This window comes from Pelobates fuscus, chromosome 3 (assembly GCF_036172605.1).
Source record: "Pelobates fuscus isolate aPelFus1 chromosome 3, aPelFus1.pri, whole genome shotgun sequence".
Lineage (NCBI taxonomy): Eukaryota > Metazoa > Chordata > Amphibia > Anura > Pelobatidae > Pelobates > Pelobates fuscus.
In genome coordinates this window covers 97,259,188-97,331,276 of record NC_086319.1, presented here as the reverse complement: position 1 = coordinate 97,331,276, position 72,089 = coordinate 97,259,188, and the positions used below count along the sequence as shown (strand labels likewise).

General features: G+C 39.3%; 1 protein-coding gene across 1 annotated transcript; it reads right to left on the bottom strand.

Moving 5' to 3' along the window:
* Positions 1–53,748: 53,748 nt before the first annotated feature.
* Positions 53,749–60,045, bottom strand: MSX2 (msh homeobox 2). Its single transcript, XM_063445236.1, has 2 exons — positions 59,584–60,045; positions 53,749–54,932 (listed from the first exon to the last, which is right to left on the bottom strand). Exons 1-2 carry the CDS (start codon positions 59,933–59,935, stop codon positions 54,508–54,510), a joined length of 777 nt encoding a protein of 258 aa, XP_063301306.1. The 5' UTR covers positions 59,936–60,045; the 3' UTR covers positions 53,749–54,507.
* Between the last annotated feature and the right edge of the window lie 12,044 nt (positions 60,046–72,089).

Below are 72,089 nucleotides of genomic sequence, written 5' to 3'. Positions count from 1 at the left end.
TCACTCTCGCGAGATCCGGTCGTTGCCATGGCAACGCTCCGGATCTCGCGAGAGGAACCCGGCAGAGCTGCAAGTTAGAGCTCCGCCGGGTCCTCTCTCCGGGAGGGCTGGCTCCCTCCCTCTCTCCCCGCCGGCGGCCGCATATCTATTCAAGTGGGCCGGTGAGGGAGATCTTTGATCTCCCCACTGGCCCGTCATGGAATACAGCGGGGCCGGCGCTCGGATAGTGCCGGCCCTGCATAGACCGGCAGGGGAAGTCCTGGGACCTTCCCCTGCCGGCCTCGGCCCCACGGCCATCGCGGCCCACCGGGCATTTGCCCGGTGTGCCCGATGGCCAGTCCGGGCCTGTGTGTGAGTGTAATATAAGTGATGCATGCACTGTATATGTTTGACGTGTAGGTTACATGAGTACTACTTCATAGCAGGCTAGTGACAAGTCAAAGAAAAATCAAAGGAAAAGCACACAATGCTACCCAATCTTCTTCTCAAACAAAGAAAGAAAATATGATGACAGCTTCTTATTATTTGGATTCACAAGTGCCAGAAATAAAACTATTCCTCAAGCACAATGCTTACTTTGCAAGAAAATATTGCCAAACAGTTTGTTAGCACCTATAAATTACGTTGTCATTTTAACAAAACCACGCAGAGTACAAAGATAAAGACATTGCATTTTTTTAAGCGAAAGCTTCAGGAGTATCAGAAGACTAAACAGTTTATGAGCAAAATATTTAAAAATAATAATGAAAAAGCCACTCATTAAAAGGTTTGAGCTACGGCATAAATTTTTTTGGGGGGGTTCCACGATGTTGGTCTACTATGTCAAAGGGTTCCCATGGGAAAAATCAATTGGGAACCCCGGATTTATACACTCGAACTGCCTCATTAAGCTAAACTTGTTTTTCTGATTAGAGTATCTCTTTAAATCAAGTGTTGAGTTCCTTTCAGTATTTTTGAGGCACAATTGCCTGCTGGTTGTAGGTAGCTTTTTTGCCTAACAGCCACATTTTGCAGACAACTATGGTAATAAGCCATATAGGATTTATTCATTAGTATGTTAAACTGAGACCCACATTTGTAACAAATATGCTTAAATAACTGAAGTTGATAAGATACTTGAACTCTATAATATTTTTCAGTTCATCCCAATTCACTGTTTAGTGAATAAAACCTATAAAAAAAATTATATGAATAATTTCGAAAACTGAAAATATGGAATGATACTAGGATGATGTCCTTTAAAATAAAACAAAAATCTTCTATAGTCATCAAAATTTAGTATGGTGGATGATCATGAATAAGTGACATACACTATAATTTCACAAAACCCTCATTTTACAAGGGTACTTGTGTTCGAATTTATGTGGTTGGCTGCACACAGCCTGTGTGTATTTGGTTAAGCCAGACTTATCATCTGTGGAGAGCGTTCTTCCCACAGCAGACTGAGTTTGTAATTCAACAAAAATCTGACACATCCACGTTGTTCTAGACTGCTATGGCATTTACACGCAGAGCTTTTTAGATTTAGATGTAGTTCTCTCATAAGGAAACAGATGGATTGCTTGTTTGTCTGTCTGTCACACTCACAGACCTTTCACACAGTAGTCTAAAAAAACAATTATGTTACAAGACAATTCTTGAAGCCCCATTCATCAAAGTGATAAATAAAGAATTTTAGATTTCCAAGGACATGGCAACCACATGGTTTAGTGTCTGACTCATTAATCCAATAGTAGGAAATCAACAAGGAAAAATAAGAGAGGTTTCCCCAAATACTTTCCCTGTATGTCATTTACATTTGTATGCCTTCTTTTAAGAAATATCTGTTTTTGGTTGCTTAACCTTTATAGTGTGGAGACATGCGCAGCATAGCTTCAGTGATGTAGTAAAAAACATGGGACGGGAACGTGAGCATTGCCTGGCATGAGCTTTATAAATTAAAACAGCCTATATAAGTATTTTACATTCTTTTCATAATTTAGATTTCACAAAGAAATATAATACCCCAAACTAGTAACCCTTTACTTTAAAAATATATTTGTTGTAGTATTTAATTTAGTATGAACATTTAAGTGATTATTTTAGTAATTGTATATATTTAATTATGCTTTTAATTGTGCTTGTTTTTATTAAAGTAGTTTTTGAATATACATTCCATAAAAGAACACTCCAAGCACCATAACTACTACAATGCATCAACGGTTTGACTTCCTACCTGGAGTCTACTGGAAAACGGTCCATGCATGTTCTCTTCCTGTATCGGCAGGCTAATGCTCCTGAGCTGAGCCGTGCATTAAAGGAGCAGTTTGTTGGCTGAAAGCATCAGACAATTAGCTAAGCCCTGCACCGCCATAACTAGTTCAGGCAAATACCTTCAAGCTGCAATGAGGCAGGGAGCAGCACATGGATGACCCCAGGAAAGAATTCAAAGCATTGGCAAGAGTGCTGTAGTAGTTATGGTGCTTGGAGTTCTTTAAATGTAATTTTTAAAAGTGCAATGGTTCCTGAATTTCATGATACATTTTTACGTTGAAGAATGAAGGTATTTAAAACAAAATATAAATTGCACAGTAGCTTTAGTTGGAGGATGGGAAACTAAGATGTAATATAGGCTGATCTTACTATAGTGAGTGGGTACTCAGTAAGTACTTAACCCCTTAAGGACGCATGACGCTGGGGAAGCACTTAACGACGCATGATGGACTGGGTCCATCACCGCGATTGCATCGATCACGGGGTTAACGCTCCTCTAGTCTGCTTCGGTATTCAGAGGATGTCAGAGCAAGCAAATGTGCTGCAGGGACTTCTGATCCACCTCCCTGCGTTCAGTGGGAAGTGCGGGGAGACGGATCAGTGATGATCCTCTTCACCCTGTTAAAAAATAAAAATTTAAGTTAAATCCCACACCCCCTTTCCCCTGCTGTAATAAAATTAACCCCTTCCCTGCCAATTGATCACTGACCACCAGGGCCGGACTGGCCCACCGGGATACCGGGAAATTTCCCGGTGGGCCGTGGCACGTGGGGCTGGCAGGCTGTTCAAATGTGCTCAAATGTGCTCTACAAAAAGAGTGTAGGCCGCCCAAGGCACCGGGCGGCCGACACAGCCCGCAGATCCCCAATGCAAAAGGGGGCCTTGGCTGTAATGTACCCGGCAGAGGCACTATGAGCAGAGCCTCTGTCGGTTGATAGAATGCAGCCGCACGGACTTGCATTCATGCTGCCTGGTATACAGCTCAGGACAGCTCTGTGCAGCTCATTCTGGGGGAAGTGACGTCATGAGTCAAAGGGCAAGCCGCGCGGAGCAGTACAGGCAGGACACTGGTACAGGTACAGGGGAAGTAGTCCTCATTATCGCTGGCTGGGAGTGGGAGAAATTAGTCTCTAAAGGAGTGAGTTTAGAGGAGATGGGGTACTTTACATCAGGAGAGTGATTGGTGTACTATTTATAGGGAGGGGGATATGGGTACTGTCTATGGGGGGTTGGGGTACTATTTATAGGGAGGGGATATGGGTACTGTCTATGGGGGGATTGGGGTACTATTTATAGGGAGGGGGATATGGGTACTGTCTATGGGGGCTTGGGGTACTATTTATAGGGAGGGGGATATGGGTACTGTCTATGGGGGGGATTGGGGTACTATTTATAGGGAGGGGTATATGGGTACTGTCTATGGGGGGGATTGGGGTACTATTTATAGGGAGGGGTATATGGGTACTGTCTATGGGGGGGATTGGTGTACTATTTATAGGGAGGGGGATATGGGTACTGTCTATGGGGGGGATTGGGGTACTATTTATAGGGAGGGGGCTATGGGTACTGTCTATGGGGGATTGGGGTACTATTTATAAGGAGGGGGATATGGGTACTGTCTATGGGGGGGATTGGGGTACTATTTATATGGAGGGGGATATGGGTACTTTCTATGGGGGGATTGGGGTACTATTTATGGGGAGGGGATATGGGTACTCTCTATGGGGGGTTGGGTTACTATCTATGAGGAGGGGGAGGAGGAACATAGGCTATTAACTATGGGGGAGGGCAATGGACTACTAATTACAGAGGGCAGAGAATATGCAGTTCATTCTACTCCCCTATTCCACCTATGGAAGTAGAATGGACTGCAAGCTATGGGGCAGTAATGGGCTACTAGCCATTGGAGTTGGGAATGGGTTATAGATAGTGAGGGCTACAAATTCACCACTTTTTCAGATCGTGCCCACCATACACAAAAAAAAACTGCATTCACAAACACACATTAACCCACTACACATGTACGCCCCTTTACGCACTTTACACTCCACACACATCCATGCATTCACACACATATGTCCCTACATTCAAACACCTGCCCCAAATATATGCACCTGTTTCCACACAAACTACATACATACACACATAAAACTATCAATATAAATATGCCCCTGCACAGGGCCGGCCTTAGGGGTGTGCGAGCTGTGCGGCCGCACAGGGCGCCATGGAGCAGGGGGCGCCGTGCGGCCGTGCGGCGGGGGCGGAGCTAAAAGCGCCGGAAAACTGCTGCAGGGGAAGCAGGAAGGAGTCCCTGCTTCCCCACCAAACAGTCACCAGGAGCTGCACTGCCTCCACAATGAACTCCACAGGTAACTGTGTGCTTGTCATGTGAGTGTGACTCTCTGCCTGTGTGTATTACTGTCTGTGTGTGTATGACTGTCTGCCTCTGTGTGTGTGTTTATGACTGTCTGCCTGTGTGTGTCTGTGTGTGTGTGTATGACTGTCTGCCTCTGTGTGTGTGTGTGTGTGTGTTACTGTCTGTGTGTGTGTGTGTATGACTGTCTGCCTCTGTGTGTCTGTGTGTATGACTGTCTGCCTCTGTGTGTGTGTCTGTGTGTATGACTGTCTGCCCCTGTGTGTATGACTATCTGCCTGTGTGTGTCTGTGTGTGTGTGTGTGTGTGTATGACTGTCTGCGTGTGTGTGTGTGTGTGTGTGTGTATATGACTGTCTGCCACTGTGTGTCTGTGTGTATTACTGTCTGCCTCTGTGTGTTTGTCTGTGTGTATTACTGTCTGCCTCTGTGTGTGTGACTATCTGCCTGTGTGTTTGTGTGTGTGTATGACTGTCTGCGTGTGTGTGTGTATGACTGTCTGCGTGTGTGTGTGTGTGTGTATATGACTGTCTGCCACTGTGTGTCTGTGTGTATTACTGTCTGCCTCTGTGTGTTTGTCTGTGTGTATTACTGTCTGCCTCTGTGTGTGTGACTGTGTATGACTGCCTCTGTGTGTATGACTGTCTGCCTCTGTGTGTATGACTGTCTGCCTCTGTGTGTATGACTGTCTGCCTCTGTGTGTCTGTGTGTATGACTGTCTGCCTGTGTGTGTCTGTGTGTATGACTGTCTGCGTGTGTGTGTGTATGACTGTCTGCCTCTGTGTGTATGACTGTGTGTGTGTGTCTGTGTGTATTACTGTCTGCCTCTGTGTGTGTCTGTGTGTATTACTGTCTGTGTGTGTCTGTGTGTATGACTGACTGTCTGCCTGTGTGTGTCTGTGTGTATGACTGTCTGCCTTTGTGTGTCTGTGTGTATGACTGTCTGCCTTTGTGTGTCTGTGTGTATGTGTGTATGACTGTCTGCTTGTGTGTGTGTGGATGTCTTCCTGTGTGTGTATGGCCGTCTGACTCTGTGTGTGTGTGTGTGTGTCACATACAACCAATACACGCATATCACACACTGTTAATATACCCATTACAAATATCACACATAGCATACATATCACACACAGTCATCACACGTACTATTACATACACAGACAACACAAACATAACAGCATACATGGATGACGGGGGGGGGGGGCGCTGTTAAGATTTTTCGCACAGGGCGTCTAAATGCCTAAGGCCGGCCCTGCCCCTGCATACACACAAACTGAAATTGTGTACATATTTGAGTAAATAAAAAATTTTAAAAAAAAAAAGCAAATACTGTGTACAAGCATTTAAGGTGGCTGGTAACTCAAGGAGCACATTTTTAAACCCCTACTTAACTTAACCTCCCAACATTCCCCTGCACTCTACGATCCTGCTCCACTTACTTATTTATAAACATAGAATATATGTTCTATATATCCGTATGATTTCTCCCCATAGGAAAAGCATTGAATAATTAGGTCTCCCCCGCCGGCTGACGTGGACACACACACTTACTACATGGCACAATGACTTATGGGGCTGGCATACATTTTTTCCAGGGCTGCTTTGTTTCCCCAGTCTGGCCCTGCTGACTTCAGTGATCAATTTGCAGGGACGACATTTTACTGTGATCTGATTTTTTTTTAACCCCTGAGGGTTAAGTTTTATTTTTTTTTTTAACCCTCAGGGGTTAAATTTAATTTATTAATTAATTGAAATATTTTAAACTTATATATTTAGCTAACTGGGGTGGGTGGAAGTTAGTGGGGAATTGGAGAATTTGGTGTTAGGCTAGCTAGGGGTTAACGTTAAAAAAAAAGTTTTAAGGGGGCGGGGCCGGATCGCATACATGGCGAGCTCCTGCAGATCAGCGAAATTAATGCCTACAAAAAGCTAAAAACTTACCCATCTGCAGTCTGAAAACAACGGTCCTTCGGGAAAAGAGGAGCTAGTGCTGAGGCCACCCTGAAAACACACGTACCAACTCCTGAGAGGGCACATCGGCACAGCTGCACCTGAGGCCTACCCGGGCGGTGAGTAGGGGAGACACCCGACCCCTGCGGCAACGAGCAGCCGGATCCCGCTACCCGGTCCCTCACCACGCAAAGCCGCGAACCCTGCCGACCTGCAAGACACCCCTGCACTCCTGCAACCTTCTGAGGAAGATCGGGCAGAAGCGAGAGACCACACACAATCACACCTCCCACCAAACACCACACTGGACTTAATCCTATCATGCCAAAAGCTATACAAATTGGGGGTTGCGTAAACCTGGACTGTACAGGGACTCTCTGGGGGTCTGGGCTGCACATAGTGGGGAAGCCTCCTGTAAATCCTGTCACCCAAGCAACTTGTCACACTCTCGATCTACAACACTCTATGATAATCATATATGCATATCTAACCTGATAGCACGTTATTCACAGCATAGCAAAGCTTGAATATTGATTGCATGTCTAATCCTCTTTATCCACAACTATCATCTCCTGAACTAACTACTCATGTTTGCTCCTACCCCTAATATCATAAAATTGTGCATTTCTAACTCGTCACCCCAAGTGTAACATGTGATATTCGCTTTGAGGACTGCCGTTGGGGTACCTCGAAACTGTATGTTATACTCTTTTATGCACTGCAAAGATAAAAAATATATATTTTTTTAAAAAAGCTTTAAAAAGTAAAAATAAGGGGGGGCGGAGCCAAGCAGCCAAGCAGCCCAGACGTGTCCAGCGCGAGCTCCCACGTCTGGGCACTAAAAACGGGGTATCACACCCAGCCATAGACACCCACAAGCCGCAGACCACAATACCGGCAACCGGGAGAGGCTGCTGCGTCGACCGGTGCCTCTCTCGAGCCTCTGCGCAACTTCTTGGACACACCGAGGTTTGCGGCCTACCTGAGATACAGCCACGGAGAGACGGCCGCTCTCCAGGCACATCTGCAAAGACTGGGACCCCGGCGAAACACCTTCCCCCCCCCCCCCAGGACCGGCGGGGGTCATCCCGGTCCACCTATGGTTGCCTGACTCACTCTGCCGACAACGGGCTGCTGATACTGCACAAGACAGGGAAGTGACTCCATCCCTCAAAATGGCGGACGCACTCTCCCCACGCGGCGAGCGAGACGGGTGCGCAACGATAGACCTTATGCTACAGCACCTGGACGAGTTCTTTGCCAAGCTATGGCAGAAGCTGGAGGTACGTGCAGCGGAGGGGAGTCAGAGAGGCAATCGGAGACACACACGAATTGGGGTGCAAGAGGCCCCGCCGGGCGCGATCACTCACCGAGCACTTGAGCCGTGCAAACCCAGCCCACCCAGGCAGCGAGCCGGCGGAGTCTTTCACCCAAGGCATCTCTTGCTGGAACTGCAGCACAGACTCTCCACCACCACCGTTACCAACGAGCATGGGGAGGGGGAAGCCTGGCAACGACAAGTGAGGGTGCCTGCTGCCAGAACCGCACGGAGGGGAAAACCCACTCGTCCCCCGACGCACACGCCGCCGGCCCACACCGAGAGCGGCGGAAGCTACACACCGAAGGCTCCAAGCAAGGAAACCCAGGAAGACAAGACAGGGCATGAGACCCGAACGACCGACCCACAAAGTCCACCGTCCTATCCCACCAGAGGCAAGCTTGCAACCTGCCAGATCACAGACCTCTGCAAAACCAGACCCTTCTAGCTTGCAAATATGGTGCCGGGACAGCTCCTTCTCTAAGCTCCACAATGCTGCCACCAACTCCAGTGCTCCAGCTCACCTGCCACCTGACGGAATCGGCTGAACTAGTTCATGGGACTGACAACGGGCTGGACTTTCCCCTTGATGACCTGAGTAGCTAATTTTGCCTTTAAATGCCTTTAAATGCCACACTTAGATACCCCAGCATGCACAGACCAAGTTATTTTACTTTTGTTCATTAGCCATGCTCTTACTTTCTGCTAGATTCAGCACTCTTCATGAGAGAAACCCACATGCCTGGCATTAGAAGGGCATACCCCACCTGCTATACACACACTAAATAGGCATGAGCTATATCTAATCGGTGACCCACGGCCAGCCTGTATCTAGCAAACACAATATTTAAACATGCCTCATCGCGATAATGCAGTCTACATAGAGGTATAGCATGATCAGCCACCAACAACCAGGCCGCGTGCACACCACCCACTCACACTCAACACACTACACCTAATGTGCATTAAGCTACTCACCTAACACACTACCATATGATACTCTACACTTGCCTTTTAAATATATATGGCTTATTATTTACTTTTATATCTGCTCTAACTGTGCTAACTGTTCATCTTACTATGTTGTTAGGATATTAATAAGATAATACATTGCTTGAATACTTATGCATTGTACCGTAATTTAGACTATAACATTTAGAATTTATTCCATAGACCAGCTTGTTTATCATAGGAATGTGCATTTCAAACTATCTAACTCACTCACTCACGCTAATCGGAAACCTATATTGTTGCAATCTTGATCTCTTAAACTTAAAAATGTGCCTGACTATCGATTACCACAACCTGTATTGCCAATGTTCCTTAACATACCTTGAGGTTGCCGTTGTGGCCCACCAAGGATTGCTGTTACTATTGTGCACATCAAAAATAAAGAATAAAAAAAAAAAAAAAGTAAAAATAAGGATTTAAAAATGTTTTAATAACGTTTAAAAAAAAGAAAAAAAAATCTCAACCCCCCTTTCCCAGTCCTAATAAAAATTAACCCCTTACCTGCCTACAGTGCTGTGATCTGATTATTTTTAACCCCTTGGGGTTAACTTCTATTTTTATTTTTTTACCCTCAGGGGTTCAATTAATTTGATTAAATAATTTAATTATATTAAAATGATATATTTTGCTAGCTGGGGTGGGTGGGAGTTATGGGAAATTGGGGAATTTACTGTTAGTGCTGCTTAAACATAGAAACATAGAATGTGATGGCAGATAAGAACCATTCGGCCCAGCTAGTCTGCCCAATTTGCTAAATATTTTTATTAGTCCCTGGCCTTATCTTATAGTTAGGATAGCCTTATGCCTATCCCACGCATGCTTAAACTCCTTTACTGTGTTAACCTCTACCACTTCAGCTGGAAGGCTATTCCATGCATCCACTATCCTCTCAGTAAAGTAATACTTCCTGATATTATTTTTAAGCCTTTGCCCCTCTAATTTAAGACTATGTCCTCTTGTTGTGGTATTTTCTTTTAAATATAGTCTCCTTTACTGTGTTGATTCCCTTTACTGCTAGTTAGGGGTTAACATTAAAAAAAGTTTATAAAAAATTTAAAAGTGTAAAATAAAGTTTCAAGAAAGTAAAAAAAATTAATAAGTAATCAAAAAAGTTTAAAAACAAGTTTTAAAAAGTAAAAAAGCTTAAAAAGTAAAAAAAAATACATTAAAAACATTAAAAATGCTCATTACCACTACACCTGGAGCATACTAGCGAAAAAATGATACCACACTAAGGTTCAAAATATGCCTTGCATACAACACATACTTAGATAGCATAGCTGAGCAACATATGAAGTATTATACAGTTTTAGCACACATAAGGTTTGCAAAATATACTGTGCAAACACTTGTGTGTCAAAAAGGCAGAAAAAAATGCCTATTACCACTACACTTGGTCAGGGCCGGATTAACATAGGGGCTGATGGAGCTGCAGCTCCAGGCCCAGGCCCATGGAATAGGCCCATTGAAAAAAAAAAAAAAAATTTTTTTTTTTTTTACACACTACTCTTAGGTTTGCCACCTGATTGGTATTTTATTGGCACAGCCAGTATTTGAGGCTGCCTAGCCATGCTGGTATTGCAGTAATACCGGCAATACAAATGCAGATATTTTTCTCAGAATAAATGGAGATTACTCTGCAATACCAGCACCAGCCAGTAGGGGTCACTGTGTGTGGAGAGAGGCAGGGATAGGAAGTTACAGCATATCCCTGCCTCTCTCTACTACTCACTGATCCGTGGGGGAGCAGATACACAGCACAGAGACCAGACAGCAGCTCTACAGCTCAGGTAAGTGAGGGATGGGGGGAAAGGCAGCAGGGACACATGGGGACACTGAGACACAAGGGGACACTGAGACACAAGGGGACACTAGGGGACACTGAGACACTAGGGAACACTGAGACACTAGGGGACATATGGAGACACTAGGGGACATATGGAGACACTAGGGGACACTGAGACACTAGGGGACACTGAGACACTAGGACACATGGGGACACAGACACTGGTAGACCTGGGGACACTGAGACACTTGGGGACATTGGAAAACATGGGGACACTGAGACACTGGGACACATGGGGATGCAAGGGACACAAGGGGATACATGGGGACACTGAGACACTAGGGGACACTGACACACTAGGGGACATATGGAGACACTAGGGGACACTGACACTAGGGGACACTGAGACACTAGGACACATGGGGACACAGACACTGGGAGACCTGGGGACACTGAGACACTTGGGGACACTGGAAAACATGGGGACACTGAGACACTGGGACACATGGGGATGCTGAGACACATGGGGATGCTGTGAGACATAGGGACATTGGGAGACACTGAAACATTGGGACACGGAGACACTATGTCCCCATGTCTCCCAGTGTCCCCATGGTCCCCCAGCCAGTGTCCCTAGTGTGCCCAAGTCTCCCAGTGTCTGTGTCCCATGTCTCTCAGTGTGCCTAGTGTCCCCATGTGTCCCAGTGTCCCTATATGTCCCAGTGTCCCCATGTCTATGTCCACAACTGTCCCCATGTCTCCCAGTGTCCTCAAGTGTTGGTCTCCCAGCTAGTGTCCCCTAGTCTCCCAGTGTCTCTGTGTTCCCATATCTCTGTGTCCCTAGTGTCTTAGTGTCCCCAAATGTTTCAGTGTCCCCATGCCTCCCAGTGTCTGTGTTCCTAGTGTCTCAGTGTGCCTAGTGTCCCCATGTCTCTCAGTGTCCCTATATGTCCCAGTGTCCCCATGTCTATGTCCACAACTTTCCCCATGTCTCCCAGTGTCCTCACGTGTTGGTCTCCCAGCCAGTGTCCCCTAGTCTCCCAGTGTCTCTGTGTTCCCATATCTCTGTGTCCCTAGTGTCTTAGTGTCCTCAAATGTTTCAGTGCCCCCATGTCTCCCAGTGTCTGTGTCCCTAGTGTCTCAGTGTCCCCATTTCTCCCAGTTTCCCTAAATGTCTCAGTGTCCCCATGTCTCTCAGTGTCCCCATGTCTCTCAGTGTCCCCATGTCTCACTGTGTCCCCAGTATCCTAGTAACATGGGGACACACTGAGACATTGGGACACTGTGAGAAATGGGGAAACTGAGACACTGGGAGACTAGGGGACTGGGCGACATGGGGACACTGTGATACATAGGGACACTGAGACACTGGGTGACTTGCGAGACTGAGACACTGGGAGACAGGGAGACACTGGGAGCAATCCATCTATACCACAGAATAAAACTGTGAGTAGTTTGTTGTTGATTTTACAGAATTGTCTCTGATGTCACTCCTTGTGATTTACATCATGTGATGTCATGCATAACTAATTAATTAAACCAATGATTAAGGCTGGTATTTTTTTTCCAAGAAAGGTGGCAACCTTAACTACTCTTCACATACTCTTGCTTAAAGGAGCACTATAGGGTCAGGAACACAATCATGTATTTCTAACCCTATTATGTTAAAACCACCACCCTGGCCCCTCCTTGCCTCCCATCTAAGGAGCGGCCAAATGAGTTATTTTCTCTGAAAATACAGTGTTTACTGCAAAAAGCCTGAATGGAATGATTCTACTTACCAGAACAAATACAATAAGCTGTAGTTGTTCTGGTGACTATAGTGTCCCTTTAAGTTTGGAAGCTTAAGAGGGATGTATGGGAACAAACTTGTGTGGACTGGCTGACAATAAAATTAGTTAAGGTAATGCAGACTTTGGTCTCTCTAACACTGTGGCATGTTCCCTTTCTTCTATACTCACTACATACACATTTTCTCTGTCTCAGACTATATACCAGGAACTTCTGCCTGCTAGTAAGAAGGTAAGGAGACAAGTGGACCAGCGAGTGCTAGGGTAAAGTCCTTGGAAAGCCTGGAGTGAGTGCATTATTAGACGCATTTATGTCAAGTTCAGGGTGCTGCCTGCATAGTATGCCCTTAGTTGGACAGCCTGCATGATTGGCAGGCAGCCTGACATGCAGTCATGCCAGGCTGACCTTCCAATTCTTTGGACAAACATGCCCCCTTTTTGGGCATGTTCACCTCCTTTTGGCAGGTCTGGTCACGTGATTCACACCAGTGGCCCACCCTTTTACCCTGCCCATTGACTTCCTGCTTCACTGGACACTGCTGTTAGGGGTTATGGATTTACTTGAAAGATGAAAGCATAAATCAGAGAGAGATTAGCATAGAGTATGTGTTTTCTTATATCTGCATTCTATGAGTTTCCCTCCAGCACCATCTCCATCAGATACATGACACTTGGGAGGTATGACTGTTTTAGTGTTTTTGGTCGATAAGATTCCGTAATTAGGCCCATCATAATTGTCAGCACCAGGCCCACTGTGCTCTTAATCCGGCCCTGCACTTGGTACAAGCTAGCGGAAAAATTATCCCACAATAAGGTTCAAAATATGTCTTTTGAAACACCCTGGGATATATTCTTTAAGAATCGGTATGCCTTTATGGGATTGTTGGAATATATAGACTGCTAAAATACTCCAAAATTGGACCTGGACACAGCGTAAAAATTCAGTTTGAAAAAAACTGGAATGGCTGTGTCTCAAATGTGCCCCTTTAATATCCACGTATACCTGGCAAAGGTTTATATGGGAGTACTGCTGTACTCAGACAACATAGCTGAGCAACATATTATGTATTATACAGTCGTAGCACCATAAGGTTTGCAAAATATACTGTGCAAACTCGCTTTGTGTGTCAAAAAGGTAGCTTCACAGAATAGTGCCAAAGGCATACATTGGGGGTATCGTTATACTCAGCAGATGTAGCTGAAGACAATATGGGGTTCAGTGCAGGAATAGCACACACCAGCTTTATGAAATACACATTAAAAAAAACCTGGTTATATGTGGATACGCCAAAATAGAGAAAAAACAAAATTTTACTCCAAAATTTAACGGAGATTGGCGATGAAATGGCTTAGTAAAAAGTGTCAAAATAACCTTAGGTAAATAGCCTGTGATGTCTACTTTAAATAAATATATACTTTTGTGTGGCAATGTTGTTTTCTGTGATGGCTACTAAACCTACAAGACAAACATACCAACTTCTAAACTAGTTTCACATTGAAGTTTTATTTTAGTCCTTTTATTTTGTGACCTGTAACTTTCAAAATAAGCTGAAATCCTATACATATTATGTACTCTATAAATCAAGACACATAAATTAATTTATTTTGAATTACTTTTTCTCATCTGGACATATTATGCACACGCTATTATTAGGAATCAGGAAAGAGGTTCAGCGCTGATAAGGAACAGGGAATATGACAAAAAGGCAGCACACCTTGAAAAGGGGGGAATCCCCTCTGAACCCCTTGAAATACAATGGAGAGAAAAGAAGGAATAAGGGTGCGCCTAAAACAAGTGGAAATAACAAATAATAATATAAGAATAGGATTATAAAAATAAGAGTAGTAGCAGTGACAAATCGTCCGAAAAAATATTCAGAGCTTAAATCCAGCTCTGGTATGGATAGCGTGAAGTGGAATAATCCCCACTCAAGGATATGTGGTGCTCCTCTTTGGTCCTTTAGTAAAATGATGGAGTAGTCCAACTCGGGATAAGAAAATAAAAAATATATAGTGCTCACTGTATAGTGATAGAATAATTAAAATGAAATAAAATATACTCACGGTATATAGAGCAGACGTACTGCTCGGTGGATGGCGTATGGGTGGTATAATCCCCACCTTGAGGATTCTTTAGTATTCCAATATGGTGGAAAACCATTTTTTTTTTTAAATCAAAGTGTTATTAAAGGAATATTTGGCTATTATACACTGGTTTGCCACATTCCTCTTTTCACTTCAGTATTATATTATTTGCTATTTTATTCTATGCAAGTTTATTTTATCCAGACCTAACTACCGTTGGTTTTCCACCATATTGGAATACTAAAGAATCCTCAAGGTGGGGATTATACCACCCATACGCCATCCACCGAGCAGTACGTCTGCTCTATATACCGTGAGTATATTTTATTTCATTTTAAATCAAAGTGTTATTAAAGGAATATTTGGCTATTATACACTGGTTTGCCACATTCCTCTTTTCACTTCAGTATTAAAATTATTTGCTATTTTATTCTATGCAAGTTTATTTTATCCAGACCTAACTACCGTTGGTTTTCCACCATATTGGAATACTAAAGAATCCTCAAGGTGGGGATTATACCACCCATACGCCATCCACCGAGCAGTACGTCTGCTCTATATACCGTGAGTATATTTTATTTCATTTTAATTATTCTATCACTATACAGTGAGCACTATATATTTTTTTTTTCTTATCCCGAGTTGGACTACTCCATAATTTTACTAGAGGACCAAAGAGGAGCACCACATATCCTTGAGTGGGGATTATTCCACTTCACGCTATCCATACCAGAGCTGGATTTAAGCTCTGAATATTGTGAGAAGTTCTACTATTATTTACACAATATCCACATTTTGTTTTCATACTACACCATTGGAGTTTTCTCTCTCTTCTGTTCTTCCCGCATATTCATCTTCAAACTACAGATATACATTCGGGACGCTACATACCCTTTTGACGGACCACTAGGACCACCATTTGCACATTTGGACATTTTATATTTGGACTATTAGGTACCGTTGTTATTCCAATTTTTATATTATATTTGGACATTTTTTTGGACAATTTGTCACTGCTGCTACTCTTATTTTTATATTCCTATTCTTATATTATTATTTGTTATTTCCACTTGTTTTAGGCGCACCCTTATTCCTTCTTTTCTCTCCACACGCTATTATTGCCAAAACTGTGAACAAAAAATTGGTTGTTTTTGTTTTTTTCCCATTTTTTTCCCCATTTTTTTTTATAATTAATGAGAATTTACCTATGTATACGTCACATCAAATTAAAGCCTTTTTTGCCCTCTAAAAAACAGTATATAATATGTGTTGGTGCAATAAATGACAGAGATGCAAATTGCGTTTGACCACAAACAGCAAAAAATGCAAAAATTGCTTATGTTATTAAGGGTAAGCCCAGTTTTTGAAGCTGCGTCCATAAGGGGTTAATAGATCCTAGCGATTGAAATACCATAACTGCAGATGAAAATATCCAACAGATTTAATAAATAGTGCCGAAAAATTGCTAAACATTTGACAAAAAAAGTATCAGCAACAACTTTGATAATCTCCCCCATATTTCTTTTTCTCCTATTTCTCCATATTTCTTTTTCTTCACTTTCAGTGTTTTCCCTTGACTTTGCCTTTTTACCATTTTCTATATCTTTAATATAAATTTTAAATAAAATTAATCATATCAGGAAAAAATGTTAACACAAGTTAAATGGGATTTTCAGATATCCAGATAAGAGACACTTCTCTTGTTAAGAACATTTATTCAAAATCAGTCTTGGATTTCATAATAGTTATTGGCAGTTGGTTATCTGCCGTCACATATTGTGTTTTTCACAATCTGAAATATTACTATCCAAGACCCACAAAGGGGTTAAGTAAAATAGTATATAATCACAGTGCTATGCCTTCCTCTCCTAGTCAACAAGAATTCTCTTTGATGTGATGCCTGTAATTTAATATAACTTTACTTTTATTGGTTTACAGATTTCGTCCATGTTGATCTTCAATGTGTGTGCCTAATTCATCTTTTGGTTTTAAGTCTTCTTTGTGATTTCTAGAATAAAGAAAACAAACTATTTTAAAAGAAGTACTTAAATTCTCATTTGTCAACGTGATAAATATGTAATTTGTATTTCCCTTCTACATAGCTTGGTGAAAGATTTTGTTATCATTTGTAATGTTTAGCCATCAGTTTTACTAAGTAATTTCCACAATTTATTTTACGTTCTGCTTATTTAATAAAACTGGTAAGTAGACTGTATGTATTTCACTAGTTATGTTAATTGACATAATTATTCTCTTACTCATTGTAGCTGTTTGTAGACTCTGCCAAAAGGGAAAATGCAACCTAGTAATATCTGATCCAGTCCAGTGCATTTATTGTACATAATGCAAGCACTAGTCTTATGCACAGAATTTCAAACAAATTGGAATTTGTCTGAATTTTGGGCAATCGCTATTTCAATCAAATTCTGTAACTCCATTAACAATGGACAAGCGATTTTATTTGGTTCGTGATTTGGAGTTCTGTCTCATGCCAGAAAAAAAAGGCGTCCGGAATGGAGAAATAGCTGATTGTTTTTTGGAGGAGAGCAAAATAAGCAGCTTAGTTAGCCTTGTGGACAAGAGGTCTTCCCAGTGATATATCTCTATGGCAATATCTCCTATATCTTCTGTCCAGTCAAGAGGTGGGAAAAAAAAGATGCTTAATGGTCAGGGGAATGCCACTAAATGTTTTATTCACTGATCACATGACCAGCAAGTCACCAGCAGACGGTAAACCAGAGGAACAGTAAAAGACATCTATACTTTAAAGCAGTATTGTTTGACATACTTTGACTGCAGCTATTGAGGGAGACATTGTCTGTTTTGCCATTGCTGTGCCTGTGTGGTAGTGGGAGATGCCTGTGTCTTTGATCTTAGTGTGAGACTAGTTAGGTTACTGCTGTGTCTAGTCACTGCCAGTGCCACTTACACCAACCTTGAGTGGGGACTAGAGATAGTCTGTTTAATGGCTAGATCCTCGTGTGAGACTGATGAGTTGGTCAGCTTACTGCTGTGGCTAGCCATTGATAGTGTCGTTACATCAATATTGATTCACTGGTCTAGTCCAAATTATTTTACTAATTTGTTGGGGGGTTATTTAATGTGAGAGACTGATTATTTTATTTGCAGTGTGCTTCAGTGACACTACATGTGCTTTGTAAATTGCAATACAGTTAGTGGCAGTTGACTGTACAAGTGGATAATGCACTGTGTCACAGTTTTTTTTTTAACACTTTGTAGAAATGTTTTTTTAACTAAGAGTGTGTTCAGTCCACTGTGCTGTGTTACATGATGGTTATAGCATCATTGAAGAATAAGTTTTAAAATTATTATTCTTTAAGTGTGGGGTGTGCTGTGTATGCACAGCGGTCTTTAATGCGGGGCAAACGGTGCAGCTGCCCCAGGCCCTTTTACTTCTAGGGGACCCAAGAAAGCTGCCCTCCCCCCCCATGGGTCCCCGGTGCATCCTGTTGCCTGCACGCTAAGGAGGCTTACCGGGTGGCCCATGCTCTAAGAGCCACCCGGTGAGCGTTTGTAAGCAGGGGCCCGGTTGTGTGCTGTGGCACTTTAACAGCACGACCGGGCCCCCATGCTTTTTGGCAGCATGGGAGGAAGTGAATGGCGTGAGTTGCTTCCTCCCAGAGAGAGCCGCATGGGAGAGACCAAGGAGGCAGAGATGAGGGGGCTGGGCCTAATGGCCAGTCAGCAACCCCCAACAGCCTCAGCCACCACTCTGGACACCAGGGAAGCAATCCTTCAAGGTAGGAAACGGGAAGTAGATTTAAAAGTGTAAATTGTGCGTGTGTGTAAATGTGTCTATGTCTGTGTGTCTGTCAGTGTGTGTGTCAGTATGTCTGTGTGTCAGTATGTCTGTGTGTTTGTCAGTATGTGTGTGTGTGTGTGTGTGTCAGTATGTTTGTCAGTGTATGTGTCTGTGTGTGGGGGTGTGTGTGTATGTGTATGTGTGTCAGTATATTTGTCAGTTTATGTGTGTGTGTGTCAGTATATCTGTCAATGGGTATGTCAGTATGTCTGTCGGTGTGTGTGTCTTTGTGTGTGTGTCAGTATGTCTGTCAGTGTGTGTCTGTGTGTAAGTATGCCTGTCAGGGTATGTGTCTGTTTGTGTGTCAGTATGCCTGTCAGTGTGTTTGTGTATGTGTGTGTCAGCATGTCTGTCAGTGTGTGTGTGTTTGTGTATGTGTCTGTCTGAATGTGTGTCAATATGTCTGTCAGTATATATTTGTGTGTGTCAGTGTATGTGTATGTGTCAGTATGTGTGCATAGTCACATAGCTGAAAAGAGACTTGCATCCATCAAGTTCAGCCTTCCTCTCATGTGTTTTTGCTGTTGATCCAAAAGAAGGCCAAAACTAGTCTGAAGCGCTTCCAATTTTGCAACAAACTTGGAAAAAAAAATTTCTTGACTCCAAAATGGCAGTCAGATGTCTCCTTGGATCAAGCAGCTATGTGTATCACTATGTCTCTCAGTGTGTGCGTCAGTATGTCTGTGTGTGTCTGGGAATGTCAGTATGTCTGTCAGTGAATATATGTGTGTCAGTATGTCTGTCTGTGTGTGTATGTGTCAGTATGTCTGTCCATGTATATGTCTGTGTAAGTATGTATGTGAAAGGTGTAATTGCATGCCAGGGAGTGGGGGGGCAAGGGTGGGGGGTGTCCAGGGGGCCCAAGAAAATGCTTTGCCCAGGGTCCTAGTGATATTATAGATGGCCCTGTGTGTAAGTGTGTGAGCACAGTTTTCTTAAAGTCAAACAGCATAATATTACAATTTTATAACACAATCATCTATTTTGGCTTAATCAAGATGTGTTTAGGGGGACAGGGCTCAACCGTCATGCTGTGAGGATGCAGCAAGGTTGAGCTCTTGTGAAACTTCATAAACTATGAGAAATAATGGATTTACCTGACCCGATTATCGATTCCCTGCTATTGATACCGACATCTGGCACCTCTTGGGCAACATCGGTGGTAAACTTTGGACTGATTACTCGTACTGTGCCCGTGCAGCATCCTCCAACTGATTGAGGCCTGTAACTTTAACTTGTCGGGAGAAGTGGATGATCTCCCCGACCAAGAGCATGAGCATGAGCCACTCTGCTGTAATTAGAGCCCAGTACTGCCCCCCCACCTCTGGGTGATATCCCAATCCCCAACCAAATAAGACCACTCACGTTCTTGCTGCTCCCAGCTGATGACAAGTCCCATGCGGCTTGACTAAGATGGCTGACAGCAGCGCTACTGCGAATAAAGCGGCAAAAATCTGGTGATAAGTTTGGAGAAGAGATTCCACTGGGCGTTCAAATCCATCTGTCGGTGGTTCTGGGGGAACCTCAATGGTAGCAGTGCGCAATAGATTTTCCAAAGGTGAAGCCTGTTCGCAGAGCCCTGGCACAGAGACGTTCTCCCAGACAGAGATCTCCACAACCCCAGCAGATCAAGTGCGGCCTACGCTCCCGAAGTCTCGAGGACTTCAACTAAAGGTTTCAAATGGAGCCGTAATTACAGAAGCTGGATGGCGGAGGCAGGGTCTGGAATCTAGGGGTGATATCTAAAGGCATTGAATGAGAGAGCTGTACAGAAGGGGCTGCCTGCTTCAACTGAGACTCTTGTTAGTTGTTATGGGGATTTAAGCCTCTAGTTACCGTTGCCTTCCCAAAGTTCTCTCATTGTTCATTTTAGTCTACTTTACTAGCCTCAGATCTAGCCTTGAACCCAGCTAAAAGTAATTTAGTGGTTTCTTTGACACTTGTAGTTCTACTCTGCATGTCTAGAATTTTGCTTGTGCCAGGCTCTTCATTTAACCCTAGACATGTTAGCATGTATACTACTTTACCTTCAAAAATGTGCAGCCTATCTTGACATTTTGTGCTATGATTCTAAGCATGTATTCACTTGTTTTAATTTACATTGTATATCATTGTTAATCTGTGACTGCTTCACTGCACCTCAAAAATATAGAATAAAAAAAAGATATGTTTGTTTACACAATACAGATTCATATCCCATTTATATTAATAATAAAAACAAACTGATCAATCTTCTATGGTATGTTCTAATACAAAATAAATGTTCCTCAAACCAACAGAAGCAGTAGTGCCTTGGCCTCTCGGAATTATAAAACCTCTGCTGTCGACACCACTGTCTCCACCACCACCCCCATAAGTACCACCAACCACCAATATTTTAATATTCAGCCTCAGGATAAAGGGACTAGCATATCTTTAACGTCTTTTTTACAACCCAGGAGTCAACTGTTTTTTTTCTAAGCCTTTTTATACTGCAATTGATGACTCAAAAGTAGAAGAATGTTTAGTTGCATCAGTTGAATCAGCTTGACCCACAGCTATCAGCAGTGTGTTTGTAAAGCATGCAGAGCTTACCCAAACACAGAATGAGAATACCCTTAGCAGCTGCAGATCTAGTACGACTAGCACTTCCACTAAGGTTCATACTTGTCCAACTTTCACAAAACAGCAGGAAATGAAAAGAAAAGAGAGCAGCATGGCAGGGAGTATTTCGTGCAATCATTTATATTTAATCATATTCACATAATTTATTAAACTCCTAGTCTGCCACTGAATTGCAAAAATATGTGAATATTCCCTAAATTTGACCTAAAATTGTAATGTAGTGCAATTTGCAGCTTGACCCCAAAATGTATTATTTTAATTTGGAGGTATTTAGTCTCCACTACAAAAAAAAGTACCACAATGGACTAAATTCCATACAAAGTATAGAATTCAGGCATTTATCAAAGACTAAATCAAGCACAGTTTGCCTCCCAATTTGCACATTTACAGCCAGAACATAATCATAAAATTCTAAACATTGCAACATCTAACATGGACCCCTATTTCAGCTGTACAGCATATGCTTTAGCTAGGATTCATATAAATATTGTGTCCCCGGGGAAGATGATTACTTCTCTATATCAAATCCTAGTACACACAGAGCTGTGATTGGAACAATGTTATGCTTCCTGCTTTTTTTAAAATGGCTGATGTCATGTTGAACAATCATTGCTTTGAATAAGAGTTGATAAAATTCCAGAAATTGATGACTGACTGATATACTCCCCATTGTAGATGGTTAGAGAATACCATTTTGAATCATGCAGGATTTTGAGGTGAAGACATGAAGAACTGGATTTTTTATACACGTACACAGAAAAGATTAGTTTTAAACTAGTTTATAGGCAAAGCATGGTTAGTAGTTTGACAAAAAAATGTTTTGCCCATATGTGTCGTAACTCAAACATTTATTAATCTTCATATAAAGTATACGGATCACCCAGTTTCAGTATGGAGCCTCCCTAAAGGTGTCCCTGCATTCAGGAAAGTAATGAAATGACATCACATCCTCTGGTGTCATTGAATAAGTCAGTGGTAGACAACTAGTGGAGGCTCTTACCATAAGAAATGGCCAGTGAAGGGGGACTTTGGGGATATGGAGCATTTTTAGATTGACAAGTTGGGGTTATAGAGTCATGTTTAATTCTAGTTTTTAGGGTTATGGGTTGTATTTAGAGCTAGTTGTACACAAAGAATTTCGGATTATGGATGGTATTTAGAATTGGGGTTAGGGTAGTTTTTATTGGTTAGAGATGGGGTTGGGTTTAAGAGTATATTTATTCCAGTTATATATTTTATTTAGGGTTATATTTCCAAACTAGGTATATAATTAAAAGTTACAGATAATATTTATGGTTAGGAATAATATTTTGGTTTAGAGTTAGGGCTAGTATTTAGGTCTATGGTTAAATATTAGAACTCAACATTATCTCAGATCCTTTGAGAAATTGGAGAATAGTAAAGATATATATCATACTCATGTATATTTGAATATATCATAGAATTAAGGGTAAGAGATAGTATATTTATGTTTGACAGTATGAATTTAATTTAGGGTTAGGGTTTATATTTGTGATTAGATTGAGAAATAAAATTCAGGTTTAGTATTTTTTAATTTTATGGTTTGATACATAATGTATATAATAGATACCGGTATATAGTATACTAGTGCTGAGCACTATTATCTAATATACCTTTTGAAAGTATTAAGCAGCAATCCTTTATTTTCAGAAAGACAACGTTTCGGCCTGTTTGTAGGTCCTTTTCAAGTCATAGTATACATTGTTATGTGTCCATTACATATAGGGAACACAGTGCAATTGAACAGGAAAAAGTGTGGTTATCCCAAGTCTCATTACATGATACAATCATCATAGAAACCCCTACACTCCTACTGATCACATGATGAACATCATGTGACATGAAGCATCCATACAAAAAATATCCAAAATCCATATCAATGTGTACACATCCAGTATCAACACAAAGCCTAAAATATCTCAATAGTTTATTCAGAATATTAAAAACAAAACGTATTTAGATATATTCAAATATACATGCTTATGATACATATCCTTACTGTTCTCCAATGTCTCAAAGTATCTGAGATAATGTTGATTTCTAATATTTAACCCCTTAAGGACGGAGACAATTGTACAAGTTTTGAAACAAAACCTGAAAACTGAGCTATATGCTTGTTCAATCATCATTTACGTCTTTCATATTGGGTGCACCCGCACTTGTTGCATAACATTTTATTCAAGAGAAATATGGCTGTCATCTAACATCAAATATTTATATATGGAACATAATTTAATATGGAAAAAAATAGAATCTAAAAAGGTGTGAAAATTTAAGCGACACTATAGTCATCAGAACAACTACAGTTTAATGTAGTTGTTCTGGTGAAAATAGTCAGTCCCTGCAGGCTTTTTAATGTAAACACTGCCTTTTCTAGTGGCTGCCACTCCCCAGACAGCCACTAGAGGTGCTTCCTGGAGCACTGACATTCAGCTCTGCATGGAGATGCTAAACTTTCTCCATAGAGATGCATTGATTCATTATATATTTATATTGATTTTATATAATTATATATATATATTTCAAAATACACTTACAATTAATTGATTTTATTAATTATATGTTGGGGGACCTGCCTGACAACCCAGACAGTTCCCCTGTAGCGTTGTCATCGTGATCACCTGACTCAGATTGGCGGGAATGGCTCAAGGGGGGAATATCTTGGTTTTTAGGCAGTTGCCCTGATCGAATCCCACAATGAGAATGCGTATTTGTGCTGCAGGGAGGACCCAATCGTAAGGACGTGCTACCCGCCTTAATGGCGTTAAAACCATCCTTTTATAGGTTGGCACACCATAACCTAATGTTGGGAAAAAGTTAAAGTGTTTATTTGTATGGATGGTGTTTATCATGTGACCAGTTGGAGTGTAGAGGTTTCTATGGTGACGTATCATTTGATGAGACCTTGGATAGCCACACCTTTTCCTGTTCATTTGCACTTTATTCCCATATATAATGAACAGATGGCAATGTATACTGTGACTTAATAAAGGCCTACAAGTAGGCCAAAGCATTGTCTTTCCCTGTGCTCTGAAAATATCAGAGTTTGCAGGAATCTATGATCTGCAAACTTTCTTTGTCTTAGGGATGAGCATAACCACCTAGCAAAGCTAGTGGGTATGCGGCAGTCTCCCGGAGTCAAATGCCAGAGCTGAAAAGGCTCGCGCTGTGCATCTGCACAGCAACAGCCTTTCAGCCAATCAGGTAATCAGGAGAGCCGTGCTGAGCGCGGGATTCCTGATTACCTCGGATTTTTAAAATTGGGAAACTGCGGATGGTTAGCACATCCCACGAAGTACTAAGGATAAATATTTCCGACAGTGTACGGGAATATATTTAAACGTCTAAACGCAAATAAAACAGTTCAAGATGCCAATAGTACAGGGGAACAAGAAAATATTTAATAAATCATGAAGACATACAAGATAGACTTGAAACTTTGTAGAAAACAGCTGAACTGAAAAACAAGGCAACAATGTATGCCAAAGGAGAGTAACAAATGAATAGTGGAAACATTCAACAAATTGCAACGAAATAAGTTCAATAAAAGAGAAGAGAAATGTTGAAACAAGTCTCAGCAAACATATTCTTTATGCAGGGAGTCCATGCGAATATTGAACCGACGAGACTACTTGCATCCACTTCTCCTATTTAGGTGGATCTTTGGTTTGTTGGTCCGGTCTTGGAGTACGGCTATAGTCTGTAAAAAACAAAACAGAGAACGGTTATCAAATGTTGAATAAGCACCAGATAACCTTATGTTTTAGAAAGCAAACTACCACCAGCAGGCAAAACTCTTAACTTGGAGGAGGGTGGGACGGGCGCTATTGCTAGGTGGTTATGCTCATCCCTAAGACAAAGAAAGTTTGCAGATCATAGATTCCTGCAAACTCTGATTTGTCCTCCGGGAGGCATAACCACCTAGCAAAGCTAGTGGGTAGAATAGCACACACCTGGTGGTGGTCCTAAGAAACTGAAGGCGTTCAACTTCTGATGGCCTCCAGTAAAATCTAACAAAGGTTTTACTGGACAACCATCTTGCAGCTTTTAAGATAGTAGGGAGAGGAAGGCCCTTTCCTGCTGCTTTAGTAGCCGAGGCTCCCCTAATTGAATGGCTTTTGAACACTGAAACATCAATTCCAGCCGTAGACATGGCGGAAAGTATCCAGCCTCTAATTGTATTAACCTTGGCTGGACGAAAGGGATTCCTTGATGTAATGAATAATTGACTGATATCATTTCTAAATCCAGCAGAAAGTTGAAGGTACGATTGTAACAAACTGACTAAACATAAGCCTGGATCGGAAGAATCTTGGACCAAGTCCAGTTCTACCGGACCAGGAGAAAAATGGGATGTTTTTTGTCTGCCTTTTAGTATAATATGGAAACCTCCCGGGGTCCTGGACAACCAAGGTTCTGAAATATGGATTTGAGTTAACTCTGCTCCTCTAGCTGCCAGGGCCAAGGACAGCAGAGAAGCCAACTTAATAGCAGTCCATCTTAAATCAATTTTAGCATTATCCAAAGACTTAAGGAAATTTAATAAGACATCTACATCCCAAGTAGATGTGTAGCGTGGGGTATATGGGCGGCAGACGGCTAACCCTTTTAGTAATCTCAAATACAGGGCATCCTGAGTAAGGTTGGGGATCAGGAAGTTTAAGGCAGATCCGTAGGTCTTGATTGAACTGACAGATAAACCAGAATGGAACTTAAGGGTAAGAAATTCTAACGCCAAAGGAATGGTATCAGATCCTTGTGTGTTAGACAGAAAAGAAACCTCCCATTCTTTGAATTCCTCGATCATCTTTCTATATCTTACCCTAGTTCTACGTCTTAAAGATGAGTTAATAATATCCAAGACCTGATCCGATAAAAGGGGATGTGTTAACAGCCTACCAGGGCTGCGATCCACATTAGCTGCGGGAGCTTGAGCAGAAGATCGCTGGTTCCCTGAAAGCAGTCCACTGTCATGCCTAATGGGATCTTGATTCCCTTGACTAACTGGTGGATCAAGGGATACCAGGGTCTGGAGGTCCATACTGGATAAACGAGAACTAAGCTCTGCACCCTGTCCCTGCGGATCTTCTCCAGCACTTTCATCAGTAAAGATGGAGGGGGGAAAGCATAAGGGGCTGGAACATCCGTCCATTGGAAAGACATTGCGTCCATTTTCCAAGCTCCCTTTGTCCAGGTTCGGGAGACGAACCTGGGGGTTTGAGCAGATGTTTGGGATGCAAACAGATCTACCTGTCTCTGGCCAAAATTGCTTTCTATCCGTTGGAAAAGAGCAATCTTTAATTGAATCGTTGCCAGGGACAGACTTTGGCGAGAGAGAGAGTCTGCAAGCTCGTTCGCCTCTCCCGGAACATATTCTGCGAAGACCTGAACGTTGTTTGCTAAGGCCCAGGACCAAAGATCTAGAGCCTCTAAGCAAAGACCCCTTGATCTTGTACCCCCTCTGTGGTTTATATAAGCCACCGCTGTCCTGTTGTCCGAATGGACTTTTACCAACATCGGTGACTGGTTTAGAGGAACTAGGCCCTTGAGAGCTAATTTTATAGCTCGTAACTCCAAAATGTTTATATGGAGGTGACTCTCTTGGTCTGACCAGATTCCCCTTATGGCGTTCTGGGATGTAAACGCACCCCAACCGTGACTTGAGGCGTCTGACGTCAGAGTGACTGTCGCAGGCTGCTCTAACAGTGGACGAGGAAGTGGAATTTCTAACTCCAAAATGGACTTCAGTTCTTCTCTGACCTTCTTGGGGAGAACAAATTTTGATTCCCAATGGCCACCCTGTCTTAGTCGGTTCCCTAAAAACAGCTGACTTCTTCTGCAAAGTAAGGGGGAATTGTTGTATGCTGGTGTTAAAGCTATTAATTTCCCGATAATCTTTGCTAGGTCTCTCAAGGACCAACTCTGGTGCCTGAGAGATGAGTTGAGATGTACCAGTAGTTTGTCCCATTTGTCTCGAGGGATTCCAAGAGACATAGTCCTGGTGTTCAGTATGAAACCCAGAAAGAGGATGCTTTGAGTGGGAATTAGGACTGATTTCTGTAGGTTTACTACAAATCCTAGGTCTTGTAAAAGGGAAGCAAGGTAATCCCTTTGAGAAGCAAGGGCTTCCCCATCTGGATGCATGAGCAGGATGTCGTCTAGATAGTATAGACACATGAAACCTTTTAGTCTGACATGAGCTATCACTGATTTCATAATTCTGGAGAATGTGTATGGTGCGTTGGATAGGCCAAACACCAAAACGGTCCACTGCCACACTTTCCCTTTCCACTGAAACCTGAGAAAACGCCTGTGTTTCTTGGCTATGGGGACTGAATGGAAGGCATCTTTTAGGTCTAACTTTATGCAGAAAAAGGCTTTCTGTACTAAGCCTGGAAGATCTGATAAACCCTCCATCCTGAACCTTTTCCTTTTGATGAAAGCGTTCAGAGGCCTCACGTTTAGGACCGGTCTCCAGGAACCGTCTGACTTTGGTATTGGGAACAATGGGCTGACCCATCCTGTAATAGACGTGTCTGCCAACTCTATTTTCCCTTGACTTAAAGCTAAGGAAAGGGAGGCATCTAGCACTGGGTTCACCTCTCTGAGGGGTGCAAACTTCTGGACTGGGAACCTTAAAAGGGGGAGTTGTAAACCCCTTTGAAAAATCTTTAGGACCCATTTGTCTGAGGAAATATCCTTCCAATTTAGTGGCATATGAGGAGGCACACTTACTTGAATGCATGGGTTTTCTTTTGGAGGCTGAACCGCCTCTGGAATGCGCTCCTCTGCCACCGCCTGGGAGCTTATGTCTTCCACTGTAGTGGCGGTACTGGGCCTGGTGAGAGGCTTCTCGGGACGCTCCTGCAGCCCTATAGGGGCGACCCTCTGTCCGAAAGGGCTTTTTGTAGCCAGGGACAGTCTTCTTGAGCTCTGAAAAGGATCTCCTTGCCTTGTAACGGCCTTTAACCTCCTGAATGAACGAGGGACCGAATAGGTGAGAATCCTCCAAATTTGGGAACTCATGCGATTTGGGGGCTAGGTCGGACAGACCAGCTGCATGGAGCCAGCGTGATCTGCGGATGTTCGATATATAATTAAAGGCTTGGCCGATAATTAGCACTGCCCTGCCAGACGCTTTTAAAAGGGCCATCTTAGATGCTAACAGAGATGAAGTGGAAGGTTTCTGGACATTGCCTTCCTTTTCTGCCTTATCCAGCATCAGTAATAGCGGGCCCACAGCATCAGCAATTTTAAACTGTATATTGCGAAAAGTCTGGTCTGTGGGATCAGAGGATACGCTGCTCCCTGTGATGGATAACAGCGCAGGGTCTACCTCTGGGGCCATTAAAGCCTGAATGTCCGGGATACCGATGTGGTTCCTGAGGAGAAGATCATCTTCCTTAACCAAGGGAGATCTGAAGGCTAGTTTAGCAAAATCTCTAACCTCAGAGTCGTGCTCCATAGCCCATCTGGAGTGAAATAATTTTGATGGGAGAGTCTTTCCTAGGAGACTTACTCTGGCCATCTGAACGTTGCTTAGCTTCCCTCTCTCAGTGGAAGCCGCTGAACGAACCACTTCCTCGGATTCCCAGTCTATTTCTGGAGAGCCGTATCTGGAACTGGGACGGCTTTGGGAGGAAGAGTGAGCGAACGCTCTAGAAGAGGAAGGAGAGGGACTATCTAACCTCCAACGAGATTTGCCCTTTTCCTCTGGAAGGTGTTTCTGGTGCTCAAACGAGGGAAACACACTATTCCTTTTTTGGGGTCCTGTCCCTTTAAATTTTCTTTTACTCAAACGAGTATGAGGGGAAGGAGAAGCGGAGAAGTTTTCCTCAGAGGAGGAACTGTCGGAAGAGACCAGCTGTCTTCCTTTATGTTTTTTATTTAAAACTGGGACCAAATCCTCCTCAGATGATGAAGAGGAAAGTTCCCTGGCAAGGAAAGCTCTTTTATGGAGCTTTCTAACATTGATGGGGCTGCCTTTAAGAGAGGCATCCACTAAATCTGTGGCAGACACAGAAATAGAGTCCTCCATCAATGATGCCATTTTAAAAATCTGAGGTAATCAGGAATCCCGCGCTCAGCACGGCTCTCCTGATTACCTGATTGGCTGAAAGGCTGTTGCTGTGCAGATGCACAGCGCGAGCCTTTTCAGCTCTGGCATTTGACTCCGGGAGACTGCCGCATACCCACTAGCTTTGCTAGGTGGTTATGCCTCCCGGAGGACAAAAAGGATTGCTGCTCACAAAGAGATGTGCTGAACCATTAGTGCTTTGATTCTCAATATAAAAATTTAGTCTTTGGAATAATAATACTGGATTCTTATAGAGCTGAAAATTAGACACACATTGCAGATAGAGACACACACATTCAAACAGGTACGCACGCATACACGCACACATAAACACATACTTTCAGACACATACACTCCCCCAACAAATATTTAAATTTAAGAATGTCCTATATGCTAATAAAAATGGCATAACAGCCAATAATCACGTAGAGTGCTCTCACTGTATTGCCAAGTTTGCTACTTTTTACGTAGGATAAAGTCAAGAATTATTTTTTCTCATGTTTTTTCATTAGTTTTAAAGCTTTGGTGCTGGCTAGCATAAACCAGCTTTTGTCAACTAACAAAAATGTTATTATTGATACTTCAAAGAAAAACATCTACCTTTTTTAAATTCAACTGCTTGTAAAGACCCACGTTTCTTTAAAAAGGTATTTATGTAAAACATTAGCTACATGTTTCTTATACATAGCATAGAGTTGTCGTGAGTTCATAACCGACTTCCAAAGTTTAGGCCAAAAGAGACAAGTCACCTAATTTGCGCTATTTCATTTATTTATTTATTTTCAAGCTAGTTATCAGCAAGCATTTTAGTAAAAGTATATGGATAGAAGGAAAGCAATTTGCAGAAGGAAAACCATTTGCAAAAATTGCAAGACCGTTCCCACCAAAACCCCTTTAGTCTAACAGTATAATTTGTAACTGGCCAAAACAACAGCAAAGTAGCCCATTTCGGAGGACTTTTTGCCCTAAGAGACAAGGAAGAGGAAGTGCATTTTAGCATGGCCAAGAGGGACCGCAGGAGTGGCTCTGTAGCTCTAGTCTCTGAGTTGCAGCATGGGTAGAAGAGGTCGCAAGAATATGACTGAACATTTTTTCTCTCTCCATTCACCTAGCTTGGACTCAGGACTTTCAAGTGAAAGATGGTGAAGAGGAACATCAAAGACTGCCAAGGTTCTGTTCACCCATGCTACAATACAGGCCTGCCTAACATGGGTCAGAGGGAAGTAAAGAGAGACACACAAAGCAAAGTGGCCAATTGGAGAAACATAAGGGGGGCAGTGGTTAAAGGGACACTATAGGCACCCAGACCATTTCATCTCATCGTCCCTGTGTTTTAGCCCTGCAATGTAAAACATATTGATGGATTAGGACTGCATTTAGTGGCTGTCTCTCAGACACTCATTAAAGGCACTTCCTTTATTTACGTGGAGTTTAACACTGTGAAATGATGATCCAGCACCCCATTGGAAAGCATTGTGCATGCGCATTAGCATCTCTCCATTGCCGACATCGGAGAAGATCACCACCAAGGGCGTGCAGTGCTTCTTTTCACCTGGGGGTGGACAATAGTCCTATGGCTGTCCTCTTGTGTTGTATTCCTAATACTATATTGTTCCTTTAACCCCCTAGTGAACAGACCGTTTTTCAATTATCTTACCGTTAAGAACCAGGGTGTTTTTTAAATTTCTGCGGTGTTTGTGTTTAGCTGTAATTTTCCTTGTACTCATTTACTGTACCCACACATATTATATACCGTTCATCTCGCCAATAAATGCTCTTTTTAAAGATACCATTATTTTTATCATATCATATAATTTACTATAAAGAAATTATAAAATATAATGAAAAAATGTAAAACAAAAAAACACTTTTTCGAATTTTGACCCCCAAAATCTGTTGCACATCTGCAACCACCAAAAAACACCCATGCTACATAGTTTCTAAATTGTGTCCTGATTTTAGAAATACCCAATGTTAACATGTTCTTAGCTTTTTTCTGCAAGTTATAGGGCAATAAGTACAAGTAGCACTTTGCTATTTCCAAACCATTTTTTTTTCAAAATTAACGCAAGTTACATTGCAACACTGATAACTGTCAGGAATCCCTGAATAACCCTTCACATGTAAATATTTTTTAAAAGAAGACAACCTATGGTATTAAACTTGGGTTATATTGACTCTTTTTCTGCTCTTTTTATGCAACCATTTTACCACCAATCTATGCAAAATTAAAAAACATTATGATTTTTATGACACACATAGCAATTTAAGAATACATGTACTGAGAACTTTAAGGGTTACTGCCAAAGAACACCCCAGTATGTGTTCAGCAACATCACCTAGGTACAGTGATACCACCCATGTACAGGTGTGTCGGGTTCTCTGGGGGCTAAAAGACCTTATTTGGAGGGTGCGCATTCCTGTATTCCAACATGGAATTTTCACAGCTGGTCATCATGCACCCATGTCCTATTTGGGACATTTTTGAAGCCCCATTAAACCATATATTTTTGAAAAATAGACACCCTAGGGTATTTTAAATGGTGGTATTTTAACACTTTCCATGCACTAATTCTACCACCAGTCTTTGTCAAACTTTTGGGTAGTCATTTTTTTGTGTTATTTTTCACACACATTCACACATACACACCACACCCTTCACACACACACTGCACACCTCACACATACACACAGCAGCCCCAAAACACGCTGCATCACTCACTCACACACACACACACACACAATACTTCCAAATATATATATATATACTACAAAACTACTCACACACATACTGCACCCCTAAACACATTATATTCCAGACAAACACTAGATTCCTTACCCAACTCTGGATCATCTACAGATATACGCACACTAGATCTCTATATACACTCCGAATCCTCTACACACACACACACACACACTAGATCTCCTATACACACTCTGGGTCCTTCAAACACACACTAGATGCCTTCACACAGACGCTGCACCACCTACACACACAATACATTTTTGACACACACACTCTACATCCCCTATGCCCACACTAGATTCCATGTAAGCAAACACATAGTGTCTCCATAAATGGGATACAGTGGGTATCCCAATTATGGAAACCCCTGAGACAAGTTTTAAGCAAACACAACGTGAGCATGTTATTAAGTTTGCTTGTGCTGTGCAGAACAAATATGGAGCCCTTTTCTCATGCTAGAGCTCTTCAGCAGAGCCCTGCGCATGGTCTGCCCCGGAAGAGAATTGAACCAACATGCTCACTTTGAGATGGGGCGTGCTTGTCATTAGGGATGACAAAACACACCCTATCTGTCCCCGCCCCCTTTTCAGTGGGCCGCTGTGGATAAAAAATGCCCGAGCTGAATTTTTTCCCCAGTCCAGCCCTGCTGGCAAGATAGGGGTTAATGAATCTGAAAAGGCCTTTGGGTCTCACAATTTTACAAATCCCTACCTAAAACTACCTAAATCTCTCTAAATCGCTCTACCTAAAACACAGGTCTCTCTCCCTCTCTCACTAAAAGTGAAGAGAGGGAGGTCCACACTGATCAGAGTCAATATTTATTAATATTGACCTGATCAGACAAATGGGAATCATAGTTAGAATAAACATTGTTATAGGGGCAAGCTCTGATTGGATGTCCCTAGCCTGCCTCTTTGATGAAGCAGGCTAGGGACACCCCCAAAAGCCCCAAGAAAGGCAGCGCCATCTTGAGAGCCACATGGCAGGGGTAATAGATTAAGTTTATATATTTAATTATTTTTTTATTTTTGTTTTTTCATTATCTTCACTGAGTCCCTTGACCCCTCGAGGCACTCAGCACAAGCAGAGCATCGGAAGCCTGCCCGATGGCTTCCGATGCTCTGCTTAACTACCGGGCGTCACATGGAGCAACCCAAAAGTGATCGCTCCAGGGGTACCAATCACCCGGCGCCCAAAGGTATACACGGTGCCTCGACATTGAGACATCGCTGCAATACCATCAGAGCGGCTGGAAGCGATCAAAGCTCTAATTACCCTTAAGGACCATTTTTTGTCGGATGTACCTGACATGTCAGCGGTCGGGAAGGGGTTAAGGAAAGGCACACTAGGCAGTAACTGAGGGAAGAATATACCTAAAATGTAGTGATGAGTATAGGGTCAGGGGAAACTGGGATAACAAAGGACAAACAATTGGGTGAGGGAGTAATGAGAGTGTTACGAATGCTGGTATGATAGATACCCGTTGCCTATTTTCTCCCGAACTACTTAGCCTGAGTGATTATAGCTTTCAGTTCGGGTGTAGATTTGAACTGTTCCAGACGAATGCAGCATCCAAGTAGTTTCTCTCCAGCAAGTAGACAGTTACCCAAACATCAGCCTACACTAGATGAAGGGTAGAACAGGAATGAAGTTTAATAGTGCCAAACTGGCTTTTATGCAAGTCCCTATGCAAGGGGTACTCCCACATAAACCTTGTGGGGATCTCCAACACAAAGTTAACAACCAATAACAATATAGTTATAAAGTGTGACACTCCCAATACAAACATATAATCCCTCCTCCCTGCCTGTGAGATAATTGAGTCAGATACTGTAAAAACTCAATTATCTCCAGGCTGGAAAAAACACATTTTTCATAAAACTTAAAAAGTACCCCAAAACACACAAAGTCACCATTAATGTTATATCCCCTGATAGCCTTGTACTGGGTGACCAACATATCCAAAAGTCACCCAGATCAATTCAGGGGTTTGGGAATTTTATGGAAGTCTAATTTTGACCGACCGCACACGAGGCTCCTGCCCAGAAATTGTTCCATGAGTTTAGGTTGTGCGGTTGGTCTAGTTTGGAAAGTCTCAAAAACAAACAAATGCACGAATGGTACCCCTGGCTCATAGCAGCGATTGTTCCCCTCGTTCGTGGGAACAAAAATATATAGTTTGACCAGTGTTCAGGAAGTCGAGTGTCCGATTTTAGTTCCAGACACTCAACGACCAAGTCCCGCTGCCTCCTTTAGTGCGAACAAGATGGCCTCCTTTTTCTCCTGCACGTGGTGTTCAACTATACGAATGGCAGCCACACAGGGAGAGCACTTGATCGACTGTTCTCTTTGAAGTTAATAACCCGGGGGGGAGGGTCGGTGTCCGGTAGTTACAGCTATCGAACCAATAAAAAATAAAAGTGCCGAATAACATGGTGGTTTCATGACAGAGAGAAACATGGGAGTAAGAAAAAATAAGAAACAAAGGTAAAAAAAAGAAAAAAAAAACAGCTAAGTGGTGAATGTGTTAGAGAGAGAGAAACAAGTGGTTGAGCAACAATATATTTTGTTAAATCCCAAGGAGGTTTGCCAGGAGAAATTCTCATCCAGGTGCCACGTACACTAGGTATGCCTCTGTGTAAGTCTGTGTGGCTATAGTGAAGCACTGGGGAAGGAGAACAGAACTGAGAGGACAAAATGAGATGCCAGCTTTTCTGTAACCTTAAAACAGAAACAACTGATGAATTAACCCTGCAGAGTTTGTGCGTGTATCTTTCTTCAATGAAGAAGAGGGAGAGCTCTAAGGAAATAGGCTGAAACTTTGATACTATGTATTGTATGTGACTTCCAATTAAATAAAATAATAATTTTTAGGAAAAAAAATTATTTATACAAAAAACCCTGAGTCTTGAGTGATCTCTCTGCACTGAATAATTTGGCTTTAAAATGCACCTGGGCACTGAAAATATTGTAAATCTTGAAGTGTGCAGTGCTACCTTGAAATGAGGTGGAGAAATACTGTGAAAGATTATAGTAGTGTGCTGTAATATTCTCTATATTGGACTAACAGAATTTTGGAACAACTATCTTTTGAGAGATCCTCTGTCCTTTATCAATTCTAAATATTTCTGAACAAAATGACACATGCAGGTCAACATGGAAATGTAATACAGGGGTTAAAACAAAAACAGATATTGCACATTTCCAAGTATGGGTAAAAGAAAAAAAAAGAGAAAATAGACAACATTCTCCCAGAGCATCCTCAATATTCTGTTCAAGGGTGGGAGACTACTTGATGGCATGTCTGTCTGTCTATCCATCCATCTATTTCTCTATCTATCTACCTATCGCTCTCTGTCTGTCTCTCTCTTTATCTATCTATCTATCTATCTATCTATATCTCTCTATCTATCGGCCTGACTGTCTGTCTCGCTGTATCTATCTGTCTGCCTATCTCAGGGCTGCCATCAGAAATTTTGGGGCCCCTGACAAAGTTCAAGGTCTGGGCCCCTAGAGCCCACTCACGAGTCCGCCCACAGGGCCGTCCTTGAATATGCCCACAAGGATGCTGTATGTGTGTAGAGTGAATGCAGAGTCTCTGTGTGTGTGTGTGTAGTCAATGCGCAGTGTGTGTAAAGTGGCCAAATGTAGTTCTGAATCTGTTGTAAGTCCCAGAATGCTTTGCTAGCTGGGGATCTACAATTTGCAGGGCTGTATTTAGCACTCAGCAGTGTATGTGTGTTTGAGTATAAACATGGTATTGAATGGAGCATGTGTGTGTTTGAATGTTGGTGTTTGAATGCAAGCGTGCATTTGTCTGTAGTGTATATACACACACACACACACACACACACACACACACCGATAGATACACACCCTGACATACATGTAAATACACAGACACACAGTTACACATATTGGCACATAGTTACACACACATATATACTCAGGTTCACACTGACATAGATACATAGACATGCAAACATATACACAGACACATTCAGGTGCACACTGACACACACACACACACACTGATATACATACATGCACACACATAGGAGATACAGGCACATGCATTGACATACATGGAAATATACAGACACGGTTACACACACACACACACATACATTCACGTGCACACTGACACCCAGATACAGACACACAGATACACACACAGAGATACACACTCAGGTGCAATCTGGCACCCATATATACACAGATACACACATGCACACACTAACCCTCTGATACATACACACACACACACTGACATACATGTAAATATACAGACACACTGAAAGATACAGACACACACACACACACTCAGGTGAACATTGACACATAAACAGGTACACGTAAAAAACTAAATATAAATAAAATATTTGTGTAAAAATGTAGAAAAACAATAAAGTAATCAATTCTATGGGCAGAATAACACCAAATAAACACAGCTTTAGTTGAGAATCTCAGAAAACAAAGAAAGCGTGAGCGCTCCAGCAAAATATTTATATATATATATATATATATGTATGGCACTAATTAACACACTTTTTAAAAAATAAATGCAAACGACCGAAAATGGGCCATGCACATAATAAAATATAAGACAGGCTATGCAAGATAAAAACGTACACAACATGGACAGGCAGCGCCAAATAGAAAAGATATACATTACAACAAAGTTACCAAAACGAACTAACAATCTGTTTAAACATTTAAATAGAGCCACAACTAAAACTAAAATAAATGGGGAATATCAACTAAGTAGTGAAAATGATTGTGGACAAAAAGTGTACATAAAAATCAAAAGCACAGACACTAGAAAACCATGAACATAAAAGCTGCAGCAAGAATAAAACAATAACAAAAACATACACTCAGGTGCACACTACCAACCAGATACAAACAAACACATAGATACACACCCTGATAGATACACAGATACAGACAGACACCCACACACTCAGGTACACATAGATACAGACGGACACACACACATTTAGGTACACATAGATACAGACAGACACACACACTCTCAGGTACACATAGATACAGACAGACACACACACTCTCAGGTACACATAGATACACACACTGATAGACACATAGATACAGACAGACACACACACATTTAGGTACACATAGATACAGACAGACACACACAAACACTCAGGTACACATAGATACAGACACACTGACACTTTTTTTTAGCCACCCTCCTGTTTCTTACCTTTAGGCTGCAGGAGGGTGGACTCTGCTGGCTGGGGCTGATGTGAGTGTGGGTCTGACTCTGTCCTCCTCTTCACACTCCCCAATGCTTCCTCCCACCCTCCTGTTTCTTACCTTTAGGCTGCAGGAGGGTGGACTCTACTGGCTGGGGGCCTGGGGCTGATGTGGGTGTGGGTCTAACTGTCCTCCTCTCCTCTTCACACTCTCCGGTGCTTCCTCCCGCGCGGGTGTTAGCTGGGAGGAAGTGAGCTCACTTCCTCCCAGCACTGCCAGTGCCAGGATCCTTAAAGGGGCCCGGACTAGCTCTTAAAAATCCACGGCACTGATCGGGCCCCTTCAGAGATATGCCCATCGGGTGGCCCTAAGTGCATGGGCCACCTGATGGGCCCCCTCAGTAGTTCTGCCACTGCCAAAACACATGTATATAGCGATAACTGCTATATATATGTATGCACATTGGGAATTGGGGGCCTGGGCCCCCCAGGACCGCCGGGCCCATGACAACAGTCATGGTTGTCACCCCCTGATGGCGGCCCTGGCCTATCTCTATCTATCTATTATCTGGCTATCTGTCTATCTATCATTTATCGATGGACCTATCTATCTATTTATCTCTTAATCTATCTATCTCTCTATCTGTCAATCATATATCTATATTTCTTTGTCTCTCAATCTATCAAATTATCTATCTATATCTATCTATCTATTATCTTTCTTTCTATCCATTATCTGTCTGTCTGTCTGTCTATCTATCTGTATATCTTTCTCGCGCTCTCTCTATCTATCTATCTATCTATCTTATCTCTCTGTCTCTTTATTTAATGTATCTATATCTACCTATATGTTTGTCTATATCTATCTATCTATCTATCTATCTGTCTATCTATCTATCTGTCTATCTATATATCTATCTATCTATCTATTATATATCTATCTCTCTATCTATCTATCTATTATCTATCTATCTGTCTATTTATCGATATTTTATATTATACTAATATATACATGTGTGCTATATAATATATTGATGCTATATAAGATTGTGGTGCTTACTGTTTGTATGTGTATCTGGCCAGAACTATTCTTGGCTTCTTTTGCAACCGTGATAAATCGTTGAATACTGAAAAGTACTTGGGTAACTATCAAAAACATATGAGAATAAATATTTTTACAGCATGTATTTACTTTAAGGTACTACAATCTGGTATGTATTACACTGCTCTCTCTCTCTCTCTCTCTCTCTCTCTCTCTCTCTCTAAATGAGTGTGTACTGAATCTTTAATACTCTTAATTTAACCCTTTCACTGCCAGAGGACGTTGTATGTTTGTTTGTTTTTAACTGTTTGTTTTTTTTCTCTTTTATTCTCAAGTGTGTTCAATCAAAAAGCACGACAAAGGAGGCAAGTGTACTAATGCAAACCATGCCCACTAATATTTTTTTTTCCATGGTGTTTTGCCTACAGAACTGACACAATTAGAGGTCTCTTTAAAAAAAAAAAAAAAAAAAAGGTGTGGGAGAGGGACTCTGTCTGTTCATCATTCTCCAATACAAGGAAAGAAACAGCAGGAATCAAACAGTAGAAAGTTTAAGCCACCAGCATGAGGCTGACTTTTAAAAAGCCTTTCACCCCATAAGCTGAAATACACAAAACAACAACCCTAGGAGTATTAATGAGTGTAACAAACCATGAAACTAGGGCTGGGACGGCATTGCCCACTGCTAATATCTATTGTTAACTTTAGCCAGCTAGTTGCCTTTTCGGTTAAATTACACAGCATTAAAAAAATAATGCTTTTCATATTAGGTCCTAATTAAAGGTTGGGACAGCTCTAAAACCAGAGAAAATCAAAGAAAAAAAAATAAATAAATATATATATATATACAAAAAAAAAAAAAACCTCTGTCAAGAGTTATGGGAGGCTAATAAAGTATGTCTGTTATGAAGGCGGCAGTTTGCCCTCAGCTACAGCCATAGTGGAGCCACCACAATTGGCTTTCAATGAGATAATGCTATTTCTTGTTGCCATTAAAAGGCTCCTAGTGTAAAGTTAAAATGACTTATTTAATTTAGGAAATTATGAGGTGTAACTTCAAAGTTGAAGCCGTTAGTAATAGAAAACATCGGCATGGTTGGAAATTATAAGAATAATTGTTTGTAATACATTGATATTAAGTTCCATCATCAAGAGAGAGAGAGAGAGAGGTTTTTATCCCAGACAGAAGGTCTATTCGGGTTTATTAGTGAGGCTTTTGTTTTTTATGGTTTCCTATCGGGGGGATTTATTTAACAACTCTTCCTTGCTTTGATGTTTTGACATGATTAAATTAGGTTTTAATGGGTTTTCTTTTCGATTTAGAGAACAGTAGGGAATTATTTGACATCTTGACTTGCTTTCCTGTTTGGTATCTGTACATGCATTCAGCAGGATAGAATGTGATGTGTGTGTGACTGGATGCCTGAATTATGGGGAGACAGGGAGAGAGAGACACACACACACACACACACACACACACAGACAGACAGAGACAGTGAGAGACGCAGAGACAGAGATATCGAGAGAGGAAGGGAGACAGAGATACACAGAGAGAGACAGAGAGAGAGAGGGAGAGAGAAACACATAGAGACAGAGACGGAGAGAGTGAGGGAGACAGAGAGAGACAGTGGGAGAGAAACACACATAAGGGGGAAGAGACAGAGAGAGAGACAGGCAAAGAGAGAGACAAAAGGGGGTGAGAGAGAAAGACAAGGGACAGACAGACAGACGAGAGAGGGAATGAGACAGGAAACACAAAGAGACGGGGGAGAGAGTCAGAGGGATAGAAACAGGAGACATGGAAAGAGAGAGCGAGGAAATCAGAGAGAGAAAAGAGAGAGAATAGAGAGAGAAACAAAAAGAGACATGGAGAGAGTGAGAAACAGGTAGACAGAAGAAGACAGAAAGAGAAGAAAAAAGAAACAGAGAAAGAGACACACTGAGAGAGTGAAATAAGCAGAGAGAGGCTTAGAAAGAGAGAGAAGCAAAAAGAGATTGAGGGCAAGAGAGAGACACATGAGGCGAAAATCTGAGAGCGACAGAGGGAAAGAGAGAGACACACATTTAGAGGGAGGGGAGAAGAAGGCACACAGAAAGAAAAAGAGACAGAGAGAGAAAGAGAGACAGAGAGAGAAAGAGGGACAGAGGGAGAGAAAGTGAGATGCAGACAAAGACACAGAGGGAGATTGGGAGAGAGAGAGGCAGAAAGAGAGAGAAGGTGAGCCTGGGAGAGAGACACACAGAAAGATAGAGAGAGAGAGTGTGTGTGAGAAATAGACAGAGAGAAACAATGAAACACAGATAGAGAGAAACAGTGACAGAGGGGGCAGGGGAGATAGAGGGAGAGAGAGACTGAGAGCGGCAGCACTAGAGGACGAAAGAAACAGGGGAAGAGAGTGCTAAATAGTATATGGAGATATTGAATGTCTGTGTGAGTGAATGCCTGCTTTATGGAGAGAGAACAGGAGGGAATACTCACCATGTATGTCATATAAAACATAACACATATAGCTATAGGGAATGGAACTATGCGTCTCTACTTAACATAGATATAGATAGACTGATTAAAGAAAGCACATACATATAATATTACTGTATCTTATATGTGTCTAGAATTATAGCTGGCATATTTTGCAATTATGGAGAAACAAAGTTTAATGTATCTCTATATGTAAATATGATTGATAATATATTTGTTTTATATACTGCAATATATGTATAAGTAGTACGTAAGGAACACACATAGCTCTATAAATATTGACAGAAACTACAACATACCTGCTATCAATAGCTGTGTGATGTATACCAGCTATATCTAGATCTAGGTAGATGGTGGATAAATACAGAGATAACTGACAACATGCAATATTGTGTTATGTTAATATATAGATACATATATAATACACATTGAGATGATCGTGCTAGTCTTCATATGGAGAAAGTGTCTTTATTTCATCGGGATTATTAAACTCTGTTTAAGTTCATTGCACATTAATACTTTCAGAATATTTTATGAATTGTGTTTCTTTTTTAGCTGCTATGTTGTATATTTTTACGATTCTGGAGGCTTGTTGCAAGCTAGCTGTGATGTGCCAGTTCTGTGAGCCTGTGCTCTAAGCTCCCAGCCTCTATTTTCATTTCCTCTAAATGCGTTGTTAAATATTATTTGGATTTTGGAAGAATTTCAGAACTCGTGTTTCTCGCAAACTCACAGTAACCCCTTTAAAAGTACATATAGGCTGATGAAAAATGCTGGGATTGGAGTTTTATGGACCGTTATTCCCCTGTAAACTACAAAAGGGGATTCCGTACATGTGAAAATAGTTAATACATACAGACATTTCTCATTCCTCTGGTACATTTAGGAGGAAAAGAGAGGTACTCATAGGAAATCAATGTTATAGCAGAGATAGATAGATAGATAGATAGATAGATAGATAGATAGATAGACAGACAGACAGACAGACAGACAGACAGACAGACAGACAGACAGACAGACAGACAGACAGACAGACAGACAGACAGACAGACAGACAGCATTACATTTCACTAATTTGTTGACAATGTTCCATACTTGAAACCCTATTTAAAAATTGGTAAAAATGTGTCAATTCTATTTGGTCAGTGCTGCTTTTTATGCTCTAATTAAATAGCAAATTTCATATTTCTGGCGAAGAATAGTAGGAAAAAAATGACATTATAATCCATTTAAGATACCAAGCAATCTGTTTGTCAAATGAGATGTAGAATAATTGGTTTAATAGAAAATTGAATATACCCACATACATACTGAAGCGTGATGTGTGTACATGTGTATGAATATTGGATGCACTATTTGTATTGGTATGTGAGTATATTGTTTAGGATTGCTCGTTACAGTGGGTAGAAAGCTCGTGGTTATAACATAAAATCAGGATAAAATCAGCAGATTCTGCTCTGTAGGAATTTTAGGAAACTGTGTTGACAGACTGGGGCACAAATCAGATGGGTTCATGTCTAAATGTGTCTCATTACTCGTAGATACTTTAAAGAAAATAAATAAATAAATCTGGACATAATAAAATGATCATTTTGACATAAAAATATGGGTAGATTTGGTAATAACGATTAAAGCAGAATGCAAGTGATCTATTTACTAAATTGCGAGTTTTGGTGAGTAGAGATAAGACAGTCAAAACTAGAATCAACCCACGCAGAAAAAAAAAAAATACATTCAATTCTTCTTCACTGGATTTTATCAAGTTACCATAATTCGCTATTTAATAAATACACCCCAACATATTTTAGAGCGACATTACATTTGTGAGTATCTATCTGTTTAAAACGATGACTCCCAGCAGTATTTGAGGAACTGTAGTCTTCTTCATCTTAAATGCCAGTTGATATCTAAATCTGATTTGGGAAAGTCACAGAATTCCCATATTATTAAACATATATGTCACCTTGATAAATACTTAACAGTATACTGTTAAATTACTGCATTTTGGAGAGAGAGAGAGAGAGAGAGACAGAGACAGAGACAGACAGACAGACAGACATATAGTAAAACAGATAGAGAGACAGACAGACAGTAAAACAGACAGACAGACAGACAGACAGACAGACAGACAGACAGACAGACAGACAGACAGACAGACAGACAGACAGACAGACAGACAGACAGACAGATAGATAGATAGATAGATAGATAGATAGATAGATAGATAGATAGATAGATAGATAGATCATACATTCTTAAAATTATATGTGGGATATTTTTTTGCGGAGAAACGGAGAGAAATGTGTGAATCGGATTATAGTTCTGCTTTATAAATTAACATATATTCAAAAATGTGTACAGGTATTGATTTATAAATCTTAAAATAAACAACGACATGCATACGATCAATGCATATATGAGATTGATTGATTGATTAAATTGTTTATTTATTGATTGATTAAAATAAAATCTTAATTGTGATGTTTCCGAATTGAATATAGAGTATGCTATAAAAGGATAACATGTTGGTGAGATCCTTCAAATCATGGTTTATGTCAGTCTATGGCTAAGCTGCAGATGGGATGTTGGGACAACTTGTGCTGAGACATATTTAAATATACACCAATGGTTGGTTTCCCTAAAACAGATCATCAGTGTGTATTCATAAATTGATATAAGGAAAGCTTAAAAAATAAATATTCAGATAATTGTGTTTTTATTCTCAATCTTAACTATTTGGATATTTACCGAAATATGTAGTTCCCTGATCGATGTACTAACACACATACATACACACATACACACACACTTGTTTTTCTCTTTATCTCTTTATCTCTGTATATTGTCTCTGTATAAGCCTCATCCTCTGTCTATTTCTCTTTCTCTCCTTTTCTTGCACTTTCTTTGTTTCTTCTTCCTCTTCTCTCTATATTTCTCCCTCTAAAGACACACACTGAGCTCTCTCGTAATTTCTGTTATTCTCTCTCTCTCTCTCTCTCTCTCTCCCTCTCTCCTTCTGTCTCTCCTTTTTTTATCTATGTCTCTCTTTTTTCTCCCCGTCTCTTTGTTTCTCTTCTCTCATCTCTATATTCCTCTCTCTACTGTTACACAGACACACACACTGAGCTATCTCTCCCTCTGTCTCTCTCTGTTCCCTGTCTCAAACCCCTGCCTATCTCTCTCGCTTTTTCTTCCTCTTTTCTCATTTTTTTTTTTTTTTTTTTTCCTTTTTCTCCCTACTGTTACATGCAGACACATACTGAGCCTAACAATTTCCCGGTATTAATAAATATGGAAGTGATCATTCTGATCAGCTCTATTAAATAACTGTGTCCTGTGATCATCAGTCCTCTACCTCCCTTATACTTTCTGACAGGTGCAGTACTCTGCATTATTCAGCTCTATGTGGTCCCTTTCTATATCTACACCGTGCTATGATATCATTTGTTTGTATTTAATCTATGAACCCCCAGCTCTATATACTGAGATCTAAAAGTTACTAGCACACAACACGACTCCACGACTGAAATGCAGGGATCCTACTCATGTCTGTAAATGCAACACTTACTTGTAGGTTTGTTTGTTGTTTCTTGTGGTAAAAAAAAAAATAAAAAATGTGGAACAAAACTTCTCATATAACAAGGAAAGAATTTGGTGAGGAGCCAGAGTCTGCCTGGGACACAACACTCCAGTTCAGGGAACAGTATCTAAGAATCACAGTAAGCAACATTCTCATAGCCCAGTCTGGAGACACAACACATTATATTCTTGATGGTAATGGAAGATACAATTACATTTAGAGCAGGAAATATAAACAAATAATCATGAAATAAGAGTTGAAAATATACAAAACATATTTATAGAATGTAAGCTCTTGGACATAGAGTCCTTCATCGGCTTCAGGGAATTTAAATATGAAATAATGTCTCCTATTGTTTGATATGATTTTGTTTTGTTTTGTTTTTGACATTAGAGTGTTGTCTGATGTGGCTTCACTTAAATGAACTGTCCATATATTTTAGATACAAATTAAATTGTTTGTAGTATAGTAATCAAACAGTGATGTTGCCTTGACAACCGATTTGCGCCTTTTAGAACGAACTAGGAGACAGAAAATAGAAAATTGAAGTTTCCTTCTTATGCCTGCTCTTTTTGCTCTCTCAAATCGCCACAAACTGTTGAATTGATGTTTAAATGTTTACGTGTAATGGTATAGCAGTAAAAAAAAGTGTGTAGCCATCTACATTGGGCAAAAATCGCCCCTGTTTACTGAAAAAGTTGATTATGTCAATAGAATAATAGGGTTTGATCTCATACTTCAAGTTGTTGACCTTAGTTACAACAGAGAGGGCTATAAAATTATTTGGACTTTGCCAATATCTTACAGTCCTGTTGTCTGTTTGTTTGTTTGTTTGTTTATTTGTTTGTTTCTGTGTTTTTAATATTTTTAATGTATTGTTTTTAAGGGATGACTGTTTCCACAAGCAGAAGATACAAGCAACTGGTGACATTAAAAGCCAAGAAAAATTGGGACACATCAACATTACCTTTGAATGGAGGACTATATTAAAATAACCGTTCAAATGGACTTCTTTCTAACTGAAGTACAGGTGGTTCTTTCTTATTTTGTCTTCCAAAAACATATTTGGCTACCTGTACTCACCATTATTATAAGTATTTATTATAAGTAATGGTAATATCTTCTAGATTTATTTTAGATCATAAAATACATTGTAAAAGTATTACTGTATTTACTCAGTATGTGATGAAAGAGTATCTATATCACTGAAACATTGGATATTTGTTTTGTGATAAGTTGCCACTTGCCTATTAATTACACCTACTGCTCATCGCCAAGCAATGAGAACACATAACCCAACGTAGATTGTTAGGAGGTGATTATGCTATATTATAGACAGGGTGTACCTGTATCCCTAACTTGGGCCATCACTCCTGCCTTCCACAATCTGAATACCACCCAAGCTTGTGTTGAAATCAAATCATCAGTGATGTAGAGTGGGTCAGCCACCTAACAAGTATTGTCCTTTGACAGATTTCTAGAACAATCACAAATATTAATAAATCAAGTGATCATTGATCTTTCTACCTTTAAATGCAGATAAATTGTGACTAGGAGGCCAGGTCACAAGGAAGAGGCAGGGAATTGGTATTAGTGCAGGAAGGTAATGAAAGATGTACCAAATGAGGTGTCCCATTTTGCAACCATTCAAACCCACCCTTTTAGTATAAACTCCCTAGCAGTTGTGCTTTTGTCATTGAAATAAAGGGACACTACAGGCAGCAATGCAATTGTTATCCTTTTTTTTTTTTTTTGGCCTAAATAATTACCAGAATATTTGAATGATCAATTTCGCATGGTTTTTAGAAAAAAATGTTTTTTTTTTTTTTTTTTTTTGCAATATTCTGCATCTTAACACTGTCTCCTTTGTCTAAACTCTCCCATTCTACACACAGATCCCTTTTAGGCCCTGCGTCCTAACTTACAGTGTCCAGTAACACAATTATAGGTGCCATTGAGAGGCACAGTAACATTTTCTAGTAGTTGTTGTTCAGCTATTATAAATACAAAGTTGAAAATTGATCAACAAATCACAGAAACCCCTGGCCTGACCAGCTCTGAGACTGAGGACAAATAGTTTTGAATATTACCAGCTAGCCTTACCCATACACATGCAGTGAATGATCATATCCAGAAAATCAGACTCCAGAGGCCAGAATGTGAGGCTTCTGTGTGGCCAAGTTACGTCCTTGAGTGGGCATGGATCAAGGCTGATATTTTAATGTGTGCGGGTTTACACAAAATTAAGGAACTTTAAAAGAGCTTGTTATAGTATTTTATCCTGTTCTTGTTGTATATTCGTTGCGCGTTATCTCTTCAATGCACTAAAGAATGAATGGGCCAGTTGCAACCTGGAGAGCAAATTTACATTTACCATGGAGAGATCAACGTTTGTGTTATCAGTAATGAGCTCAATCAAACATAAACCTGAGCTTCAATAAACTCATGACATCACAGGTCCAGAGAAGTTGAGTTGCATGGAGTTCCACTGATCAAAACTAACTATAGCTCTGGGCTGCAGCCTCACATTAGAAATGGAAATGAGGCCTCATTAAAGGAACACAATAGGCATCAAAGACACTTTAGCTTCATAAAGCAGTTTTGGTGTATAGATCATACCACTGATGTGTCACTGTTCAATTCTATTTTATTTTGGAGTTAAATCACTTTTATTTCTCTATATGCAGCCCTAGCCACACCTCCATGAGATGCTAACTTGCTCTAGAAATTTTTATCTTCTGCTCTGTAAATTGAACTTTAATCACACAAAGGAGGCTCCTGCAGGGTCTAGTCAGCTATTAACAGAGCAAGAGATAAGAAAGTCTAAATGAAATAAAAAGTACAATAAAGGAAATTTAAACATTAGGTGTCTCTTTACAGGAAGTGTTTAGGAAGGCTGTGTGAGTCACACAAGGGGAGGTGTGACTAGGGCTGCATAAACACAGTGATTTAACTCCTAAATGTCATTGAACTAAGCAGTGAGACTGCAGATGTATAATCCATACACCAAAACTGCTTCATTAAGCAAGTTTAGGTGACTGTAGTGTCCGTTTAAAGGGACACAGTAGTCGCTGTGACTACTTCCTCTCAGTAAAGTGGTTAAAGTGTATGCAGTCCCCTCGCACAGTCCTTTCATTCAGCATTAAACTATGTTTAATGTTTTAATGCTGAACCCATCCCATCTGTGCTGCTTCTGCGAAAGAGCAGCAATGGCCAACTTTGATTGGCTGAGAATGCCAGCTGATCACTCTCAGCCTAGCATAATACCCACTACTAGTACAAATTGGTTTGGCTACTAGAAAGTGTAAAAATCTCTGCCTTAGTCATACCTCTGGTAGGGTCTGGAGTGTGGGTTAGAAATAGTTAAATACTGAATGGATGGACAGTACAAGAGGTTTCCAGATACTATAACCAATTAAATTAATTGGGTTTTAGTGCCTACAGTGTCGCTTTAATAGTTATGGAAAGGACAATAACAGAGAGAGAAGGATCAAAATGGCATCCTAAGAAGTGGAAAAACAGAGCAGAGTTATTTCATGTCAAGAACATGGCAAAGCTCTCAGGAGTATTAAAATGTGTTTGTGTTAGAGGATTGACATGGGACAAAGTTCCTACAAATAGGAAGAAGGGGAGAGAATAGAAACTGACATGGGAGTGTAAAGAAAATACTATGTAAAAATTACTTAGAAAAAGGGAGTTATGGTAATTTAACATGAAGAGATATAAAATAAAATAAATAATGTCAATGTGAGGGCACTTTCAGTGCATTGTATGAGGCCTGTTGTCCTAATAACCAAGATCCATGGACCATGGTATTTGCAATAACCATGATGGATACCTTGACTTCTCTGATCCTCCTATTTGGTGATGGGTAGATAGTAATTTAATGGTCCTCAGGGCTCTGTAGTGCTTATGTTGCCAGGAGCCCCCAGGTGCCATCCATCCGTAATCTCTCAAACTGTTTGCAAGTGGTTTGACACTAACCTTGAGGTTCTCATAATCTGAGCTGGTCTGGTGAAGTTCAAGTTCATACTATTATCAATGGAACTCACCAAGCAAGGTAAATGTCCAACCATTCTTAAGTGGCTTGACAGACTTCTGGTAGACAACTTCCAGGGACTGCTGATACCATAACCACTACAGCATATGATCTAAGGGAAGAATGAAAAAGCACCACTAACCTATTAAAAGTAAATCTCAAAATTATTCATTTTGCATGTCAACAAGCAGGGTTTCTTTCACTTAACCAAGCTCAAGATAGAACAGGAAAGGGAATTACAGATTGTAGACTGGAATTGCTTGCAGGAATATTTCAGAGCTGAATAATTGACATACATATGGCCTAGAACAGGCATAGGCAACCTTTGGCACTGCAGATGTTTTGGACTACACCTCCCATGATGCTTTGCCAGCATTATGGGTGTAAGAGCATTATGGGGGATGTAGTCCACAACACATATTATCCATGACTGGGTAATAAGGTACCCTGTTATTATACAGCCAGCTGTAATACAGTTACTGGAAAATAATTGTGTATAAGATTTTTTCATATCTTTATAATTTTTCATTTTATGCCATTTTAGGTCAAAATCGCAAGTGGGTTCTAAACTCACTACATTCTGCTGTTTAGTGAATAACCCGAATTAATCCTTCATGTTTGCACACATACACTATACACCCACACCTAGATGTCATTCATTTTTTTCTTGCATTTCTTAATGCCAGGTATTCTCCAACTCTCAATTAATAACGATTAACCAACACCTCTCTTCAAAGAGCTTAACACTCTAATTAAACCATCTGAACTTCAGCTAAGTAATTTTAATTAAAGGACTTAATAAGAATTGCATTGTAAGCAGTGTGTGCAAGCCAAGAGTACATCGGTCCCTCCCATGCATTTAATAAGTATGAAGGATACATCCCAGTCTGTTTAGTTACTCACAAGGCACTTTCTCTGTGCAATTAAAAAAAAAAAAAAAGTAATTTTTATTAAATCCCATTTGCAGGTCTTTGCTGTTAATAGCCAAGTTGTTGAGAGTTGTATTTACCTTTACAATTCAATGCATAAATCCATGAGCATAGATTGCCTGGGGTTTGGGGTTAGGGAGCAATTTCATGTTTTCTATCTAACAAAAAGTCAGGGAAAGCAAAGAATAAAATGGTAAAAACAGATCTATATTAACTTCTCATTGACCTAGCAGGTCTGTGGTCCCCAAAGAATCATAAAAGAGTGGTGTTGACTATTTTGCCAATAAATGCTAATTCGTTAGGTCTGCTGTAGAGATTTATTCCCTGATGGGGTGACACTTTGCAATGTGTGAGAGGTGCTAAACAGGTCATATTTGTCCACAGTATTATGCCAAATAGGAAGTCCACAGTGATAGTGCCAATTTAGGAGATTCTAAATGATGTTTTAATAGAATCATTTATCTTCTCCACAGTTTGGACCTATACCATATGAAGACAAGAATCTTCTTCTCTGGCTTTTTCAAATCACACGGATTAATTCTGACTCTCCTCTGTCACTGTGTAAGGTAAATATTAGTAGGATGCATTTACTAAACAGTGAAGTCATTGTAAGGAATAAAAAAAAAAAAAAATTGCAAAATTAATACCAAACGATCTGGTTTGGAAAAAAAATATTCTACTTAGATTTAATCAGAACTTCACAATTCAAGCCTGAAGTTTTACAATCAGAATTCACTGCTTAGTAAATACACCCCATATATGTGTTATACACTGTATGGAACCCTGTTTGAACATCCCTCTGTAATGGAATAGATATATCTTTTAGAAGAATACAAATATATTTAAAAAAAAATCAAAACATTAACTGAATACATTGCTGATAGAATGTGAAAGATACATTAGCTGGAAATCTTGGCAACAACTCAGTTGACTTTCATTTAAAACGTTTAATTGATATGCATCAACAAACAAACATAAAACCCACAAAATTATATATTTGGGTAATCTGCCAGAGATTTTAAAGGGTGGTCTACATTGATGTGATGTAATGCAATGCCACAGAAAGAATATATTAACAGAAACAGTTTAACTGTTTAGACTGATTTAATCAGAGACAGTTCTAATCAAGTCAGCAACTGATTGGGTATCCAGTGATTTTGAAAGGAAAAAAATAAAAAATATTTCAGATGATGAGGAGAAAACCAGAAAAAAATAAAATTAGATAGGTTTATGTTACAAAACCACAAAATATAAACAAGATGTTTATAAGATATTAGGAAACTTAGCAAGATCCCAACAAACTCTTTTATGATGTATTTACTAAAATCATGCAGACTCAGTAATAACCACTTATGAGACTTTTCTTCAAAGGGTTCAAATAGAAAACATGCAGCCAAGATTTTCTTCATTATTATTAGGTTTTCATTACTGAAATGCTAGATGGAGCTTCTACGATTGGAGACAGGGGAAATCTAGACAATAAATCGATATATCGCGACTGGGGCATTTGGTAAATGTAAAAAAAATAAAAAGTAAAAAAATAATAATACATTTGGAAAGTACACAAGCTGTGAAGACAAGGGAAAATGTGGAACAGCCCCCCAAAATTATACAATAGTGTTGTGAATACAAAATTATGTTTATATGCAGTAAACGATCAGGTGTTATTCAATAAAGTTTAGAATGAATTCCACCCTATTTCAAATTTTAGGTAAAAATAAAAGAATTGAGAACAATTCTTCATGTATGTTATATTTTTAGTTTAACTATTTTGGCAGAAAACTTTTTTTTTTAAAAATCCACTTTGAATTCACCTTTCTTACAGAACATCCCTGTTATTGGCTAAGGTGAGAATTGCCGAGTATTGAAAGTGAATTTTGGAATTCAGTGAAAACAGAACATTAAAATACATTTTAAATTAATTTGGCATTCCCAGCAATTGTCCCTTTAGCTAATAGTGTGATCAACTGGATACAGAAATAAATTTAAGCTAAAATTACTATGAAGTGACTAAACCGAAGTTGAAGGATTTTTACAGGTCAGATACTTTAGATTAGATTTTGCCCAAATTTAAATTATATGGATTTTAGAGTTTAACGAATAACCCAGTGTGTCTTCACTATTGCAACTAGATCTTATAACAGGGGTACCTAGGCACCATTCTGCACCCCAGATGTTGAGGACTACATCTCCCATGATGCATCTGGACTACTGAAGGTTGCCTATTCATATAATATGCTAAATAAAGTCTTGAAGTGATCCAGTTTACCAGCAGATCTTGAAAGCTATTCACTAAATAGTGAGTTTGTGTGCTCTAACTTGCAATTTTTTGACCAAAACAACCTAACTGAAAAATCATATCTAAAGCTGCTGAATTTGAGTTTTTTCCCCCAGTTTGGTGACTTTAGCCAATATTATTGAAAGTGTTTGTCAAGAAGCCGCAAATATAGTGTTAGTGATTTGCATGTGTATAGTTGATGTATGTTGGTTGAAATTACATCTACTGTTATAATAATCACTCATATAAACACACACCTTACACATACATGTACAATGGTTTTATCTTGTAAATGACCAAGTTATGCGAAATGAATACCTAATTGCAAGATTTCGATTAAAAGTGGTGGATTTGGGTGAGGGGGTACTCATCTATAGTTAGAACGTGGCTATTTCTGTTAGTTTACAGGTCATTAAAATTCTGACTATAGAATTATTGGGTGAGTTGGACAGTGAAGAGTTCACAAATGACTTAAAAAAAAAAATACATTTAAAAAAAAGTCTAAAGATTTGGATTTGGAGACAGCCAACAGAATGTTGGTTAAAATAACTTAATAAGAATAACTTATTCAGATCAATAGGAATTGAGATAGTTTGAGACTAACGATTTTTACTTTAAGGCCCACATTTTGCATGTCTGTTTCTTAAATCATTACAGTTCCATTTTAGTAAATAAACTTAGGGGGGGGGGGGGGGGGGAGACTCACTTGTCCATTTTGTCAGGTATATTCAGGTACAATCTGTCTGAAAGTCACCAACGAAATTGTTCATTTTGAGTAAGAGCCAAACTAAAAGCATGGTCAAAAGTGAGTATTCAGAGTAAATTTCACATTTAAGGCATACATAGTCAAGCAAAAAGCATAGCTGACAAATTTGACTATTTTGACTTTCAATTTGAAATTCACTCACTTTATGGAATCACCCATGTACTCTTACCAATGTTTCTGTTTCAGCTATTTGGTGATTGAATTTACCATCCCTTGGTACCTTTCAGACAATTTCCAATTTAGTAAACAACCCTGACTGTTTAGTTTATATTATATTTATATATATATATATATATATATATATATATATATATATATATATATATATATATATATATATATATATATATATATATATTATTTTTTTTTTTTAATAGGCCAGGCTAGCTTCCCCCTAGCCAATAAAAAATATATTAGCATTATTTGGTGATAGGCAAACGAATTTTATGAACAGAACAATTAACTTGTATATCTTATTCATCTTTATATTGGAGTTAATTCTATGCTATTAACGTGTCACTATAGTCAGGAGAGAAGTATGTGTGATGATGGATGCTATAGAACAGGTTATTGATTCAATACGCATAATGATTACAAAGGGCAGTGTATGCTTGATACGGAAACATAGTGACACCATGTTAAACAGCAAGAATGTTTTAATTTAATTACAAATAAGAGATATATGAAATTATAACTCTTTAATAAAATATATAACATTTTACAAGATTTCCCTTTCAAAGGGATAATGATACCAAAATGAACAGGGATGAACAGAGGTATTACATGGTTCAGATATTTTAGATTTAGAAACCGGATGGATGTTGCTCACAAATTTCAACCTGTATATTAAATTCTTATAAAAATTTCAATTTCTTTTTTCTGTCTCAGAAAAATAGCTAACCAAACATGTCTTAATTGTCTTCAGATTGCCTTACAGAATTAAGTATTAAATAAAAGAGAAATTGTACAATAAAACAAAAAACAAAAAAAAAAACCAACACGGTCAAATTAGGTAAATAACAATTCAGGCTAAAATAATCGAGCTGAAAAAACAATGGACACCAGTTCTGCTATTTTGGCCTAAATTATGCAAGCTGTTTCACTAGTCAGCATCATTCTTTGTTTAGTGAATTAATCCCTGATATTAATGTTGCAAACTACAATGACTTTTTTTTACATCAATTTATTTTTACATTCCTTTAACTGCAAATCTTAATAATGAATTAGATTTAATTTTTTTTTTCTAAATACTTTAAAATAACCTTCTATCCGAGGTGGCAGAGAGTATTTCCAAAACAAATATAGCATATGTAGTTAAGTATAGTATATAAAATAATATATACTTATGTAATACAAGGGACCAATGGATAGAAATGAAAATGAGTCGAAAAGCAAAATAGTTGGATTGGTAAAGCTATTTCATAACAAATAGCAAAAAAAAAAAAATCAAACCATACATGTAGTTTAGCTCCAATCGTATTACCTTTACTCTACCATCTTATGAAATAACTCATTTTGATGTTTTCAAATGGGATTTTATTTTTTTTATTTTTTTAAATTTAAACGTTTTTTTCCAAATAGCCTCTTGTTACATCGGTCTATACTTCAAAAATATCTGACATCCTAGTTTATACTCAGCTGTCCTCTCCTGTGCACTGAATAGTGAGTTATACTGGGTTGGCATGCACAATTTAGACAACACTAGCCAAGTTACAAATAGCCAAAGTGGATATTCAACTCCAAAATGTTGCAAGTCACTCTTAAACTCACTGCTTAGTGAATAAGTCCCTGTTGAAAATGTGCCACCTATATGGCCTTCAGAAGAAGTGGTGGCAATAAAGAGACACTTTCTTAGGTTTGTTTGTTGAAACATTGAATGTACATTTAATCTTACATCAAATGCTTATCTATGTATTTTGCCTAAATAAAAGGCAGATATGATTATATAGAAGTACACATCCGAATTCAGAATGACATTCTTCAGCAAAAAAGCTGAACACGTAATACTACAAATTCTTAAAGAAAAAAAACAATATTATTTACTTACACCTTATCTATCTGACCTTGAACATAACCCCTAAAATCCGACGTGGCCCTGATTATAGCACTAAAACAGAACTGCACATGGCATCTGATACAGCCGACAGATGTTGGTGATCAAAAAGTCTAATGAAACATTGTGCAGGTAAATCCAGGGTACCATCACCACTGTTCCTGTCTATAGAATCACGTGATGAGAGTTTTTGGGGTGCTCAGACAGTATTTTGGTGCATATGACATACTGCCCACTGAGTGTTTATGAGTATTTAGAATTATTATGCTAGTATTGTTCTCAAGATAAGTGATACATGCTGTATCCAACAGGGGTAGCATATAGTCCTACAGGTGGGATCTGAAGTACTGGTCTGTGGAATTGATATGAAGATCCATACAATGATGTTGCTTGGAGGGGAGAGTTGATGGGGAATGGTAAACTAAACCCATGAGGTAACATGGGTTTGGCTGCCATTTTAAGCTTCTCCAGTTCAGCTTCCTGTAGTCTTTTGGCCTTGGCTCTTCTGTTTTGGAACCAGATTTTGACCTGGGTCTCTGTGAGGTTGAGAGAGTTGGAGAATTCAGCTCTTTCAGCTATGGAGAGATACTGTTTCTGTCGGAATTTCCTTTCCAAAGCAAGAAGCTGGGATGTGGTGAAGGGGGTTCTGGGTTTTCTGTTAGTCTTGTGCTTTCTCAAGGTGCACGTTGAAGGACTCAAGTGCCCTGAAAAAAAACGGAAAATATATATATATTTAATACCAACTATAAAGTATTAATAAATAATTTATACATTTTTGGTAAATAATGAAACAAAAAAAATGTACAAAAGAGCAACATTGAAAAAGATGAAATTAACAGTATCACTAACTACAGAAAGGTAATAAACACAATCACAATACTACTAGATAGATAAATAGATAGATAGATAGATAGATAGATAGATAGATCTGTTTGCCTATGCACACACACACACTATATGTTAACCCCTTAAGGACACATGATATGTATGACATGTCATGATTCCCTTTTATTCCAGAAGTTTGGTCCTTAAGGGGTTAAAGGCATTTTATAGATATGTGTTAACTTGCATAGATAGACAAGCACTCAGGCAGGCAGACCATCAGAAAAGATATAGATATCTACAAATATTTTATTTCATACAAGCATTTACCCCTCATTCACCCGTCATATTTTAAACAAGATTTAGTGACCAATATTCTCAGAGACAGATAATTCTGCATTGTATTGCATATCCTCCTGGCAAGGAAGACGTTAAATTCTGCATACTTATATTATTGCTGGTGCAATGCACGTATTTGGTCTGGTTTACATTATTTGGATTTTAATACATTAGTTCGTAGGATATTAAACTGGTGGCCCTGTAGGTTAATTCTACATAATTATATTTTTACTGGATCAATTTGGCGTGAAATAGGTCTATGAAGTATAAGGTTTTCAAATATTTTACATTAAATCGATTAGATCATGGCATAATAAAATGGCTTTAAAGCTATTGACCCAATAAGACTTACAAATTTGTATTGTGTATATATATATATATATATATATATATATATACACACACACACATACACACACACACACACACACACACTTGTAAGTCTTATAATGTCGATACTTAGCTATTGAATCCAATATATATATATATATATATATATATATATATATTTACATATATACATATATACACACACACACACACATCACAGGTTTTTTTAATTTTATTTTTAAACTTAGAACTTTAAAAATGTTACAATGTATGATACAGATTATGTATTTAAAATGACTGCTTCAGGCACGTGCTGAAACTATAACTCAACACCGACGTGTGAATCTAATTGGTTAATGTGTAACAGAACTGCTGATCAAAATAGCAAACGATGAGAACAAGAAAAGAAAACATAAAAAACAAGAAACAGTAAACTAAAATCATTTCCCCCCTCTTTATTACTCTACGTGCCATATGTGTATGTTATGTAATAGAACACAACTTTAAAGATGCCTTACTATTTTAAATATACACACACACAAATTTCCTAAAAATGTATAGTTTTACGGTTTATTGCAATAATATAATGACAGTTCAACTATACCCTAAAATAAATATAAAACGTGCCAACGAAATAAATCAGAAGTTATCAGAAAAAAAATTGGATTGAAACAAATAAAAATGCAGAAAATGACTATTCTATGACAATAGAAGAGCTGGCACAAGTACAGTTTAATATATTGTACTGACAAGGTAAGATTAAAATACATACTTTAACACAATCTAAGATTTTATTTCTATATTTCAGAAAAATTGCATACCTTATTTTTTATTAACAAGCTCATAGAAGGCAGGTAGAGGCCATTGAAATAAATATTTACTTTTTTAAATTTTAAAATTATTCATGTAGAAAAAGATGGCTATAGATTTATCATTTTGAGAATATAAAATATTTAGAATAGATAACACGTATTTAAAAAGGCTGATTGAACACTGATGATGATTAAATGATATAAGAATAGGTGTGCTTGCAATTTTTATTCCGCACAAAGCTTTTTAAGTGATCAAACAATATATATATATTTTTTTTTTTTCTTAGAGCTTTTTAAAGTGAATGACATTATTGTGTGACTTAGCCAAAGCTGTTCTTAAAAAAGCCAAAAGGAATGCGCTGATGTTTAATACTCTTAATCAGATTATCCGTCTACTTAAAGCCTAATTAAAAATTGTCATTTAACATCAATAGTTCATAACTACATTTTTGCGTGGTTTAAGAATAAATAAAATGTTTTTATAACTACTAAAAAAAAAATATTTTTTTTTTACCAATTTTCTCCTAATTTTACTGTGAACTTGTGTGTGTGTTAGTGATTGACTAAATGCCATCTGCTTTTTCGTTGATGCTTAAACAGTATGTAAAAGATATTTCCTTCTTGGCAAATTCAATGCTTCTAAGAAATCCCGGGGATTATCCATTCAAATTCATGTTTGACTGATGGAGGTTCGTTGGGGTGATATATTCCAATCTGTTCTCATAAATTCAGCTCGGTACAGGGTATCAGTGGAGACATTCTATTGGTTTCTATGGTGACCTCTACAAATGTATCACTTGGTCCCAGAATTGCTACACTTTTCCTTTGATGGGCTAGAATGTTCGTGTTACAGGTGTATTCTCCCAAATCCCTACTCCAACTCCCATAGACGTCTTTTAGGAAGTTATCTAGATTATTGAACCGCTTGTAATGGCCTATTCTAGATCTGAACACATCTCTCATTAACATTTTGGACTGATGGATGGAATTCACACACGCACATATAAAAAATGTTTAAGTACAGGAGATCTGGTTGTTATTGAAGCATCTCCCCACTAATCATTAAAAGTCATTAAGCTCCCTTTGAACTAAAGAACATCGACATGACGTCATATTCGTTTTATGTTTTATTGCAGACTAGCAGTGCAACATGTAAGATTCAAAGGGAGCATATGATAGTGGATAAGTGATTTAAGCTATAAGTAAATATTTCACTTTCCTGTAGTTAGGAGCATTTAGGCCAGTTAAGACAGTAGTCAAAGAGTTAATACAATTGCCTCACTGTAAGTCTTTCATTGAAGTGTCTTCCCCCTCTGCACAAGTTAATGAAATGTTATCACAGCATCAGTACTATAACTCAGTAAAACGATCACGTAATTCATTAATTGTACAGCCCTAACACAAGGGCAGAGACAAAATTGCAACAATTTATAAATACAGTTCTACCTAAATATATACAATAATAACTTGATTTGTATTCAAACTACGACTTAAGTTAATCAGTGGTATTTAATTTATATTACTTAAAGGGAGAGAAAGACAATACAATGTATTTAAAATAGAGATATTCATATTTAGTCGAGTGTCCCTTTAAGGGGGGGAGGAGAGGGGGGGGGGGGCACTGCTCATGAACCAAAATGTGATCGTAACAATTCAAGTATTGTCTTAATTTCCAGCAAACTAATGTTTTGAAATGTTTATCTGAAGACACCATGAAACTCTTAAATAAACATCCGTATCCCATGATGCTCATCTGGTTTAAAAATGGGTTTTAACTATTGATATACTGTGATCGCATCCAAGAAAAAGAGTACTGGGAACAGAATCCTGTATTACTGTTTTATTGTATCATCACACAACTAGTGGGAAATAGATTACATGCTGTCTTTGAAGACACATTCTTCCTCAGTTTAGTAATTCACTCAGGGGCAGTAACACAAGAATCACTAAATAAATATGTGATATTGATTGATAGCACGTTCTAAAGCGGTCTCCTAACCTCTGCGGGTGTTTAGTCACTAATACGAAGTTAGATAGAGGGAATCAAGGCAGTAACTACTGCATTGATAGATTAGGCTAAATGATTATTAGTATATATGGCTTGGGGATCGATTATGGATAAGATAATCTTCAGGTCTCGTATTGTACAAACTCTGGAAGCAAGAGGTTTAACGCATGGAAAGAAAAAATAGGCCTTTAGGTCGATATTCACTATTGTTTAGTTGATATATATATATAATATATATTTATTTACACACACACACTGTATTGAGTTATAGGTGTGTGTATATTGTATTGAGGTAAAATTAAATTGCATTCTTTATGTGTGTGTGTGTGTGTGTGTGTGTACACATATAATATAACACACACACACACGTGAATATTTGAGCTAAACGACACAGGTTGGTTGTCAACTCATCACAACTCCACTAAACAATGTTTAGTAAATAGATCCCTAGGGCAACAATTATCAAAGGAAACTGATTTAACCCCACGTCAAACTGCCCTTTGTTGAATACCAATTGTTTTCTAGAAGAATTGCCCCCCTCATAGCTTCGAACTTCAACTGGTTACTGGGATTCTTAGTCGCCATGCAGTTAACACTCACTCATAGCATTACATACAGTGTTCTGCTAACCAATCTTCGCTACGCTTTACGAATAGAGAACAAACATTGTGACTCCCAAAATGACTATGAATGTGTGTGTTTTCAGATGTACCCTATGTGATCATACTCAGATATATGAATGAATAGAGTAAAGAATAAACATAGAGCCTCTGACCTGGTAAACTCTAAAAGTTAGATCTGTACTGTAATATGCATTTCTAATAGAAGCGGAGTAACAACTGGCTTTACGATAGTTCTACTGAGACTAAACCCCGAACTGAAGTCAATTAAAAACGTAAATTGTAAATGAAAAAAGTGTTTAATACTCCATCTCTAATAGCTACAGTTTTTTTTTTTTTTTGCATTTTCATTTTTAATTCGCCCCAGTTCCGAGTTTAGTGAATAAGCCCCTTATTCTATAAACACGAACTCGCGTAAACTTACTTGGTGGAGGAGAATAGCTGCCTCCTTCCTTGGGCCATGCTGTTCCATCTTCAGAATTCTCTGATTTCACAGAAGATGTTTCAAAACTTTTTGTAAAGCCAGGAGGACTGGGGCTTTCTCTATTCACTGCCCCTATATGCAGGTGTCTTGGGCTACTGCTGGCCCCAGGGACCTCCAACCCACGTAGATGTGGCATCTCCTTAGGAATCCTCTTATCAGCCATGAGAGCTTCCACGCTAAAAGGCAAACTGGAGACTTTGATCTTGTGATCTTCAGCTGAGGAGTGAATGGGATGCACCGAGGTCTCCTCATCAGAGCTTAAATCCTCCTTGATTTTCCGAGGAGAAGACATTGTGAAGTGTAAAGGGGAGCAACAAACAGATAATAGATCCCCTTCCTGGCTTCGATCCCTGGAACGGAGGGAGATCAGCTCTGTGGATACAGTCAGCTTGAGACCCAACTCTTCACAGTCACAGACTTCAAGGAAACTAGGAAACTCAATAAAACTTTTTTTTCTGACAGCCAACAGGAAGCGCTAGAACCCTGTGACGTAGCCAGAGGACTCTCCCTATTGGCTGATTTTCTTCTTTATGGCAGTGATTTTAGAACTGTTTTTGTAACAAAAAAAAAAAGGAAACACACAAAAAAAAAAGTTAATTAGATAGACTGCAGACTGTGCTGTGTTATTAGTGATACCTGTAGGGCTGTAATCACAAGAAACTGAAAAGTCACTTGGGTAATTAAGTCTGATTATATGAAGAGGAAGCTCATATAACCAATTTTCTCTTTCTAGTCTCCGCTTTAAAGACTCCTTTCTTTGTAATGTCTTCATGTGTCTACATGTAAACATTTAAGTATCTTCTTGGCTTTTAACTGATACAGATAAATTTGATATCTGAGTGCAAGACAAGGGAAAGCAATTGCCCTGTGCTTTTGATGTCAATGGCCTGGTATGATCCTGTGATAGCTCAGTTAGTGTACAATGATCTCCTAATAAAATTGACATTTTGTACATCATTAAGAAAATGGCATTAGTTAACAGCTTTAAATCCAGCAAAGACCCCAGTAAATCTGGTAGAAAATAACACATTGCAAGTCAGTTGATCACAGATCAAGCTTTAATTGATCATTAAATATTGATTTTCTAAAAGGCATATGGGGAAAATAAGACACTAAAAACATTCAAATATTAGAACAACAATGGCGTTACTAGCAGCAGGAACAAATTATTCCCACGCTGTTTTTTCTCTCTCGTTTATTTACATACCGTGTTACCTAATAACTCAAACACAACTTAATAACAATTTCATACACTTCCCAGCTAAATAATATGTCCCAAGATCTCTGCTGACTTTAAATATTCATAGCTAATCTTTCCTATCAAAAAACAGTCTGATTTATAATTGCAGTTTTCACATGATTAATGGATTCTATAATTATCCCTCAATTATGATATCCCATAATTGTTGCATAATCATTCTTTGGAACAATTAGACTAATGTGTTACCATACCCTAACATTCAATCTTGTAATTAATTACACCATAATAACCCAGTGCCCCCCAGGACTGTTCTTGCTTAAGACGATGGCAAATCCATTTTCTACAAAGCACTGAAATATTCTTTATAATATGAAAGTACACAGTATCTGGTGTGCAATACTGAAAGGTGTATTGAATCAGAATACAATTGAATATGTTATAAAATGATATGACCCTACCCATGTTATAAAATGTAACCCTACCCATACATGCTGCAACTATAGAACGACAAGGGTTAATTCTACCAACATTTTTAAAATCCAAGTCATTTAGCAGTGTTATATGTATGTACAGTATTACAAGTGCAGTTTTAATAAACTCCAAGACCTTTAAAAGTTGCTTGTGTTGTCATTATGGTAGTGTGCATAAATGGACAAGAGTCAAACAATTCGCATCATCTTTTACTAGAGATCTATTCACTAAACAACGAGTTGAAATGAGTTGAGAACAGCCTTGTAAAATGAAGATGCAAATTGCAAAGCTGTGAATAAAAATCTCAGCTCTGCTGAATTGGAAATGAACAAATCCCTCCAGCCTGAACACCCTAAGTTGTGTTACACAGCTGACAGACAGCGACGTTTTTCTGATAAATTGTTGAAAATAATTCATTTCAGAATAGCTATTCCTGTTCAGACTTTATTTCAGAATAGTTGTTCTCACAGATTATATGGACGTTTAATTGTTACCCAAAGCCCTTAATATATTAAAATGCTGATTGAAAAAAAATAAAAAAATAACATTTGTTGTAATTCTCCCCTTCCACAAAATAAGCCTTAACCCTTTCATTGACAAAATATATCACATATAACACATGAATAGTATGCATGTCCCATGTAGGTTATGTAGTTATTTACAGCAGTTATGCATCTGTGGTTGTCTCTGTTAATAGGAATTCTGAATTACTATATTACAAAAGGGTTGAAAATCAGCAAGATGCAAAAAATCGCAGCCCCTTAACAGCTCCACAATCAATTGTCGTTTTATTTTATTTTCAGAAAATCTTGTCATAAATGCATTATAACAGCTACGTGATGTTACCAATTACTTTGTAAAGTGTACAATTGTCAAATACATTATGCATGATTTACTTATAAAATCGATCTATCGATCTATCTCAGAAATTTGAATGAAAAATTATATAAATTTGGTATGTAATATATATATATATATATATTTACAACAATATTTTTAGAACATACAGAACATATAGCTGAACACACACACCTCAATAATCTCATTCTCTCTCTAATACTCTTGTAGTGTGCACAGCATATGTGCATAGTATACTATATCTTGTACACACATGACATATACCAACACTCATTTATTATATATAAGTATATACTATCGTAAGGGATATGTTTAACAACACACATACATATCATTATAGGATTTAACCCCTTGAGGACCAAAATTCTGGAATAAAAGGGAATCATGACACGTCTCACATGTCATGTGTCCTTAAGGGGTTAAAGTACATTTAATACATGCATAACCTATGACAGCAATTATAAACACATATGACAAACGCACACACATATATATATATATGCACACAGAAATGTACACACACATATTATATTTGTGTGTACACACATATGTGTATGTACATTTCTTATTCAAATGCCTGCCCACATTTATTTTATATTTGTAAGCGTGTATATTTGTGTATGCCTGGCTGTGTGTTGGTGTCTTGTACATATTTATATATTAAAGTTGTTGTGTATTCATGTACTCTGCGTGCTCTCAGGGAGCAAACTGAAACTTAGATTGACATAGTTAGGCCAAGAGAGCAAAGTTGTGATACAATCCTCAAATGTTTCACTCACTAAACAGTGAGTTATGGGAAATTATAAGTCGACTGGAAAAATTCAGGCCCCATCAGCAGCACTGGAATACGAATATCCAGCTCTGTTAAATTTGATGAATATTTTTCAATCTCGCTTATTTCACCCCACCTATTCAACACACGTAATTATTTAAGTAGCCATTTATTGATTAGACCCCCTGTGTAAACAATGGAGCACACACACACACACACACACACACACACACACACACACACACACACACACACACACACACACACACACACACACACACACACACACACACACACACACACACACACACACACACACACACACACACACACACACACCCATCAATACAGGGTTACACAGTTACAAACTATACTCCAGTGTACAATGTTACAATGGCCTATGTTTAATAACAAACTTTCCAAATGGTTCAATAGTTTTGGATAAACTTTTCAAATGATTTATCTACAGAAATCACAATTAAAGCCCTATGGGAATTTTTGTAGATATATAATTTGAAATGTTTTTCTAAAATATCAAATCAAGGCCAGTGTAAAGTATCTGTAAGTGTACAATATAAGTACATGTATATTGAGCGTGCTATTATGTTTTTTATAGCGTGGATGGGTGATAATATAACAAAAGGATATGTAAACACAAAGCTATGTTAGTCTATGCAATCGTGACAGTCACACTTGCTTTCTGTCTGCACAATGTGAGACTGTGAGACAGGATTCTAAATGTCTTTTTTTTAACACATGGTTTCTCATATACACATTTACTATTCCCACAGTCTGTTCTAGCAAGGCCCATTTTTGTAAAAATGTTTTATTAAACAATGAACAGCAATTACATACCCCCACCGCCCCCTCTCTTCCCCTACTATCTGTCGCCTGTGCTTTTATAAGAATGACAGCAGGAATATCTCCAGACAATCAGTTTAAATAGCTGGGAGACTCCTGTGTCCTCAGCTAGCACAGCTCTGTGTTGGCATGAGGCATCCCCAGACAGATGTCCATCAATGGCAGGTACTTTAAAGCCAGTCAAGATCCTGCAGCCATCCTGATAGCCCTCCACTCCATGACAGCAGCCATGGGTCAAATTGTGGGATTACAAAGTGTCTCCCATCACTAGCAAGCAGCAGCAGCAGCAGGAAGTACCATGTAAAGTGTTTATATCAGCTAATGATTACTCCCCTGGCCCCAGCACCAATTATACACTCAGGGCCCTGATTTCCCTCTTCCTCTCCAGGATAATGACTTTAACCCACCTCCCCAGCTTTCCCAACAAGTCCATGGCTGCAGCCCATTGGGGACATACATAGCCTGTGTCCCTGGGACTGTGCAGCTCAGTTAATGGTGGAGGAGAAGAAGAAGTAGGGAGGAGGAGGAGGGAGGGGGGGAGTGACATGGAGGGGGAGGCTGCAGACGAAATGAGGCTATTTGCAGGCGCCAGGAGCGGCGAGATGAAAGGCCAACTCCTGGGGGAAGCGGCTGTTGAGTTTGACCGGCTCCAGCAGCCTCTGCAGCGGCTGCCTGTCCAAAACAGGCCCGCCCCTGTCCCCAGGGCCTGTCATGGGGCCTGCCCCCAGCTCCACCTCCAGAGCCGGCCCCTGTCTTGGGCTCGCAGGCACCGAGCAAGGAAGCCTTCCCAGGGAGGCTTGAGCTGCCAGCATTAGAGGCCATCCTTCAGCATGTTATGGGGATCCTGTGGGAGGATTAACCCGCAAACTCCCGCAGCGGACCTCACTGTAACAACATGTAAACACACAATATTATAATGCAGGAGGTACATATAGACACATTGCAGCATGCTAATACTTTATAGTAAGGCACTCTTCTAGTGAAAAGCAAGCTTTTAGTGAACTACAACTCTCATTAAGGTCTAGAATGATATACAGCCACATGGCTGGCTGAGTATCATGAGAGCTGTAATCTAGACAAAGTAAGCAACACTTATGCCCCGCACACATACATTCATTTTGTTTATTTGACATATTAGTCCTCCTCGTTCTTTCGACCTTTTTACGTTATAAGTTCCATCAAGGCTGAAGTAAATGCATAAACCAACCACACGTTAGGGATTTTGTATGACCATTTATATCTGTAAAATAATTTTGAGGACTGTACAATATATATTCAAAACATACGACAACAAGCATGCAAACATAGTGCACCAGTCATTGACTTTCTCTTCCTAGAAAGAAACTCAATTATGTACATTACTTCAGCTTGATGATGACCCATTTTTTAATTGGCAAACAAACTCTTCAACCCATTCTTCAAATGTATTATGATATCCTAAAATACATTTTTCGAAACATCTTCTTAATAATAGACGTTTGTCAATGTCTCAATTACACTGGGAAAAGCATTGCAATACTTACAGATACATTTGTACAGGGTTCTATGTTAAAATTTGTATTTATTGTGTATTAATATTGTTTTTGTATTTTATTGTACCCTAATTGTAACAATGCAATGATTTGTTGTCCCAGGACATACTTGAAAACGAGAGAAATCTCAATGTATCTTTCCTGGTAAAATATTTTATAAATAAATAATAATAATAATAATAATAATAATATACTAAAGGTTAGAATTAAAAGTGAATTCAAATTGAATTTCACATTTAAGGTCATACTGAAAGGCTAGCTGAGTTAGAGATTTTCTTCCAGTTAGACTATTTGACCTTAAATTTGAAATTCACTTTGAATTCTCACTTTAGTGAAATTCACTTTGGATGTCCTCTGATTCCTGAATATTAATATGATTATTACCATCAATTATACATCCCATTGTACAACGCTGTTGGCGCTATGAAAATAGTAAAATTATACAAAAATAATATGTCACCAAGATATTCTTCATCACTTTACACAGTGAGAATATATAACCGAGACTGACAAAAATGCTGACAATGGGTGAAGACGGCCCTGTTCACACAAGCTTACAATCTAAAAATTGGAAGAATACCTTGCTGCCTTTGAGGATCACATTATTTAGATCATTCAATTTTGTGATCTGAGGATAAGAACCGTTGTAATACAAAGTTACATACACGTAAATGTATTAAACTATCAAATACATCAGCTGTAGCCTTTAAAGTTTGGAAAACAATCTTTCATGCTTTTGTTACTGACAAGGAAATACCAGGGCAAAAATAATATTAATCATAAATCAAACCTCAAATACCTATCTGATGGAAAACAATTTCCACATCATGAACAACAGGAAAGAAAAATAAAAAATATCACTACGGCAACTCGTTTGTGTAAGGGGAAATATGAAATGTTACGTTGATCCCCAGAGAATATCCAAATGACAGATTGGAGATAAACCAGAAATATGCAAAATAAATGTGATGTGTTATTGAGCTCAGATAAGGATCTGTAAGATTCCTACTTGCAATAAAGCATGCTACAGTCACAGATCGATACAAAAGGCTTTCTCTTGCCATTTCTGAAAACACAAGACACCTCTCTGTTAAATGTCATTGGCAGTAATTAGTGAAGACATACGGGTTGTAAACTCAATGCTTTCAGCAAGTGTAAAAATCACAAGCAGGGCCATCCCTGTACCTGAAACTAGTTTTTTTTAAACAAAAAGTTTGGTGACCTGCAATAGTTCTGAGAACTATTATTTATTACATGTTTTACCAGGAAGGATACATTGAGATTTCTCTCGTTTTCATGTACGTCCTGGATTATGTTTTTCTTAAATTCAGAACGCAGTGGACATATGTAGCATACGTATAATAACACTATTGATTCACGTTGTAGATTTAGTTGGACGGTTCAGTTGAATGCCCGGGAAATCTAGATTAGGCTGTATGTATATCTGTAAACGTCCGAATGATTGCTATGGTCCAACAATACAAGCTAGTTTAGTAGGGAGTGAAAAGTGGCAAGTCACATAAATATATTTAATAAAAGAATGTGAGGAATTTATTCACTAAGCATTGAGTTGTAGTGATTTGGAATTGCAAAACATAGGCAAAAATACTCATTTGCAAAAAAAAACTCCAACCCTTGTTATTGTCACAACTCGTCCATTTTAAATTCAAAAGTTTTCAATTCAGCACAATTTGGTGCTTAGTAAATATACCCCTGAATTACGTTGTTATGTATGGCAATATATAATATATGAATGGGTATATAATTATATTGATACATTCTGGAGACAATATAGCTGATTGTTATGAGTATTTTGTAATACAATCTTTTTTTATATTTTCAGAACCATGAAACACACGATCTATTAACTAAACAGAGAGTTTTGTAGTATTAACTTCTAAGATTAAGACCAAAATAAATTAAATGGAAACCTATCTATCTTGGCTAAATTGGCTATTGTAACCCAACAGGGTTATTCACTAAACTGAGAATTCAAAGGGAATTTCAAATTTAAGGGAAAAGAATTGGAACTGGAAATATAGCTGACTTAGAGTATTTCTCAACTTGGTTACTTTTTACTTGAGATTTGAAATTCACTTTAACTTCTTATTTTGCTTAATAGCCCCTTAAATTATGTAATTTATTTACAGGGCCTTTCACACTAGCTCTAGCCCTTTATTTTCCTATTACCCACAATTTTATTTTCTAGTCCACCTTTCTTTGTTCTTACATTCAATCATTTTCTCTGTCTTGCATTCTATTTTCAAACTCACATTTATTTGTTTTATAATCGTTCTCTGAAATCCATTAATTTGTATATATACTATACATGCCCCTTTTCAGGCTTCTTCAATGCAGCAGTCAGGCTTTAGGTTGCCTGTTGGACATCTCATCGTCACAGCTACCACATACATCAAATTTGGTACTTTACATTTTCTGCTAAATTTGCTTATAAAAGATGGCTAAAATTACACATTTATTTTGCAAAACAATACTTTTAACCCTTTCATGTCAGATACCAGGGTAATTATGAAAGGATTATTTAAATATATATTTATTTGTCTATATATTACTTTGTTTTCACTTTGCCATTGCCTTATATTACTTTTTTGTCTTGCGAAAAAAATGAGGCATACTTCGCTGCAGATATTTTGTGGTGCAAATCATATTTAAAACATAATAATAATTAGCACATTCTGATGTTAGTGTTCAAAACAGCAAGTTGTGGTGAGTGGACAACTGGCTTCCTGAATTTAGAACAAATAGCAGCGCTGGCAAAAAAATTGCCATGTAAAACATTTTCTTTCAGAATAATAATTTTTGCCCCAATTTTTTTAAATTATACTGACATTATCAAGGTTGCTTGTTAGTGTTTAAATCCCAAAATACAAGGTGTTAAAGGATGTATTCATAAATAGATGTATGCCATAACTAATCTGCATATATCAACATTACAATCATTAATGTGTGAAACTGTAAACTAAAATTCTAAGGCATTTAACAAAATAAGGGATTGACACAAAATGTATATTTTCACAATTTTGACACAATATTTCATAATCGACAGCTTCTTTGCATGAGGAAAAACCTTACAGGGTTTAAAATCACATATATAAGATCCACCCATGTTTTCCCAGTGATCTGCCTTTCTCGCATAATGATGTACTGTCTATCATTATATTAATTAGATAGGGTGTTGATGCATAAGCTACATGAATGACAGCTGTGTCACATATACCAATTTCTGCAGGAAAAGAAAAAAGGACTCAGTATGTAACAGACTTGAAACCCCCCCCAAAAAACTAGTTGATTATCATGTCATTAAATGTTTAGTATTTAACATGAATATCCAGTTCTCAGGAACATGCATAATTGCTCACACTAATAATTGAATGTTACATATTATTTATATAGAACATTCCTATGGAAAAGTTTTAAAAGTTGAGAGATCAGCAGCAACATTCCATTGGTTTCTATGGTGACTGCTCCATACATTTTTTTGCCAGGCACACATTGAAGTAAAATCTATCCATGATATGCCATACATTTTTAGAATAATTGGCATTTATATAGTGCCAACTTATTCCGCAGCACTTTGCAAGGTTAGCAAACAGGAAATGTAATTGATGAAGGTATGCTGCGCATGCTTGAGTTCATACAGCATATCTTTGTAGATGCCCAAGTGCCCATAAATGTGCCTGAGGCATCATGGGCTGGCAACATAGAGTGCAGTAGACGTATAAGGCCAACCCCCAGAGTGAATATGAATGGGTTGGCATTGTAGCCAAATTGGTTACAATGCTGTGAATAGGACCTTGGACCAGGGATTCTTGGGAAAATCCTACCAGACCACTGTATAGCATGGCTGAGGGATATTGGCAATGCTTTTTCCATCCCACCAGTGGTGGAACTACTGCGGTCCAGGGGTCGCAGCTGTGACCAGGTCCGTCACTCCTGGAGCAACCGCTGGGGCTGCATTGAAGGGGCCCATCGGGTGGCCCCAAGAGCATGTCAATGGACTTCCTGGGGCCCGGTAAGTGCTGTGGCGCTTTAATAGCATGACCGAGCCCCAGTGATTGCTGGCTGGAAGCCGTCACTTCCTTCCAGCTTACAGAGCCGTTTGGGAGGAAAGCCCCGGAGAGGAGAGAGGGAGGCAGAGTGGGAGCTCTGACTCCCATCAGCCAGAGGCAGCCACTGTACCCCAGGGAAATCACCCTCCTGCACCTAAAGGTAGGGGAGAGGAGGGTGACTAAAATTTTGAACAGTTTGTGTGTGTCTGTGTGTGTGTGTGTGAATGTATGCGTGTGTGTGTGTGTTTGTGAATGTCTGTATCTATGTGTATGTGTTAATGACTGTATCTGTATGTGTGTCTGTATGTGTGTGTATGTCTGTATGTGTGTGTTGATGTATGTATCTGTGTGTCTGTATGTGTGTGTTTGTCTCTTTGTCTGTATGTGTATCTTTGTGTATCTATCTGCATGTGGGTCTGTATTTGTATCTGTTTGTCTGTATGGGTATTTGCATGTCTGTATGTGTATCTGTTTGCCTGTGTGTCAGTGTTTGCCCCTACGCGTCTGTATGTGTGTCACAGTTTATATCTGTATGTGTGTCAATTTGTTTTTCTGAATGTTTGTCATTAAATGTATCTGTGTATCTGTGTATCTGCATGCGTGTCTGTGTGTCTATGTGTGTATCTGTTTGTCAACATATGTGTATCTGTGTCTGCATGTGTACCTGTTTGTTTTTATGTGTATCTTTTTGTCTGCATGTGTGTCAGTGTGTGCCCCTATGTATCTGTATGTGTGTCACAGTTTGTATCTGTATGCATGTCATTCTGCGTATGTGTATCTGCATGTGTCTATATGTGTATCTGTCTGTATTTGTGTCTGTGTATCCACATGTATGTCAGTGTGCGTCTGTGTAACTGTATGTGTGTCAGTGTTTGCATCAGTAGAAGTGTCATTCTGTGTATCTCAATGTGTGTCATTCTGTGTGTCTGTGTATTAGCAAGTGTGTCCGTATACAGGGCCGGCCTTAGGCATTTAGACGCCCTGTGCGAAAAATCTTCACAGCGCCCCCCCCCGTCATCCATGTATGCTGTAATGTTTGTGTTGTCTGTGTATGTGATAGTAGGTGTGATGACTGTGTGTGATATGTATGCTATGTGTGATATTTGTAATCGGTGTATTAACAGTGTGTGATATGCGTGTATTGGTTGTATGTGACACACACACACACACACACACACAGAGTCAGACGGCCATACACACACACAGGGAGACATATACACACACACACACACACACAGGCAGACAGTCATACACACACACACACAGACACACAAAGGCAGACAGTCTCACACACACACACAGACACACACAGGCAGACAGTCAGTCATACACACAGACACAGACAGTAATACACACAGACACACACAGAGGCAGTCAGTCATACAGACAGTAATACACACAGACACACACAGAGGCAGACAGTAATACACACAGACACACACACAGTCATACACACAGACACACACAGAGGCAGACAGTCATACACACACACACACGCAGACAGTCATACACACAGACACACACAGGCAGACAGTCATACACAGAGACACACAGAGGCAGACAGTCATACACACACACACAGACAGTAATACACACACAGAGGCAGACAGTCATACACACACACACACAGACAGTAATACACACACAGAGGCAGACAGTCATACACACAGACACACAGAGGCAGACAGTCATACACACACACACAGACAGTAATACACACACAGAGGCAGACAGTCATACACACACACACACAGACAGTAATACACACACAGAGGCAGACAGTCATACACACAGACACACACAGGCAGACAGTCATACACACAGACACACACAGGCAGACAGTCATACACACACACACAGACAGTAATACACACAGGCAGAGAGTCACACTCACCTGACAATCACAGTTACCTGTGGAGTTCATTGTGGAGGCAGTGCAGCTCCTGGTGACTGTTTGTGGGGAAGCAGGGACTCCTTCCTGCTTCCCCTGCATCAGTTTTCCGGCGCTTTTAGCTCCGCCCCGCCGCACGGTAAGCTCCGCCCCCGCTGCAAATTTAAAAAATAAATAAATCATTTTTTTTTTTTTTTTTTTAAATCCCGGCCGGCTGTGCGGCCGCACGGCGCCCCCTGCTCCATGGCGCCCTGTGCGGCCGCACAGCTCGCACACCCCTAAGGCCGGCCCTGTCCGTATATGTATCTATATGTGTTATATTATACAAATTGAGATTTTTTTTTTGGGGGGGGGGGGGGCAGGGCAATTTTTGCAAAGGGACCCTGTGGTTTCTAGTTACACCTCTGCATCCCACCCTTTCTTGTTGGTGTGTTACAGAGATGTTGTGTGTTATGTTTGTTTGTTTTCTATTTTTCCACTGCCCGGACGGGCTTGGGGAATCGCTGGATGATTTATTTGAGCACGGATGACAGGCTGAAGAGGCTCGGAAATAATTGTTTAATGTTAGCTGTCTGCTGGATAAAACCAGCATCTGACAGTAGTTATGTTGGCTGGTTGTTAAATAAAGCTATGGCCATTGCCCTTACCCACTAAAATTATGTTGCATATTTTTTTTAGGAGTGGTAAAGGAAGATTTGATACAAAGGAGTCATTAGTTTTTTTTTACTTCCATCTGCTGCATCATCCATAATGGTAAAGTACTGTCTAGGAAGAGACATTTCCACTTTAA

Bases quoted from the DNA above. Each gene is read 5' to 3' on its own strand.
- MSX2 (XM_063445236.1), bottom strand. From the start codon at position 59,935: ATGTCTTCTCCTCGGAAAATCAAGGAGGATTTAAGCTCTGATGAGGAG. The intron at 54,933-59,583 runs GTAAGTTTACGC...GTTTTTTTTCAG, and splicing joins CAGCTATTCTCCTCCACCAA to GGCACTTGAGTCCTTCAACG.